At 38.5% G+C, this 71,501-nt stretch overlaps 5 protein-coding genes across 6 annotated transcripts; 2 read left to right on the top strand and 3 right to left on the bottom strand.

Moving 5' to 3' along the window:
• Nucleotides 1-5,072: 5,072 nt before the first annotated feature.
• On the bottom strand, nt 5,073-7,122 carry LOC112004460 (pentatricopeptide repeat-containing protein At5g44230). Its single transcript, XM_024036710.2, has 2 exons — nt 6,952-7,122; nt 5,073-6,847 (listed from the first exon to the last, which is right to left on the bottom strand). Exons 1-2 carry the CDS (start codon nt 7,000-7,002, stop codon nt 5,198-5,200), a joined length of 1,701 nt encoding a protein of 566 aa, XP_023892478.2. The 5' UTR covers nt 7,003-7,122; the 3' UTR covers nt 5,073-5,197.
• Nucleotides 7,123-33,515: 26,393 nt separating this feature from the next.
• On the top strand, nt 33,516-35,396 carry LOC112006325 (uncharacterized). Of its 2 annotated transcripts, XM_024038604.2 has the most exons (3): nt 33,516-33,592; nt 33,953-34,162; nt 35,027-35,396. In XM_024038604.2, the coding sequence occupies exons 2-3, from the start codon at nt 33,995-33,997 to the stop codon at nt 35,222-35,224; spliced, it is 366 nt and encodes a 121-aa protein (XP_023894372.1). In that variant the 5' UTR covers nt 33,516-33,592; nt 33,953-33,994; the 3' UTR covers nt 35,225-35,396. The 2 variants fall into 2 exon arrangements, with proteins under 2 accessions (XP_023894372.1, XP_023894373.1); XM_024038605.2 differs by lacking the exon at nt 33,516-33,592 and having other exon boundaries at nt 33,664-34,162.
• Nucleotides 35,397-36,927: 1,531 nt separating this feature from the next.
• Nucleotides 36,928-47,233, bottom strand: LOC112004462 (uncharacterized). The gene is made up of 7 exons (XM_065776485.1): nt 46,551-47,233; nt 45,912-46,054; nt 41,304-41,575; nt 38,795-38,949; nt 38,143-38,405; nt 37,600-37,662; nt 36,928-37,478 (listed from the first exon to the last, which is right to left on the bottom strand). The coding sequence occupies exons 1-7, from the start codon at nt 46,858-46,860 to the stop codon at nt 37,221-37,223; spliced, it is 1,464 nt and encodes a 487-aa protein (XP_065632557.1). The 5' UTR covers nt 46,861-47,233; the 3' UTR covers nt 36,928-37,220.
• A 10,638-nt stretch (nt 47,234-57,871) lies between these two features.
• LOC136068787 (uncharacterized) lies at nt 57,872-61,417 on the bottom strand. Its single transcript, XM_065776439.1, has one exon. The coding sequence runs from the start codon at nt 61,415-61,417 to the stop codon at nt 57,872-57,874; it is 3,546 nt and encodes a 1,181-aa protein (XP_065632511.1).
• A 5,040-nt stretch (nt 61,418-66,457) lies between these two features.
• Nucleotides 66,458-67,461, top strand: LOC112006344 (uncharacterized). The gene is made up of 5 exons (XM_065776438.1): nt 66,458-66,638; nt 66,790-66,849; nt 66,947-67,038; nt 67,248-67,286; nt 67,390-67,461. The coding sequence occupies exons 2-5, from the start codon at nt 66,813-66,815 to the stop codon at nt 67,459-67,461; spliced, it is 240 nt and encodes a 79-aa protein (XP_065632510.1). The 5' UTR covers nt 66,458-66,638; nt 66,790-66,812.
• The last annotated feature ends 4,040 nt before the right edge of the window (nt 67,462-71,501 follow it).

Below are 71,501 nucleotides of genomic sequence, written 5' to 3'. Positions count from 1 at the left end.
GAGTAGATTTAAAAAATAAAAAAGTTTGCTTCAGATGTGAGGTTGATGTGTACCTTTTTAATATTAAAAGATTTGTCGTGTCACTTGAAAAAAATTAGCAAGATAGTTAACTAAAATTTGACAAGAAACTAATAGTGCTCATTTCTAAAACTTTAAAAAATCAATAATGCTCTAGTTAGAGATCAAAATGATGAAAAAAAAAAAAAAATATTGATGCATCAGCATCTTATATGCAATTTCAAGATATTAAGAAGTCAATTAAGTAGCTGCAAATTGATTGAGAAAGTCCTTTTGAAGCTTACCACCAAGACTAGTGGAAATAGCTAGCAAAGCAGCTATGTGGTTTGGAAGGTCTTGTGGTTAGTTAGTTACACTTTCCTTGTTTCCAAACAATGGGCTTCAGGCAATTACAAGGGTGGCAACCACTCTAATCTGTTATAACAGATTCTCATTAGCTAGTTTGTTATTTGGAACAACATTAGCCCATATTAGTTTGACACTTGGCAAGCTCCTAAGTGGCTGCCAATTCCTAACATGTATAAATACTGTAGGACTCCATTTTGTACTTAGTTTTTTTTAACCTGATTCTCCTCAAACTATACTCAAAATTTTCATCAAAACTTGACACTCAAAGCAACACCTGAACATATTGTGTGCTCTACTGTAAGAATAATACCAATTCATACTCAAATTACAAGTAGCCCTTGACACAATATTCGAAATCCCTGCATCACCAATCGTCTTGGACCTGATCTGGTCGCTGTCGAGCTGGAGCCATCAACGTTGGAGCTGAGAGCTAAAACAGGTTCATGGGTTGAGTCGTTTTGAGCTGAAGGAGGTTTTTTTATTTTTTTATTTTTTTAAATAATCAACAAATTTTATTAGCAAAGGAACAGGAACTACAAACGAAAAAACAAAGAACAAAAACTACAAACTAGAAACCATAATCTTAGCCTTGCTCATCAGCTAATATATCACAAAAAACAGATGGGGTAGAGCTAAGAACAAAACAACCTGAGTACTTATTTTTAAAAGACTATAAAGTCAAAACATGAGCAGCTTGATTTGCCTCCCTATTTGAATTAAATAGACCGACAAAGAGCTATCAACTTGGTAGTGTCTGAACATAAAACCTGGATCCTCCATTGAGATGCTATGGATGGTCCATTAATAGCATCGATACAAATCTTAGCATCACTTTATGTTGGAGAGATCACAATTTGACTCCATACAACTACTCTAAAAACAGACTCGCGTGGTGTGATATCAAATGCCATAAAAGATTTGAGTGTGTATTTCTCATCACCAATTGGTCTTGAGGTGGAATTACACAGCTCATGGTCCGACAAATGGTATCAAAGGTCATGGGTTCGAGTCACAGGAGTGTCATTGTGAGAGAGGGATTGTTGGAGGGACCACAATTTGACCCCCTACAACCACTCTAAAAACAAGCTCGCGTGGTGTGATGTCGAATGCCTTAAAAGATTTGAATATGTCTTCCTCATCACTAATTGTTTTGAGGTGGAATGACACAGCTCATGGTCTGATACTTTCAACAATAGCTTGACTAATATTGTGTGACACTAATTTTTGGGTTGTCTACTTGATTGCTTCAGTTTCAGCTTGGATAGGGATATTGGTTTCTACTCGTTTTGAGAGAGCAAAAACCAACATCTCTCTCCAATCTCTAGCAACAATGGCAATATACAATCTATCACAGCCAACTGTGGCGTCACAATTAATCTTAATGACTCCTTTCTCTGGATTAGACCAAGTTGCTACCCTTTGGGGTGATGGATTGGAGGAGACAACAGGTTTGACTTCCCAATACTCTTGGAATCTTCTTTTGATTAGCTGCAAGGATCTTCATAAGTCCAAGGAAGCCCTTTCAAAAAGAACTATATTCCTTGACCTCCACAATTGATCCAAAATCAGAATCCCATAAAGCAAACAGGCCTCTGAGTTAAAAACAGTGGCTAATCCTATAGGTGGGGATAACAATAACTCAATTAAATTACTTGGAGAGCTTAGTTGCACGCAATCAAGTTTTAGACCTGAACCACTTCCAAAGTAGCATGACAATAAATAAAAACATGGAGGGTAACTTCCTAATGTAAAATCCAATCAAACAACCCTAAATTTTAAGAGTGTACTTTATATAGATAACAAGTTTTCATTCTCACACATTTGCTATTTTTTTATTCACTTTTATGGGTTAAAATGTTGATTTTATTCAAATTTAAAGAGAAATGATATGTTCACAATATTTTTACAATAAATCTTAAGTGGCAAGTTGTTACTGGTTGTTATTATTGGGGCAAAAAAGTAATCTTAGTGTTAGTTTCAAATTTGAACCAATAATAACTAACTATCTATGATTTGTTGTGAAAATATTGTAAAAATATTATAGAAATAGCATCTCTCAAATTTAAATATTTTAAATCAATTCGTGGATATATATGTGAAATAGTAGACGTGAACGAGTATGAAAAAATATTTTTCCTAAATAATATGCTGAGAAAAAGAAGTGAGGATACTTTTTGCTTCCCACGAGTCTCTGACAATTGGTGATGTCAAGGCATCCCGTTTTGGATGATCATTGATTAGTTAATTTGGATTGTATTCTTTACGATTTACATGTGCAGAGTTCTAAGAAACTCATATTGCTAACCAAACCCAAATTAGAATAGCCTACACACTTACCTAAAAACTCATAGACAAAAAAAATGTTTCAGTAGATAAACTTCAGAAATCAATCGTATATTTCAAAAAAAAAAAAAAACTCTTACAAAATAAGGTGTTTGGAAACAAGCTGAGATCCATTGGCAAGTTATGCAAAGGCGAAGTAATAGATTGATTTGCAAGTCTTATAGCTCAGTAATACTGCCGGGTTCTTCCATAGAAGAGACTCTTAAATTTAAAACCCTTTCTCCCACTTGCTATGAGAGAGAGAGACACTACACTAACTAACAACTCGTATTTTCAATCAAAGCCAATTCAAGACGTATCTGTTTTATTGAGCTCACATACTCCTTCAAAATCTTCTATTTATGCAGTTATCAGATTCTTTTGACATAACATTCAATCTGGCATATATCAGTAAACTAAAATTGGAAGGACCAAAAATAGATGCGAAAATGAAGATAGCTTGAGTTATTTTCATCCTCTTCTAAACTTTAAAGCCTCTATCTACTTCAGTGGAGTACGTTATTTGCTTCATCCCACTCTGCTGTTGCTACCTGTATTTTAAAATCGGCAGTATGGGGCCAACAAATAATTTCCTCCAAGTTGATGTCACTGATTCCTGAACTCATTAGTCTCTACCTATCCCCCTATTAAGTGCATCAATCAAATTATACTAATTGATGATGCTGAGATCGTCAGTCAAGATGTTTGTCCAGATCAAGATCGTCCTCCGCTGGTATTAACCCTGGGATACAACAAAAAAGAAAGAGTCACTGGTGGGGCGCTGCCCACAACGCCTCCGATGATTAAGTTAGAGAAGCTCAGCAAGCTGAGTAAAGTAGATAAAACTAAAATGAGGATCGAGTAGTCTGATTCTTCTTACCCCTTCTGGATATTGTCTAAGGATATATATATAGGTCATTTCAGTGCCCTTCTAGCCGTTGGCTCCGTCATTATGGGAGCATTATTGCTTGGGCTCGTAACGCTTGTGCCAGGTGTCAAGTTAACTGGCGTACCTTCAACGGAATTGGTGTTTAATGCAGCTACTCGTAACGGTCGTCCTTAGTTAGGTTGGTCAGGCGGCCTTCTTCGTACTGTGATGGTAATGAGCTCGTCCTTATACATCGTTCATAATATGGACGATCTTACTAATTTATGGGGCCCATCAGCTGCCCCCTATTCCAAGGTCGTCCGTGATCTTGGACAGTCCTGGGGGAATACAAAACGATTTTTTTTTTTTTTTTTTTCATGTGTAGAAAATCCTCAAGGGTTGAAGTAAGACAGAATAAGGTTTATGATAGGCGATCTGTGTCCTGGAAAAACAGCATGTTCATTGTCTCACAAAAGGTGCAACTGTCTAGATAATCTGAACTGTTTTCACTCTACTTTTTCAGGTGTTGAAACCAGTGTTGTTAAAAGTGCGTTTAAGCTCAAAGCTTGAAGCCCCATGACTCCATCGCTTTTTGCCTCAAAAGCTAAGCTCATTCAAAGAAGTACGCTTTAGGCGCGATTTTTTGCACTTTTTCAAAAAGCTCAAAGCGCGCTTTTTGGAGATTTTTTATATTTTTCAAAAAAAAAACCAAAACTGAATTAAAGCTATAGGATCTTGACATTATTAATATAAGCCATTGATTTTGTATATTTTTAGTGTAAATTACTTATCAAAAAAATATATATTTTGAGTATAACTTGTCCTAAAACCCAACCCACAACCTTCCAGATCTTCTCTATTTTTTTTTTTTTTCTCCTTGAAATAGTAACCCACCTAGCTCCTTGGTACCAATTACCATGTTGCAATGTCCTCATATTCTTAGCTCATTCATGAAAAAAAATAAAATAAACGTATGATATAATATATGTGGTAATTGTTTAGTTACTTTAGTGGTTGATTTTGAACATAGCAAACTAATTCTTCTAGAGTTATAGTCATTCAGTGATTAAATTATTAACTAATATTACTAATTAGTAATAGGGCATTATAGATATAGGAGATTTAAGAAAGGATATTACATGGAAGTATTGATATCTAGCTAATCCAAAAAAATAAAATGACTTGACTTGCAATTTTTGTGTTAAAATTGCAAAAGGACATATCTAAATGTTATATGAATTATATCAAAAGTTTTATTTCAATTTATATGATAATTTGATCATTTGATTGTTGCGTTTCTCATTAATAATAATTTTTAAATTTTTTAAATTATTTTTTAAAAATGTTCTTCACTTCAATCAGGCGCGCGCTTGCGCTTTGCGCCTAGGCTCCAAGAGGCCTTTGCGCTTAAGTGCGCCCCTCACTGGTCGAAAGTCCTCAAAGGTTGTAGTAGACACAAACGAAGGTGATGAATGCAAATTAAAAAAATGTACTCTTCTAGCAATGGTACTGCATATATCATATGAACTCAGAAGCATGTGTATTAATGACCAAAGCAATCACATGGCCGCCAGTTTTCCACAAAAAGGATTCTAGTAAGTTTGTGTCACACCCTCTTCATTATTTAAATTCCAGCATCAATCACCAAAAGTTACCACAAGAGCATGCCCCATCACTAAAGTGGTGAAATCTCATGTTATCCCTGACAACAATCTCCCTCCCCATGACTTGGGATGCACTACACATGAATGCATGGCAATCCTCACATATTCTCAGGTTTTTCATGATCTTAATGGTGCAACCTGCATCTGAACTGAGCAGCCCATATGCCAAAGCTAGCTTCTCACTGTGATTCATTAGTATACGCTTCTTTTCATCATCACTTAGATCATAAGTGACAGACCCTAGGTTTGGCTGGTACCCTTTAGCCTTCAATTTGTCCAGAAGATCTGCCAATGCCCGCTTTATCTCACTGGATTGTGGATGGTTCATATCACCTGCAAAAAACTCATGAACTACCCCTTCTTTTGATTCAACCCAGCTACATCCAGGATTCTTTTTAAAACCCTTTTCTCTCATCAAGACTCTCAGCCTTGAAACATCATCCCACCTTCTTGCCGATGCATATATGTTAGATAGCAAAATGTAGTTTCCAATACCATTGGGTTCTAGTTCAAATAGATGGTTAGCAGCAATCTGAGCAATGTCAGGATTCCCATAAATGCGACAAGCTCCAAGCAGTGCTCCCCACACACCTCCATGGGGCTCCATTGGCATTGTTTCAATAAGTTCAAGTGCATCTTCTAAGCGTCCAGCACGACCAAGGAGATCAACCATGCAAGCATAGTGATCTGCTGATGGAGCAACACCAAAACATTTGTCCATGGTTGCAAATAATTGCCGACCTTGATCCACCAAGCCTGCATGGCTGCATGCTGTAAGCACCCCAATAAAGGTAACCTTGTTGGGTCTTATCTCAGTCTTCAACATCTCGTGAAACAATTGCATTGCTTCATGCACACGACCATGCATGGCAAACCCCACAATCATTGAACTATAAGAAAACACATTCCTTTCCTTCATTCCTTCAAAAATATTATATGCCTCCTCCACACTCCCACACTTTGAGTACATATCTATCAACGCAGATCCCACAACAACATTCTCAGTCGGCCCAAATCCATATCTCTCAGCAACATCATGAACCCAGTTCGCATACTTAGCCACACCCAATAGTGCACAAGCCGAAATGACACCAACAATTGTAACCTCATCTGTCTTCACACCCGAATCCTGCATTCTCCAAAAGCAATCCAAAGCTTCCCTCGGCCTACCATTCTGAGCATACCCTGTGACCATTGCAGTCCACGCCACCATATCCTTCACAGGCAATCCACTAAACAATTCCCTCGCAGAATCCATATCCCCACTCTTAGCATACGCAACAATCAACTCAGTCCAAGAAACCACATCCCTCTCAGACATTTCATCAAACACCTTGCGTCCACACTCCAAAAACCCGCATTTCACGTACATATCAATCATAGTATTACCAACATACAAATCAGAAGCAAACCCACCAATCAAAATCGTCTGGGCATGAACCTGACGCCCCAAACCCACATCCAGAACAGCAACACAAGCTTTAAAAAGCGCTGAAAATGTAAAAGACACAGGCCCAGTACCTTCACTTCTCATACGATTATACAACACAACTGACTCCGAAAAGGGTCCTTGAGTAGCGTAACCGCGAATTAGTGCAGTCCATAGAAATGGGTTTGGGTACTTAACCTGATGAAATACAAGACGAGGGTAAGAGTGAACTGGGACATCGATTTTAGTAAGCATACGTATAAGCTTAGTGAGAACGTAGCAGCATTGGTCGAGACCCTTACGGAGGATATGGGCGTGGACTTGTTTGATTTGAGTGAGGTGGGTACAGCCATGGAGAACAGAGATGAGGTGTGACTCGAAAAGCTTTCGTTGCTGAAGCTGAGAGAAAGGTATGAAGATATGAGTAGTAGTAGTACTTTGTGGGTATCGTTGCAAAAGCTTGCTGGAATTGGGAATAGCTGTGATGGAGAATTTGCGGGAGAGAGTAACCATTACACAATCCAATTCCCAGTTGATGATAGTGCAGCGCCCGCAGACTCAACGATGGCGGCATAGCAATGCGCAACAGAAAATTTTGTGAATTTGTGAGCATCCAAAACGGTGCGTCCAAAGGGAATAGTTAAACTAGGAAAAAAAATGAAAATAAAAATACAAAAAGACCCTTGGTTTGGAACTTTGGATCAATTTCAAAGAGCGGGGAAATTTGCCATTTAAAATGGTTTTAGCAACTATTTTGTTGGGTTTTTTTTTGGGGGAAAAAACACTAAAAGTCAAACTATTTTGTTAGTTAGCATACTTTTGAAACTATTTTGCTATCTAACAACTCAAGAGTGAGAGTCTCGATTTGTCCGTCATAAATCGAGTATAATTTACACAATTTTTCATCGCGGCAACAGCTGAGATGGACAAATCATCCACATAGGCATGCAAATCGAGTCCTTTAGACTCGATTTCTAGTTTACTAAAATCTAGTATTTTGGACTTGAGTTTGCTTAAATGAAAACCAAGTAAACTCGATTTATATGTGGGTCCCACCAGTGCCTTTTTCATGCTTTTTGGCCACGTGCATAATGAACTCGAGCCTTTTAGACTTGATTTCTTTTTCTTTCTTTCTTTCTTTTTTAATTTTTTTTTAATTTTTTTTATTTATGAAGGACAGTTTCATTAAAAAACTAAGAAATTACAAAAGGGGCAGGACACAGCCTGTTCAAACAGACTCCATTACAGTCATCCCCAAAAGCATTAAGCACGTCCACAGGGGGACTAACAAAAGAAATACACTTTGCTTCTTGGCTAGAACTCATCCTAGCTAAAATGTCTGCAACTCAATTCCCTTTGAGATAGCAATGCTTAAATTGAATCCGGCTGAAGCAGGAACTCAGCAGCCTGCAGTCATCCAAAATAGGAGATATAATATTGTTCACATATTGTGTATTACTAAAAGCATCCACAACAGCTCTAACATCGAGTTCAACAATGAGAGATGATATGTTAAGATTGCAGCACATTATAAGACCCTCCCTTAGACCCCACAACTCAGCAATAAAATTGTTAGTAATTCCTATGTGCTTGGAGAAGCCCGAAACCCATTGCCCATAGTCATCTCTTATCACTCCCCCACAACTAGCCACTCCCAGACTGCCAATCACCGATCCATTTGTATTAAGCTTTATCCACCTAGTAGGAGGTTTTTCCCATCTAATCCTTTTCACAAACCTCCGCGTCATCAATCTAGGGGAAGCTATACAATGCATGAATTCAACTGCTTGATTCATTATTTCAACATGTAGTTGCTGGTTTAGTCTTTTCCTTCGAAAAACAAAGTTGTTCCTACTCTTCCAAATGTTCCAAACAACGAAAGGGAACAGGATTTTCCACGATCGATTTGTAGTGCCTGATGTGGTATTTTAATTTCCATTCCTGCTAAGCCAATCCAGCAACTTACTACTCCAAAATAATTGGCCTGCTTCTACCCTTCCCAAATGGGTCCACACCGATTTAGCCCAAGGACAATCACGAAGAGCATGTAGAATTGATTCCTCTACTACTTGACAAATAGGACACAAAGCTTCTTCACTCACACCTCTCCTCATCAGACAACTCCTAACCCCAATACTATTGTGCGCACACATCCAAAGAAATGTTTTAATTCTTGGAAGGGTGTTTTCTTTCCATATCCAACCAGCATTGAATTTTGAACTCTCTTCATGCCCCATCGCAATCCTATAGGCACTTCTCAAGTTAAAGATACCTTGAAGAGAGTCAGCCCATGCAAGTTTATCACTACCTCTGCTTGTCATCGCAATAGGAGTGGCTTGTATCAACATCTTGATATCCAAAGAGAGCTCAAATGATAATCCATTCCAATCCTAGCCTGTGTCTTTCATAAAATCTATAACTTCCAATTGGTTTGCTTCCCGAGTAAAAGGACCTTGAATAAGACTTCGAAGGGGACCTTTACTCAACCAGTTACTGTACCACAAGTTCAGCTTACTATCTGGAAGTCTGATGGGGTTTGTAGCATTCAATCTTCTACCTGAGCAGTACTTCTTTCTTAAAACTTGCACCCAAGGCGTCTCTCCTTCTGTGTGAAACCTCCAATTAAGCTTCACAAGGAGTGCAAAATTCCTCCCCTTGGTAGTTTTCAATCCAAGACCCCCTTCTTCCTTCAATTTAGTTACCTTTTGCCATCCAATCCAATGGATTTTCTTTAAAGACTCTGAAGACCCCCAAAGGAAGTTTCAGTTTACTCTATCTATCCTATCCAAGATTCTGCTAGGACGGTAGGAGCACTGCATTACATAAGCTGGTATTGCTGCCGATGATGCTTGTATGAGAACTTGGCAACCAGCCAAGGATAAAATGCTCACTTTCCTCCCCTAAAGCTTTTGTTTTACTCTGTCAAGTACGAAATTGAATTATTGAGAGGACGAGCCAGGTTGCTTCAATGGAATACCCAAATATTTACCAAGTGAAGGGGTGGATGTAAACCTAAGGATATCACATAATGATTCCCTCGTATCTCTAGCCACATTAGGTGAAAAAATAAACTCTCGACTTAGCTTCACTAACAGTTTGCCCTGAGATAATACAAAAATCATCAAACACATCTCTAATTGCTAAACAATTAATGTAATCCGCTTTAATGAAAAACAAGAGGTCATCTGCAAAAAGAAGATGAGAGAAAGTCAGACCACTTTGTGAAGCCTTGACTAGATGCCAAAACTTAGCATTACACTTCTCTTCTATTAGCTACCCAAGGAAGTCCATGCATAAGATGAACAAATACGGGGACAAGAGGTCCCCTTGCCTTATCCCCCTAGAAGGGTAAATAGGATCAAGAGCTTCTCCATTGAATAAGATTGAGGTTGACACAGTGGAAACACAGCTAATGATGATGTCCCTAAGATCTGGTGGAAGGTTTGCTCTAACAAGCATTTCTCTAATAAAACTCAATTTAATCTTATCGTAAGCCTTCTCCAAATCTATTTTTATGGCCATGTACCCGGTTTTCCCCTTATTTTTGCTTAAGGAATGGATTAACTCCTGAACGATGATCACATTATTAGTACCCTTTCTTCCTGGCACAAACACCATTTGGAGAGGAGAAATCAACTTACACAAATAAGGTTTTAACCTGGCCACAATGATCTTTGTCAACACTTTATACACAGTATTGCACAAACTAATGGGCCTATAATTACCCAGCGTCTCCGGTCCTTGAATCTTCGGAATTAAAGCAATGTGGGTGCTGTTAAGATAGTTAGGGACTCTTTTTTCAATAAAAATCAGTTTTATTTCCTCCATCACTGAGTTTCCCACCACAAGCCAAAATCTCTAGAAGAACCATGTATGTAACCCATCCGGTCTTGGGGCTTTAAATGGTCCTGCATGTAACCCTAATGATACTTTGCTTCTCTTCCTCCGAAAGTCTTAGCTACCACTAGTAGTTAGTATTGTTTAAAATAGGGGCACTAACTAGAGATGTCGAATAAGTACTAGTAAAGCCATTCCTAATGTAATCCTTAACAGCATTCTCCTCAAAAATCCAATCCCCACAAGCATCTTTAATACCCATGATGTGATATTTTTTCCTTCTGACCTAGGTTGAAACTTGGTAAAAGGAGGTATTTTCATCTCCCTCGATCATCCAATTCACCCAGGATTTTAAAGCCTATAGTTCCTCCTCCTGGTTGAGCACACTATCCAACTCTTTCAACAATTCATTCTCAAGGTTTAAAAGAAAGGAAAAAGGCTTGACAGAAATAGTTCTCTGAATGCCATGAAGTCTAGACATAATATTCTTTTTCCAAGAGAAGATGTTACCAAATTGAGTTTTGTTCCACACCTTGGCCTCCTTAGTAAAGGTGTCAATGGCATCTACAAGTCTAGGACAATGCCTCCAAGCTTAAGAAACAACCTTTGGAAATGAGACATCAAAAAGCCAGCATGATTGAAATTTAAACAGCCTCTCTCTTCTATTAGCTGCCCTTGGCTGCATCTCTAACAAAACGGGGCAGTGATCCGAATGGTATCTTATGAGATGAACCGCCTTAGCTTTAGTTAACATAACACACCAGCTAGGATTGACAAAGAACCTATCTATTCTTTCTTGAATCAGAGCTTGAACTTCTCTTCTATTGGACCAGGTGAACCGAGGACCAGAGAACCTAATATCGATCATATTACATATATCTAAACACTCTTTGAACAACAAAGACATGCTAACACTAACAACTCTCCCCCCAAATTTGTCCTCCTTTATAAGAGGCTCATTAAAATTTCTTGCTATCACCCAGGGCATGTTTTGGAGTTCTGCAACTCTCATTAGATTATTCCACAAAATTTGCCTTTCGGCACTCCTTGGACTAGCATATACAGCAGTAAATAACCAGCTAGAATTCAAGGTTCGTACCTTAACCACGATGTGAATCTCCTACTCAGTGTTGGCTAAGGAAGAGATCTCCACATTGTTTGCATTCCAAAGAACCCATAGTCCACCAGCATACCCGATAGTAGCAGTGTGAGTAGCTCCATCAAGGGGGAGTTTGTCAAATATCTCCCTTGCTCTTTTCCCTCTAACACTAGTTTCCATCACCACTAGAATTGTTGGATCATGGTTCTGGACCAACTCTCTAACATGCTTCTGAAAGGAGGGCTTCAGCGCACCCCTACAGTTCCACACTATAATATTAATCAGAAATATGTGATTTGGGGTGGGGCATTCGTCAACAAGAGGTATCAGCTTTGCCTTCTCCCTAAAATTCCATCTAATCCATTGGATCATCTCTTTTGTCTGTCCCTCCCCTGGCAACATTGTCAGGTTGTGTTGAAGGACCCCTATTTCCATCTCCTATAATGATACATGTAGGTTGAAGACCACAATTGGTTGGAAAACTTGGATCAACTTCATGATAGGCTTGCTTCTCGTGATGACGTGGAGATTGGGAGCCCCTTCATCATCCTTCGTCCGATAAGCATTCTACTGGGTTTACGCTACACAACACTAGAATTGGTGATATTTGCGGTATCCTTTCCCACACTAGCTTTAACTCCTCCATTGGTGTTGGCGCATTCGCAAGAAATTCCCACCATAGGTTCCTCACATTCCTCCAAGCTAGGTCTGACAAAGGTAGCCAACCTTCCTTCGCACTCACCTCCGTCAACGGAAAGATGAACTTCCATGCTTTCCTTGTGCTGGTGTTTAAAAAACCCTATGATGTGGGTTGGCTTGGCTTGGATCTCGACTAAAACTACCTTCGGAATCTCCATGACTTCACCTTCCAAATTGATAGCCCGCCTTTGCCCAGTTGGAGGTTCTGAACTAAAACTTAGGAGCAGCTCTCGGGCTTGGTTCTCCATCACACGGCTTATGAGAAGTAAAAGCTTGAATAGGGAGATATTTTGTCTGAACAGAAGAGGAGTTCTAAGCTTTTTCTTTACCAGCGGTGTTCTTAGTTTGTAATTGGGAATCCCAGAGGCAAGCCAAGGCTCTTTTACCCTTCATTGAAGAATGCCACATGGTCTTAATTGAACTTTGATCCGAATTGGACCCATTATCCACCTTAATAGGTTCGTATGGGCTTACGCTTTGGCTTGAAGGGGGTTGGGCCCATCCCATGAGCTCTTTACTAATATTTTGGATGGCATTGATTAGCTAGGCTCTCTCTACTATCCTTAAAGGTGACAGCTTTCTCTTGGTCTCTCTGGTTGGCCCAATAGAAGTATCGGCCCTTCTTGCCACCTTGCTCTCCCTTGCATCCAAATCATACTTACCATTACCTTTTAGCACTTGTGCATTTAGCTGTCCCATGGATGTCCCACCACTTCTGTACGCTTTTGTCCCATTTTTCTTACAAGCTACCACCACCCACTGACCGTATGTATTATCCTACACATCCTTTAGCATGTCCTTTTGCACATCATCGAGCCCCACCTTAATATTTGTCTTGTTCTGTTCACGCTTACTGCATGAGTGCTCATCCCTCTTCTCTTCGACCCCCATCTCTGCTGCCCTCATTGGCAAGCTTTAACGGATAAAATATGGACACACTTCACTTCGATGGCCCAACCTCCCACATCCAAAACATGTATTCCCTTATAAGAAACTGGTTGTTCAAATTTCCCAATAAGTATGGCCATAACCAAAGGTTTCTCTACATCTATTTGGATGCACAATCTGGCAAACCTACCTTTAGACTCAGAGGCCGTGAAAGTATCTACTTGTAGCACATTGCCAATAGAGTTGCCAATATGATGTAGCGCCTTAGCATTATAATACTCTATCGGAAGTTTGTTAAGCCTTACCCAAACTGCAACTGAGGATATGTTTGCCAATGAATGTCTAAAATTTGGTTCCCGAGGCCAAAGCGATAGAAAGTGCTCACCAATGAGCCATGGACATTTCTTCAGGACATTTTCAAAATCTTCCTTTAAGGACAGCCTTACAAGAAAAAATCTATTTCCTAAGTTCACACAATCCATCCTTCCTGCTGGTTTCCATAGTGAGATCAACTTACTTTGGAGAAAATGGAAGCCGACTGATTTCCCATAAACCTTAACTATGAGAGCTCTAGCCCATGGATCCCGAATATGTTGCTTAAATTCCTTGGAGAACTTGACAGCAACCAACCCCTGCCTAAGAGTCTAAACATCCTCATCCGACTTAACATCGTCCTACATTAGATCCCCAAAGTTGAAAGCTTGGGTGTAGGCACTTAGAATCTTGCCTACAAGCTTGTCTTTGAAAGACATACTCTAGTTCCATGGACTGAGGCCATGATTAGGTAACGAGGGGCTTGATACATGCCCTTCATTGAATCCTGCATGCTTAACATCCTTAACTTTCTTGTTACTCCAAGTTAACTCCTCCTGTTCTTCCCTTGAAAGTAAGAGAGCCATTCCATACTAACTTTTTTACCTAGAAGAGTCTTAGACTTGATTTCTTTTAATGGAAACCAAGTCTAAAGAACTCAATTTCTATCAATGGTGCCCAGCCCCTCCACGTACATATGTGGGTCCCAGCAGTACCTTTTTTCCCCCCTTACCCGTCCCGCTCACGCAGTCACACTCGCACACTCTCTCTCTCAGCTTCAACAACTCTCACACTCTCCCTCACAGCTCTCACACAACAATCACCTCAACAAAGTTAATCCACTCTCACAACACTCTCTCAAAGGTAATGTTTTATATAAATTTGTAGTTGAGTTATGTTATTTACTTATTGTGTTATGTTATATATTGGGAATATTTTTTTTTTTTTTTTGTTAGTTTACATATTGTGATTATTTGCTAGGTTTTAAAAAGAAATTAATATTGTGATTAATTATTGGAAATATTTAGTACTAAGGCTAATTCGATTAATGTTATTACAACATATTGGGAATTTTTTTTTTTTTTGTTAGTGTAAATATTGTGATTAATTTATTTTCTAGGTTTAACAAAAATTTAATATTGTGATTAATTATTGGGAATATTTAGTATATTGTGATTAATTATGTTATTACAACATATTGGGAATATTTGTTTATTATTTTGTTAGTGTAAATATTGTGATTAATTATTTGCTAGGTTTTAAAAAAAAAATTAATATTTGTGATTAATTTTTGGGAATATTGAGTAGTAAATATTTTGATTAATTATGTTATTGCAACATATTGGGAATATTTGTTTATTTTTTTGTTAGTGTAAATATTGTGATTAATTATTTGCTAGGTTTAATAAAAATTAATATTGTGATTAATTATTGGGAATATTTAGTACTAAATATTGTGATTAATTATTAGGAATATTTAGTATTATTAGGTTTTTATCATGGGTATGAAATGGATTATGAGTTTGATACCTAAGATAGTATTTGTAGTCTTTTTAACATAAATTATTTCAAGATATATTTGTTTAAGATTTGTAATAGAGATTAAATGGATAATGAGTGGGTTGGTATAATATTTTTGTTCATCATAACTTATTTGAATGGGTTTTGAAAGTGATGCCCCTAGAATGATTTGGAAGTTTAAAAGAATATGAAATAGGCAATAACTATTTTTGTATGTGATATGAGGTGACTATTCCAACGGTCAAGGCATGGATTCTAGAGTTTATGTTATTGAGTAACGGTAAAAAAGAATATCAAAACCTAACTTTTGTTGATGTCCCTTCAAAACAAGGGAAATATTATAAAGTATATAGACCTATCGAAGGAGGAAGCAAAGCAAAATATATCAATAAATGGGGTTGAAGTGCAAAAAGAACAATTCTAAGTTCTAAGTTCTAACATCAATATATCATTAGGTCAGCTCAACCAGTTTGGCAAATTCATTTACAGCCACATCATAGAAAAATCAAATACCATTCAAAACAATCCCTATCCTCCAAACACACTGATTAGATTACTACAAACGTCAACAAAAAAGTGTGTAAAAAAAAAACCAAAAGACTTTTCTTCCTCTTGAACTTTGACAAGCTACAAGAAAAGTTCATAGGGATATCTAAGGTTCCACACCTAAGAAATAGTTAAATACCACACAGTTGAATTTAATTGGGACATCTAAGGTTCCACACCTAAGAAACTGTAACTAAATATTAACTATAAAACAAACCAACAAAACAATTTTCACTCAGATAGTGATCACTAATTAGTACAACATCACTTTCACAGGGGACAACCACTTATATTGTACACCAATCACTACCACCCACCTTAACCATTGTGAAAAAAGTTGTGAAATTTGTTGTGTACCTAGACTTGTTGAAAACCAACCAACCCTTCTACCCTATCGAGCTTGATGCAATGAGTTGGCCCAATTGACTTGAGAGCCATTCACTGATTTCTGAAAACCAAACTAACTTTAAACTCAAAAATTTTGTTTCACATTCTATTCCCCAATTTTTTTTTTTTTTTTTTGTTTGTTCAGTGAGATTATAACTCAAAGTCTTTCCTTTAAACAACCAATGAACAAAGCAATCAAATATAGAAAAAAGATTAAGTTTTTTAGCAACCAAACAAGAAACAAACATTAAAAAACTGATTTTGAGGTTTAGATTGAGGCTAAAAATGAAAAACAACAAAATCAAATAAAATAAAAAACTGATTTTCGTGTTTACAACTCACGTGAGCACCTTTCAAATTTATAACTTGGTTTTGATCACAGGCTGTTGAATCTTTTGATTTATGAGGGGTTGGTCATTAAATGTGCTCAATGTTGTTGTTGTTGTTGTTTTTTTTTTTTTTTTTTCATGAAAAAATACCCAATGATTTATTAACTAGTTTTGGTAGCACAAATACATGCTACATTGTTTCAAATGACAATGACAATAATAATCAAATGAAGTAAGAAACCCCAAAAACCATATTAGCTCAAGTATCACAGATAAGCAAAGAAACAGAAAAAAGGCGCAAACTTTAAGGTACTATTAATAAACATTATCACAAATAATCAATATGGGACAATAGCATAATATAAATGAAATACAAAGAATTGGAAATTTGCTGGTTTTTCCATAATTTCTCAAAACCCAAACACCAAGAAAACACTATGGAGAGAGAGAGAGAGAGAGAGAGTCCTTACTTGTGATAGACGTGAAGTCCCTACCAGCGAAGCCACCCAAAATACAGAGATGACAGTGTAAAGTGTTTGAGGGAGAAAGCAACGGAGTGACAAAGAGAGGCGGAGCGAAGAGTCTTTGAAGTTTGAAGAGTGAAAGGGAAGTTTGAAGTGTGGGTGAGTGAATGAGACTGAGAGAGATCGTGAAGTTTGAAGTTTGAAGAGTGAGAGGGAAAACCCAGTTTGAAGAGTGAGTGAGAGACGGTGAGAGAGACGGTGAAGTTTGAGTGTTTGAGTGATTTGTTAGTGTTTTTGAGTGATCTGGGACACACATGGAAGGCTGAAGTGAAATCAAGTTCAGAAGACTCGCAACAACTGAGGTGGACATTTGGTCCATGTAGGCACAAAACTCAAGTTCTTTGGATTCGGTTTGGTTGAAAAGAACTTGAGTAAGTTATACTTGATTTATAACTCCAAAATTGAGTCTTTTGGTCTCGAGTTGTTAGATAGCAAAATAGTTTCAAAAGTGTGCTAACTAACAAAATAATTTGAGTTTTAGTGTTATTTAAAAAAAAAAAAAAAAAACCCTATTTTGTTAGTTGAAATATTTTTGAAACATATTAGCAAAGTAATATCTTGAGCTTTCGAAACATATTAATAAACTAACATCTTGAGTCCCGAATTTTGTGAGAGGAACTCGAGTTTCAAAGACTCTAGTTTGCAAAATAGTTTTGCAAACTTGACAACTACCTAGATTGTTACAAAAATAGCAAATTTCCTCAACTCTCAATATAGAGACCACCCAACTCCTTCACACATTTCCCTCAAAACCCAAACACACAAAACAAACACTCTTTGCTTCAGTTTTTTTTTTTATTGTTGCAGTGCAACCCTTAACTCCTCTTGAAAAGTCCCATAGGTATTATAGCATCCATGTTCCTTTCTTAAATGTTTTGCCTGAGATTGGGAAAAAAAAAATAAAAAGAGTAGCTTGTCCAATTATAGAACCCAAAAATAAAAAGAGGAAAAGCTTTATAGCCACTTAACAGTTACCATAGTAATATAACTTCTCTTTTTTAAGCTTTTAGTTATCCAAGTTGTCAATTTGATAATTACCATACACTGCATTTTAGTGTTTAACTCCATAAAAATATATATTTATATTCATAGCCATTTGAGTTATTCTACAGCCTCAACTAATACTATACATGTTTTTTACAACTATCCTATGTGGCCGACTATGACTGATTTTCTATCACTTTCACATATCTGTATACAATTTTACAGTTTATTGTTATACTCTTAACATATTTAGATTGATTTATTTTCTCAATTGAATTTAAAGAATTAAATTAGATATTTAAAATTTATGTATTTAGATTAATTTTTTTACTTTGTTTGTTAGTGACTATGCAACAATTTCAAAATATGGGAAAAAAAAAGTCAAAGTCTATTCAATAAGTTAAACTTGGAATGAAAAATAAATTATAGTTTACATTTACATTTATATTAAATTTCGTATGACAATTACAGTTGGTACTATTCATGGGTCTCGTAACCCATTGTACTATTTAGCTAATTTTTTTTTTCTACACTTTCAGCAAAAAATTTTTAATTTCAACTAAATAAGTTGTTTTCAAACAGATCCTTAATAGTCATGAAAAAAAAACTAAAACCACAAACTATTACACAACTTCTTTGTCATAACTGTGATATGGTAGAGTATGAGTGATGAAAAAAAAATTAGGGATTCATGTGTAAGTGATAAGCAACTGCTAACAGTTTGTCGCGTTAGAGTTGTGGCAAAAAATTGTGAAATAGTTTGTGGTAACTAGTTATTAGTGTTAGGCTTTGTGAAGCCTAGTTTATGTTCGATCTGATTAACGACCCAACTCGACTCAAATTATGTTGTGTGGTTTTTAATGTGGGATTTTTTCAGGTTTAGTCCATGGAGCAGAGGCTTAGGTTGACAAGCCCAAGTCGTAGCCCATGGATAAGCCTCTTGGGGGTCCAAGGGCAACGCCCCCGAGAAAAATTTTGGCCCGTTTTGTAGCTCATTGTGTAATCCTGTGCGTAGGATATAAAAGCCGGTTTTTTTGGTGATTAGGGTTTTGTCTTTGTGGTTGTTTGTTGAGAGAGAGAAACACTGTAGCCGCACTTTATATTTTTCTCTAATAATAGTGAAATTCCTGCAACTCTGTAAACGTAGGCAAATTGCCAAACCACGTAAATACTGTCTTGTGCGTGTGATTGTTTTTTCTTTAACATGTGTTTTCTCTATTTTTTTGTTTCTCAAAGGTTGGAATTTCGGTTGAATTTCCTACAACTAGTATCAGAGTCTAGGGTTAGGTTTGAGTGGGAGCAATGGCAAAGGAAGTAGGAAAGGTGTCTGGAATAGAAAAGTTTGATGGCACAGACCTCGTGTATTGGAGGATGCAGATTTAAAATTATCTTAATGGGAGGAAATTGCATCTACCTCTTTTAGGGACAAAACCTAAAGCTATGAAGGCTGAGGAATGGGCTGTTCTTGACAGACAGGTACTGGGAGTTATCAAGTTAACTTTGTTTAGGTCTGTTGCACACAATGTTGTGAAGGAGAAGACCACAACAGATCTGATGAAGGCTTTGTCTGGTATGTATGAAAAGCCATCAGAAAATAACAATGTGCATTTGATGAAGAAACTGTTCAATCTGAAGATAGTAAAGAACGCATAAGTAGCACAACATCTGAATGAATTTAACACTATCACAAATCAATTGTCATCTGTAGAAATTGATTTTGATGATGAGATTCGTGCTCTAATCGTCTTGGCTTCTTTGCCAAACAGTTGGGAGGTAATAAGGATGGCAGTAAGCGATTCTACAAGAAAGAAAAAGCTCAAGTACAATGATATACGAGATTTAATTCTGACTGAGGAGGTTCGTTGAAGAGAAGCAAATGAAACCTCAAGATCTAGTTCTGCCCTAAACCTTGAGACAAGAGGCAGAGGTAATAACAAAAATTCAAATTGGGGCAGATCAAAATCCAGAAATGCTAATCGGAATAGAAGTAAATCTAGATCAGGCCAACAAGTACAATGCTGGAATTGTGGGAAAACAAGTCACTTTAGAAACCAATGCAAAAGTCCTAAGAAGAAGAATGAAGATGATTCTGTTAATGCTGTAACAAAAGAGGTACAAGATGCATTACTTCTTACAGTAGACAGTCCACTTGATGATTGGGATTTGAACTTAGGAGCTTCGTTTCATACCACTCCACACTGAGAAATCATACAAAATTTTGTTGTAGGTGATTTTGGTAAGGTGTATTTGGCTGATGGTTCAACCTTGGATGTTGTTGGTATGGGAGACGTCTGAATATTGTTGCCCAATGGGTCTGTTTGGTCACTGGAGAATGTTCAACATATTCCTGACCTGAGGAGGAATCTAATTTCTGTTGGACAACTTGATGATGAAGGACATGCAATACTATTTGTTGGTTGTACTTGGAAGGTTACAAAGGGAGCTAGGGTATTGGCTCATGGAAAGAAGACCGGTACTCTATATATGACCTCAAGTCCAAGAGACACAATTGTAGTTGCTGATAAAAGTACTGATACAAGTCTATGGCACCGCAGACTTGGTCACATGAGTGAGAAAGGAATGAAGATGCTACTATCAAAAGGAAAACTACCAGAATTAAAGTCCATTGATTTGACATGTGTGAAAGCTGCATCTTAGGAAAGCAGAAAAATGTGACCTTCTTGAAAACTAGCAGGACACCGAAGGCTAAAAAATTGAATTTAATACACACTGATTTGTGGGGGCCTTCACCAGTTGCATCCCTTGGAGGTTCAAGGTACTACATCACCAATTGATGACCCAAGCAGAAAGGTATGGGTTTATTTTCTGAAAAATAAATATGATGTATTTAAAACTTTTAAGAAATGGAAAGCCATGGTTGAGATAGAAATAGGTTTGAAAGTAAAATCTTTAAGGTCAGATAATGGAGGAGAGTACATAGATGGAGGGTTCAGTGAGTATTGTGTTGCATAGGGAATTAGGATGGAGAAGACCATTCCTGGGACACCATAGCAGAATGGTGTGACTGAGCGCATGAATAGAACTTTCAATGAATGTGCTAGGAGTATGAGGTTGAATGCTAGACTACCAAAAACTTTCTAGGCTGATGCTGTTAGCACTGCAGCTTACCTGATAAACTGAGGGCCATCAATTCCCATGGAGTTCAGACTTCCTGAAGAGGTTTGGAGTGGTAAAGAGGTAAAGTTTTCACATTTAAAATTTTTTTGTTGTGTTTCTTATGTTCATATTGATTCTGATGCTCGTAGTAAACTTGATGCAAAGTTTAAAATATATTTTTTCATTGGCTATGGTGATGAGAAATTTGGCTATAGGTTTTGGGATGAACAAAACAGGAAAATCATCAGAAGTAGAAATGTGATATTTAATGAACAGACTATATATAAGGACAGGTCAACTGTAGTGTCAGATGTTACAAAGATAGATCAAAAGAAGTCTGAGTTTGTCAACTTAGATGAATTGACTGAAAGTACCGTCTAGAAAAGGGGTGAAGAAGATAGGGAGAATGTAGATTCACAGGTAGATCAAAATACACCTATAGCTGAAGTCCGCAGATCTTCCAGGAACATTAGACCTCCACAACGTTATTCACCCACTTTAAATTATCTCTTGTTGACTGATGGTGGTGAGCCAAAGTGTTATGATTAAGCCTTGCAAGATGAGAATCCAAGCAAGCGAGAGTTAGCCATGAAGGATGAGATGGATTCCTTGTTGGGGAATCAAACATAGGAACTAACTGAATTGCCAGTAGGAAAGAAGGCTTTGCACAACAAGTGGGTATACAGAATAAAGAATGAGCATGATGGTAGCAAACGTTACAAGGCCAGATTAGTTGTTAAAGGGTTCCAGCAGAAGGAAGGCATTGACTACACAGAGATATTTTCTCCAGTTGTAAAGATATCAACAATTAGACTATTGTTGGGAATGGTGGCTATAGAAAACTTACATCTTGAGCAATTAGATGTGAAGGGTTCATTGTTCAGCCAGAAGGGTTCATTGTTCAGGGATAAGGGAATCTAGTCTGCAAACTGAGAAAGAGCTTGTATGGCCTAATACAAGCTCCTAAACAGTGGTACAAGAAATTTGACAATTTTATGCATAGAATTGGGTTCAAGAGATGTGAAGCTAATTACTATTGCTATGTTAAGTTTTTTGACAATTCTTACATCATATTACGATTGTATGTGGATGGTATGCTTATTTAAGGGTCTTGCATTGAGGAGATTAATAATCTGAAGAAGCAATTATCAAAACAGTTTGCAATGAAGGATTTGGGAGCTGCAAAGTAAATCCTTGGTATGAGAATCATTAGAGACAGGGCTAATGGTACATTGAAACTTTCACAGTTAGAGTATATGAAGAAAGTTCTCAGTAGATTCAATATGAATGAAGCTAAACCAGTGAGCACACCCTTGGGTAATCATTTCAAACTGAGCAAAGAACAGTCACCGAAGACAAAAGAAGAAAGGGACCATATGAGTAAGGTGCCCTATGCCTCAATGATTGGCAGCTTGATGTATGCTATGGTGTGTACAAGGCCAAACATTGCACATGCAGTGGGAGTTGTGAGCAGATTCATGAGTAGGCCTGGAAAGCAACATTGGGAAGCAGTCAAGTAGATTCTGAGATATCTGAAGAGTTTATCAGATACATGTCTTTGCTTCACAAGTGCAAGTTTGAAACTGCAAGGTTATGTAGATGTTGATTTTGCTGATGATATTAATAGTAGAAAGAGTAGTACTAGGTTTGTATTTACATTGGGTGGTACAGCTATATCATGGGCTTCAAATTTGCAAAAGATTGTTACCTTGTCTATTACAGAAGTTAAGTATGTTGCAGCAACTGAAGCTAGAAAAGAGATGATTTGGCTACATGGTTTCTTAGATGAATTGAGTAAGAAGCAGGAGATAGGCATTCTACACAGTGACAGTCAGAGTGCAATTTTTCTTGCTAAAAATTCGACTTTTCATTCAAAGTCGAAACATATACGAAAAAATACCACTTTATCCGGTACTTTGTTGAAAATAAGTTGGTAATACTTGAGAAGATATGTGGATCTAAGAACTCGACAGACATATTGATTAAAGGTGTCACTATTGAGAAGCTGAAGTTGTGTGTAGCTTTAGTTGGCCTTCTGGCTTGAAGACAAGAGGATAAGTTGCAAGGATGAGGGATTGTTTTTGGAGGATAGCGATTGATGTTAGTGATTGAACTAGCCTCCAAATGGGAGATTTGTTGGGCTTTATGGAGCCTAATTTATGTTTGATCTAGTTAACGACCCAACCTAACTCGAATAATGTTGCATGATTTTTAATAGGAGATTTTTTTAGGCTTAGTCCATGGAGCAGAGGCTTGGGTCGACAGGCTCAAGTCGTAGCCCATGAACAAGCCTCTTGGGGGTCCGAGGGCAACGCCCTTGGGAAAAATTTTGGCCCGTTTTGTAGCTCATTATGTAATCCTGTGCACAGGATATAAAAGCCGGTTTTTTTGGTGATTAGGGTTTTGTCTTGGTTGTTGTTTGTTGAGAGAGAGAAACATTGTAACCGCACTTTGTATTTTTCCCTGATAATAGTGAAATCCCTGCAACTCCGTGGACGTAGGCAAATTACCGAAACACGTAAATACTATCTTGTGCGTGTGATTGTTTTTTCTTTGATGTGTGTTTTCTCTATTTTTTTTTTTCTCATAGGTTGGAATTTCAGTTGAATTCCCTACAACTAGTGCTTCAGTAAGATTAGGCAACTTGCCCTTAAACTAGGGGTGGAGCCAAGGGGGTCGAGGGGGGTCAGTTGGCCCCCTGTTATTACAACATATTGGGAATATTTTTTTTTTTTTTTTTGTTAGTGTAAATATTGTGATTAATTTTTTTTCTAGGTTTAACAAAAATTTAATATTGTGATTAATTATTGGGAATATTTAGTATTGGGAATATTTAGTATATTGTGATTAATTATGTTATTACAACATATTGGGAATATTTGTTTATTATTTTGTTAGTGTAAATATTGTGATTAATTATTTGCTAGGTTGTAAAAAAAATTAATATTTGTGATTAATTTTTGGGAATATTGAGTAGTAAATATTCTGATTAATTATGTTATTGCAACATATTGGGAATATTTGTTTATTTTTTTGTTAGTGTAAATACTGTGATTAATTATTTGCTAGGTTTAAAAAAAATTAATATTGTGATTAATTATTGGGAATATTTAGTACTAAATATTGTGATTAATTATTAGGAATATTTAGTATTATTAGGTTTTTATCATGGGTATGAAATGGATTATGAGTTTGATACCTAAGATAGTATTTGTAGTCTTTTTAGCATAAATTATTTCAATATATATTTGTTTAAGATTTGTAACAGAGATTAAATGGATAATGAGTGGGTTGGTATAATATTTTTGTTCATCATAACTTATTTGAATGGGTTTTGAAAGTCATGCCCCTAGAATGATTTGGAAGTTTAAAAGAATATGAAATAGGTAATAACTATTTTTGTATGTGATATGAGGTGACTATTCCAACGGTCAAGGCATGGATTCTAGAGTTTATGTTATTGAGTAACGGTAAAAAAGAATATCAAAACCTAACTTTTGTTGATGTCCCTTCAAAACAAGGGAAATATTATAAAGTATATAGACCTATCGAAGGAGGAAGCAAAGCAAAATATATCAATAAATGGGTTCAAGTGCAAAAAGAACAGTTCTAAGTTCTAAGTTCTAACATCAATATATCATTAGGTCAGCTCAACCAGTTTGGCAAATTCATTTACTGCCACATCATAGAAAAATCAAATACCATTCAAAACAATCCCTATCCTCCAAACACACTGATTAGATTACTACAAACGTCAACAAAAAAGTGTGTAAAAAAAAAACCAAAAAACTTTTCTTCCTCTTGAACTTTGACAAGTTACAAGAAAAGTTCATAGGGATATCTAAGGTTCCACACCTAAGAAATAGTTAAATACCACACAGTTGAATTTAATTGGGATATCTAAGGTTCCACACCTAAGAAACTGTAACTAAATATTACCTATAAAACAAACCAACAAAACTATTTTCACTCAGATAGTGATCACTGATTAGTACAACATCACTTTCACAGGGGACAACCACTTATATTGTACACCAATCACTACCACCCACCTTAACCATTGTGAAAAAAGTTATGAAATTTGTTGTGTACCTAGACTTGTTGAAAACCAACCAACCCTTCTACCCTATCGAGCTTGATGCAATGAGTTGGCCCAATTGACTTGAGAGCCATTCACTGATTTCTGAAAACCAAACTAACTTTAAACTCAAAAATTTTGTTTCACATTCTATTCCCCAATTTTAATTTTTTTTTTTGTTTGTTCAGTGAGATTATAGCTCAAAGTCTTTCCTTTAAACAACCAATGACCAAAGCAATCAAATATAGAAAAAAGATTAAGTTTTTTAGCAACCAAACAAGAAACAAACATTAAAAAACTAATTTTGAGGTTTAGATTGAGGCTAACAATGAAAAACAACAAAATCGAATAAAATAAAAAACTGATTTTCGTGTTTACAACTCACGTGAGCACCTTTCAAATTTATAACTTGGTTTTGATCACAGGTTGTTGAATCGTTTGATTTATGAGGGGTTGGTCATTAAATGTGCTCAATGTTGTTGTTGTTGTTGTTGTTTTTTTTTTTTTTTTCATGAAAAAATACCCAATGATTTATTAACTAGTTTTGGTAGCACAAATACATGCTACACTGTTTCAAATGACAATGACAATAATAATCAAATGAAGTAAGAAACCCCAAAAACCATATTAGCTCAAGTATCACAGATAAGCAAAGAAACAGAAAAAAGGCACAAACTTTAAGGTACTATTAATAAACATTATCACAAATAATCAATATGGGACAATAGCATAATATAAATGAAATACAAAGAATTGGAAATTTGTTGGTTTTTCCATATTTTCTCAAAACCCAAACACCAAGCAAACACTATGAAGAGAGAGAGAGAGAGAGAGTCCTTACTTGTGATAGACGTGAAGTCCCTACCAGCGAAGCCACCCAAAATACAGAGATGACAGTGTAAAGTGTTTGAGGGAGAAAGCGACGGAGTGACAAAGAGAGGCGGAGCAAAGAGTCTTTGAAGTTTGAAGAGTGAAAGGGAAGTTTGAAGTGTGGGTGAGTGAATGAGACTGAGAGAGATCGTGAAGTTTGAAGTTTGAAGAGTGAGAGGGAAAACCCAGTTTGAAGAGTGAGTGAGAGACGGTGAGAGAGATGGTGAAGTTTGAGTGTTTGAGTGATTTGTTAGTGTTTTTGAGTGATCTGGGACACACATGGAAGGCAAAAGTGAAATCAAGTTCAGAAGGCTCACAGCAACTGAGGTGGACATTTGGTCCATGTAGGCACAAAACTCAAGTTCTTTGGACTCGGTTTGGTTGAAAAGAACTTGAGTAAGTTATACTTGATTTATAACTCCAAAATTGAGTCTCTTGGTCTCGAGTTGTTAGATAGCAAAATAGTTTCAAAAGTGTGCTAACTAACAAAATAATTTGAGTTTTAGTGTTATTTTAAAAAAAAAAACCCTATTTTGTTAGTTGAAATATTTTTGAAACATATTAGCAAAGTAATATCTCGAGCTTTCGAAACATATTAACAAACTAACATCTTGAGTCCTAAATTTTGTGAGAGGAACTCTAGTTTCAAAGACTCTAGTTTGCAAAATAGTTTTGCAAACTTGACAACTACCTAGATTGTTACAAAAATAATGTTAAATAGCAAATTTCCTCAACTCTCAATATAGAGACCACCCAACTCCTTCACACATTTCCCTCAAAACCCAAACACACAAAACAAACACTCTTTGCTTCAATTTTTTTTTTTATTGTTGCAATGCAACCCTTAACTCCTCTTGAAAAGTCCCATAGGTATTATAGCATCCATGTTCCTTTCTTAAATGTTTTTCCTGAGATAGGGAAAAAAAAATAAAAAGAGTAGCTTGTCCAATTATAGAACCCAAAAATAAAAAGAGGAAAAGCTTTATAGCCACTTAACAGTTACCATAGTAATATAACTTCTCTTTTTTAAGCTTTTAGTTATTCAAGTTGTCAATTTGATAATTACCATACACTGCATTTTAGTGTTTAACTCCATAAAAATATATATTTATATTCATAGCCATTTGAGTTATTCTACAGCCTCAACTAATACTATACATGTTTTTTACAACTATCCTATGTGGCCGACTATGACTGATTTTCTATCACTTTCACATATCTGTATACAATTTTACAGTTTATTGTTATACTCTTAACATATTTAGATTGATTTATTTTCTCAATTGAATTTAAAGAATTAAATTAGATATTTAAAATTTATGTATTTAGATTAATTTTTTTACTTTGTTTGTTAGTGACTATGCAACAATTTCAAAATATGGGAAAAAAAAAAAAAGTCAAAGTCTATTCAATAAGTTAAACTTGGAATGAAAAATAAATTATAGTTTACATTTACATTTATATTAAATTTCGTATGACAATTACAGTTGGTACTATTCATGGGTCTCGTAACCCATTGTACTATTTAGCTAATTTTTTTTTCTACACTTTCAGCAAAAAAAATTTAATTTCAACTAAATAAGCTGTTTTCAAACAGATCCTTAATAGTTATGAAAAAAAACTAAAACCACAAACTATTACACAACTTCTTTGTCATAACTGTGATATGGTAGAGTATGAGTGATGAAAAAAAAATTATGGATTCATGTGTAAGTGATAAGCAACTGCTAACAGTTTGTCGCGTTAGAGTTGTGGCAAAAAATTGTGAAATAGTTTGTGGTAACTAGTTATTAGTGTTAGGCTTTGTGGAGCCTAGTTTATGTTTGATCTGATTAACGACCCAACTCGACTCAAATTATGTTGTGTGGTTTTTAATGTGGGATTTTTTCAGGTTTTGTCCATGGAGCAGAGGCTTAGGTTGACAAGCCCAAGTTGTAGCCCATGGATAAGCCTCTTGGGGGTCCAGGGGCAACGCCCCCGGGAAAAATTTTGGCCCGTTTTGTAGCTCATTGTGTAATCCTGTGCGTAGGATATAAAAGCCGGTTTTTTTGGTGATTAGGGTTTTGTCTTTGTGGTTGTTTGTTGAGAGAGAGAAACACTGTAGCCGCACTTTATATTTTTCTCTAATAATAGTGAAATTCCTGCAACTCTGTAGACGTAGGCAAATTGCCAAACCACGTAAATACTGTCTTGTGCGTGTGATTGTTTTTTCTTTAACATGTGTTTTCTCTATTTTTTTGTTTCTCACAGGTTGAAATTTCGGTTGAATTTCCTACAACTAGTATCAGAGCCTAGGGTTAGGTTTAAGTGGGAGCAATGGCAGAGGAAGTAGGAAAGGTGTCTGGAATAGAAAAGTTTGATGGCACAGACCTCGCGTATTGGAGGATGCAGATTTAAAATTATCTTAATGGGAGGAAATTGCATCTACCTCTTTTGGGGACAAAACCTAAGGCTATGAAGGCTGAGGAATGGGCTGTTCTTGACAGACAGGTACTGGGAGTTATCAAGTTAACTTTGTTTAGGTCTGTTGCACACAATGTTGTGAAGGAGAAGACCACAACAGATCTGATGAAGGCTTTGTCTGGTATGTATGAAAAGCCATCAGAAAATAACAAGGTGCATTTGATGAAGAAACTGTTCAATCTGAAGATAGTAGAGAACGCATCAGTAGCACAACATCTGAATGAATTTAACACTATCACAAATCAATTGTCGTCTATAGAAATTGATTTTGATGATAAGATTCGTGCTCTAATCGTCTTGGCTTCTTTGCCAAACAGTTGGAAGGTAATGAGGATGGCAGTAAGCAATTCTACAAGAAAGAAAAAGCTCAAGTACAATGATATACGAGATTTAATTCTGGCTGAGGAGATTCGTTGAAGAGATGCAAGTGAAACCTCAAGATCTAGTTCTGCCCTAAACCTTGAGACAAGAAGCAAAGGTAATAACAGAAATTCAAATCGGGGCAGATCAAAATCCAGAAATGCTAATCGGAACAGAAGTAAATCTAGATCAGGCCAACAAGTACAATGCTAGAATTGTGGGAAAACAAGTCACTTTAGAAACCAATGCAAAAGTCCTAAGAAGAAGAATGAAGATGATTCTGTTAATACTGTAACAAAAGAGGTATAGGATGCATTACTTCTTACAGTAGACAGTCCACTTGATGATTGGGATTTGAACTTAGGAGCTTCGTTTCATACCACTCCACACTGAGAAATCATACAAAATTTTGTTGTAGGTGATTTTGGTAAGGTGTATTTGGCTGATGGTTCAGCCTTGGATGTTGTTGGTATGGGAGACGTCTGGATATTGTTGCCCAATGGGTCTGTTTGGTTACTGGAGAATGTTCAACATATTCCTGACCTGAGGAGGAATCTGATTTCTATTGGACAACTTGATGATGAAGGACATGCAATACTATTTGTTGGTTGTACTTGGAAGGTTACAAAGGGAGCTAAGGTATTGGCTCATGGAAAGAAGACCGGTACTCTATATATGACCTCAAGTCCAAGAGACACAATTGTAGTTGCTGATAAAAGTACTGATACAAGTCTATGGCACCGTAGACTTGGTCACATGAGTGAGAAAGGAATGAAGATGCTGCTATCAAAAGGAAAACTACCAGAATTAAAGTCCATTGATTTTGACATGTGTGAAAGCTGCATCTTAGGAAAGCAAAAAAATGTGACCTTGAAAGCTAGCAGGACACCGAAGGCTAAAAAATTAAAGTTAGTACACATTGATTTGTGGGGGCCTTCTCCAGTTGCATCCCTTGGAGGTTCAAGGTACTATATCACTAATTGATGACTCAAGCAGAAAGGTATGAATTTATTTTCTGAAAAATAAATATGATGTATTTGAAACTTTTAAGAAGTGGAAAGCCATGGTTGAGACAGAAACAGGTTTGAAAGTAAAATGTTTAAAGTCAGATAATGGAGGAGAGTACATAGATGGAGGGTTCAGTGAGTATTGTGCTGTATAGGGAATTAGGATGGAGAAGACCATTCCTGGGACACCATAGCAGAATGGTGTGACTGAGCGCATGAATAGAACTTTCAATGAATGTTCTAGGAGTATGAGGTTGCATGCTAGACTACCAAAAACTTTCTGGGCTGATGCTGTTAGCACTGCAGATTACCTGATAAACTGAGGGCCATCAATTCCCATAGAGTTCAGACTTCCTGAGGAGGTTTGGAGTGGTAAAGAGGTAAAGTTTTCACATTTAAAATTTTTTTGTTGTGTTTCTTATGTTCATATTGATTCTGATGCTCGTAGTAAACTTGATGCAAAGTCTAAAATATATTTTTTCATTGGCTATGGTGATGAGAAATTTGGCTATAGGTTTTGGGATGAACAAAACAGGAAAATCATGAGAAGTAGAAATGTGATATTTAATGAACAGGCTATGTATAAGGACAGGTCAACTGTAGTGTCAAATGTTACAGAGATAGATCAAAAGAAGTCTGAGTTTGTCAACTTAGATGAATTGACTGAAAGTACCGTCCAGAAAATGGGTGAAGAAGATAAGGAGAATGTAGATTCACAAGTAGATCAAAATACACCTATAGCTGAAGTCCGCAGATCTTCCAGGAACATTAGACCTCCACAACATTATTCACCCACTTTAAATTATCTCTTGTTGACTGATGGTGGTGAGCCAAAGTGTTATGATGAAGCCTTGCAAGATGAGAATCCAAGCAAGTGGGAGTTAGCCATGAAGGATGAGAAGGATTCCTTGTTGGGGAATCAAACATAGAAACTGACTGAATTGCCAGTAGGAAAGAAGGCTTTGCACAACAAGTGGGTATACAGAATAAAGAATGACCATGATGGTAGCAAACGTTACAAGGCCAGATTAGTTGTTAAAGGGTTCCAGCAGAAGGAAGGCATTGACTACAAAGAGATATTTTCTCCAGTTGTAAAGATATCAACAATTAGACTATTGCTGGCAATGGTGGCTATAGAAAACTTACATCTTGAGCAATTAAATATGAAGACGACATTCCTTCATAGTGACTTGGAGGAAGACCTTTACATGATTCAGGCAGAAGGGTTCATTGTTCAGGGACAAGGGAATCTAGTCTGCAAACTGAGAAAGAGCTTGTATGGCCTAAAACAAGCTCCTAGACAGTGGTACAAGAAATTTGACAGTTTTATGCATAGAATTGGGTTCAAGAGATGTGAAACTAATTACTGTTGCTATGTTAAGTTTTTTGACAATTCTTACATCATATTACGATTGTATGTGGATGATATGCTTATTGAAGGGTCTTGCATTGAGGAGATTAATAATCTGAAGAAGCAATTATCAAAACAGTTTACAATGAAGGATTTGGGAGCTGCAAAGCAAATCCTTGGTATGAGAATCATTAGAGACAGGGCTAATGGTGCATTGAAACTTTCACAGTTAGAGTATATGAAGAAAGTTCTTAATAGATTCAATATGAATGAAACTAAACCAGTGAGCACACCCTTGGGTAATCATTTCAAACTAAGCAAAGAACAGTCACCGAAGACAAAAGAAGAAAGGGACCATATGAGTAAGGTGCCCTATGCCTCAATGATTGGCAACTTGATGTATGCTATGGTGTGTACAAGGCCAGACATTGCACATGCAGTGGGAGTTGTGAGCAGATTCATGAGTAGGCCTGGAAAGCAACATTAGGAAGCAGTCAAGTGAATTCTGAGATATCTGAAGGGTTCATCAAATACATGTCTTTGCTTCACAAGTGCAAGTTTGAAACTGCAAGGTTATGTAGATGTTGATTTTGCTGATGATATTAATAGTAGAAAGAGTACTACTGGGTTTGTATTTACTTTGGGTGGTACAGCTATATCATAGGCTTCAAATTTGCAAAAGATTGTTACCTTGTCTATTACAGAAGCTGAGTATGTTGCAGTAACTGAAGCTAGAAAGGAGATGATTTGGCTACATGGTTTCTTAGATGAATTGAGTAAGAAGCAAGAGATAGGCATTCTACACAGTGACAGTCAGAGTGCAATTTTTCTTGCTAAAAATTTAGCTTTTCATTCAAAGTCGAAACATATATGAAAAAATACCACTTTATCCGGTACCTTGTTGAAAATAAGTTGGTAATACTTGAGAAGATATATGGATCTAAGAACTCGACAGACATGTTGACTAAGGGTGTCACTATTGAGAAGCTAAAGTTGTGTGTAGCTTTAGTTGGCCTTCTGGCTTGAGGACAAGAGGATAAGTTGCAAGGATGAGGGATTGTTTTTGGAGGATAGCAGTTGATGTTAGTGATTGAACTAGCCTCCAAATGGGAGATTTGTTAGGCTTTATGGAGCTTACTTTACGTTTGATCCAGTTAACGACCCAACCTAACTCGAATAATGTTGCATGATTTTTAATGGGAGATTTTTTTAGGCTTAGTCCATGAAGCAGAGGCTTGGGTCGACAGGCTCAAGTCGTAGCCCATGAACAAGCCTCTTGGGGGTCCGAGGGCAACGCCCTTGGGAAAAATTTTGGCCCGTTTTGTAGCTCATTATGTAATCCTGTGCACATGATATAAAAGCTGGTTTTTTTGGTGATTAGGGTTTTGTCTTGGTTGTTGTTTGTTGAGAGAGAGAAACACTGTAACCGCACTTTGTATTTTTCCCTGATAATAGTGAAATCCCTGCAATTCCGTGGACGTAGGCAAATTACCAAAACACGTAAATACTATCTTGTGCGTGTGATTGTTTTTTCTTTGATGTGTGTTTTCTCTATTTTTTGTTTCTCATAGGTTGGAATTTCAATTGAATTCCCTACAACTAGTGCTTCAGTAAGATTAGGCAACTTGCCCTTAAACTAGAGGTGGAGCCAAGGGGGTCGACGGGGGGCAGTTGCCCCCCCCCCCCCCCCCCCCCCCCCCCCCCCCCCCTATACATCAGCTTGGACTATCTTCCTTAAATTAGGAGGAATTTTATCTAACTAAAAGTTCTACTCACTCAAACTTAATGATAATTTAGCCAACTATAACTCCGTCCTATTTCTTTGGTCTTGAAACAGAGTATAACTCTACCTTCTAAATGAACCAATAAGCAACTACAAGTCCTCCACTAGTATGCCTTAAACATATGTTTTAGTGAGTCCCTACCCTACCTTATCAAAAAGGCCCTGATCAATCCCTTCAAAAATGCACTCTTGCATGCCAATGTGGAAAGCAAAATGCAAGGCTTGGAAAGCCACAATCCATCATGAACCTTGATGGAGCTCCTCTCTACTTAGCTATTATAATATTTGAATTTTTTTTTAATCTTTTACTTTTGTGAAAGATTCTTGTTCATATAGTTAATTATATATTAAAAATTTTAAAAAAAATATTTAATTTCTATTACGATTTAGAAACTAAATATATATACACAACATATTAGGGAAACAAAACATTATTTTTTGCTTTAAGATAATCTAAAAATGATAATATGATCTCAATTTTTTTGTAATAATTTACTCAACTTTATAAAAATTTGTGTATAAATAATAAAAAATAACATAAATTTACAAGATAAATAGAATATAATAAATAATTGAATATGTTTTTTTTTTTGTGAAGATGTTTACATATTTACATTCAAAATATCACTTTTTTTTTAGGAACATTAAAATATCACTTAGTATCCAAATGAATAATTTTAAAATTTTAAAATTAGTTTCCAATATTATATATTTACATGATATGCATATATCATATACATATTTTACCTTTCTCACTCAAATCCTGGCTCTGTCACAGCCTCAAACTGGTATTTGTTCTTGCTCTGCCGGATTGTCCATAGATTCACATCTTAATTTGTCATTTTTTATTCCTAAGGTCAATAAACCCTGTACTATGCGTTTCAAGAGGGTTTTAATTTTTATAATGCAATTTATTTTTCTGTTTTTTCTCATCTGCATTATAAGTTTATAGTTTAGAACTAATTCTCTTTTTTTGTGTTCAGCCATTTCCCTTCATTTCCCCAATCTGATAGCCAGTGTCCTATTAGCCAATCTAAGCACCCTTCAATTGCTACAAAAAAAATTTTCTTTATTATTATTTTTTTTTTTTTTCTTTTGTATAATTGTGCCTGACTAAAATTTTCATATACTGGGATCGGTGCTTTTAGTTTGACTGAAAAATAGTGAGCTTCGAGGTTGGGGAGAGCACTATGTTTGGGACGGCGATTAGATATATGGCGACGAAACCGAAGCCGAAGATGAAACCTATCGAGCTGAAAACTCCACCGGAGCAAACTCAGACCATAACAAGGGTCATATTCGACATCGTCAAGGAGCATGGTCCTCTCACCATTGGCGACACCTGGGATCGGGTTAAGGTTGAAAGTAGAAGGAGGAAAAACCAGAGATTTATATGAATCTTTTGTTCTTATTGTGAAAAGTATTATTATTATGTGTCTGTACAAGTTTGAAGGCTACTAGCTTATAGAAACGGCATTTTGATTGCATAAAAGGCTGTAGAGAAGGAAATTGGGCAGTTCAGTAATTTTAATCCCAAGGGTTGTGAAATTCCCTATTCTCAATTTTGCTTCAAATATAGTTTCTGAGGTTTTTGGTCAAGTTGATTTGTACAAATTTAAAGGATAAAAGATGTTGGTTCATTCCCATTTGAAATTGCTTGATGTGAAAAATGTTGAATGTGTAAACGGTTATTGGTATTCAGTTCAATATCACAAGTATGCAACAGGTTGAGAATTAGATAAGTAAATGATTAGGCCATGTCAAGCAAATGAATGCTTCTTTGCATGCGTTAGGTTCTATTAGGCCATGGCAATGGTTATGCTATGCACAAGTCGTATTATGTTTCTCTAATGTGGGATGAGCTATTAGTTTAACTGTATGAATGTGTGGCAGCATCAGGCATAGTGCAAACTTGGAAAGTATGTGATTTGAATGTTATTAATCTCATTTGTATAACCTATGACAATAGGATAGTCTTTTTGGTTTGTTGCGGTGGATGCATATGGATTATTGGCTGGAAAAGCTGAGCTCAAGTTGGGAAGTGCTATTCCTATTGCTCTTCCTTTTTGCAATGAATTTCTCTTTTATTCTTTTCGTTCAAGATCTTTTTATGTCTTAACTATCCTTCTGCATTCCCTGTCTTAGTTTCTTGATGCCAAAAGTGTATCTTCTGCAAATTTTCAAAATGCTTTTGACTGATTCATGTGTTAAATCATTTTCAGGAAGTTGGTTTGAGAGGGTTGACAAGCAAGAGGCACATGAAAATAGTGTTGAGATGGATGAGAGAGAGGCAGAAGCTTAGGCTAATATGCAACCATAAAGGGCCTCACAAACAATTTCTATATACGACTTGGTTCACAAAATCCAACATCAACCAGGCAAAGCCAGATAATAATCCCTCACAACCAAAATTCCCCTAAAATTGATGTGTTATTAACTAAGCAGCTTGCTCAAGAATTATTACTTTTTTCCAGTCCACAATTACTTTGCACAATCATAAATGTAGAACTACAGGCTAAATACCACAACAGAGAAGTGCTTGATTGTAATTTCACTCTTTTCAGTTTATGTATATAGTGGCTGTTTGAGTTATACTTGTTGATTGGTCCGTTCTTATCCAGTTTATGTTTCTGCTGTTCAGGCTGCTATGATTCTGAATTTATAGTTTCATGGGCAGAAGGCAAGTGTTTGAGGGGAGAGGATATGTTTCCTCTGAACGCCAAAAATACCTTGTTGCATGGTGAAATGCTTGTGGCCTTATGCAACTAACTATTATGGGAGGATTTGCTTTACACGAATGCCCAAGATGTCTTCTATTAAGGCCATTTTCAGGTACTTCAAATCCACGAACAATATGTGGGTGTGTACTTTTGATTTTGAATAAGGGAACCAACATGTTTGTACGGTTGATTGTGGAGTAGCTTAACATGGTGACTTTTAGTATATTTCCATCGCACTCAAGGACTCCGGCCAAGCAGAATCAGTGAGGGAGATAATAATTAGCCAGGAACAATATGACTTGTTCAAGGGCCATCTCTGAAGGATTTGGCGTATTCTATCTCAAAGGAGTTGCTTAGAAGCATATAGGTTGGAGTTGGAGGGCGAAAATGGCCAATAACCATCTTTGGCCGAAATAATTAGTGTTCTGCCACTATTTATGAAATATTTAGCAATCTATCATTGTTTTGAAACTCAAGTTCATGAAACTCGAGTTCTACATAGAACTCAAGTTTATGAAAATTGAGTTCCAAAAAATTGTGACACCATGGTTGTAATATAAAACTCGAGCTTCAAGAGCTCAAGTCCTTTAAAAAGATTGTTATTAAAAATAAAATAAAAAAACATTTAATAGGTCCTTTTGTAAATCTTCATAAAACTTGAAAGTTACACCTAATCACTTTTTCCCCAATTCCCATATATATCCATGTGAAAGTACTCGCATCCTCAGCTACTTTTAACTAATTCCCTTTAGTCTTTCTTTTACTTCCAGTCTTTCTTCCTCAATTTCTCTGCAATAGCTGCAGTATCGTGGGTCTCTCTGGTTTGTTCTCCTCTTCTTTCTCCTTTTCTTCTTCTTTTTCCCTTCCTTTTTCCTTTCACATGTAAAACCGCCACTGCTTCATCTTGCCCTTCCTTTTTTTTTTGTTTTCACCTTCTCTGTTCATAACTTCATACATGTATATACATTAGTGAGATTTGAAAGGGTCTGAGAGTGAGGGAGACCGGAGCTTTGTTCTGACCTAGATTGAAAAATGGACAAAAAAAGCTTAAAATGGTTTCCCAAAATCAGAAAATTTCATTATCAGTGAACTTGAGATTCCAGTTTTGTAAACTCGAGTTTCGCAATTTTAATTGTAGCAGTTTTTTATGGAACTCGATTATTGAAACTCAAGTTACATGTCAAACTCGAGTTTCTTCATAATTAAACTGCCAACATTTTGCATTACAATGCTTGTAAAGCAGATCCCAGAGAAGAAACACGTCCATAATGCCAGAACTGATGCATTGATCAAGCACACCATAGCAATTAGAAAATAATAAGGAGAAGCATTTTGTAATTTTGAAATGAAACATGTCGTCCATAATGCCAGAACTGATGCATTGATCAAGGACACCATAGCAATTAGAAAATAATAAGGAGAAGCATTTTGTAATTTTGAAATCAGTTTCAAATCATTGGCCTATTGCCATGAGATGACAAACTATAAGAATAAAAATTTCCCATGCTATACAAAAACTATATGAACAGGCCACTAGCTCAATTTCTTATCTATACATAAGCTACAGCCCTTTCAAAATTCGGAGTATAGAAGACAACCTGGGGTAGGTTTTGGCCATTACCACATGAATATTGATCTCTCAATTTAGCTTAAACACATAGGGTTCTTCTTGACAGTTAAGGGGCCTTCCAAAGCATCAAGAATGTGCGCTGGTCTTTGACTTATGCAACACTTCCTTCAGAACTGCAGCAATTCGATGAGCCATGTGGTGCTCTAAAAACATTTCTTTGACCCTCTTGTAGCCCCTCTTCCCCATTGTGAGCCTCCTCTCAACATGAGTAGCGAGTTTGACAATATTTTTGGCAAGCGGAGTAATCCCTTCTTTCCCAATAGGATGCAATAAACCTGTTGTCCCATTCACTACAATCTCTGTGGTGCCACCTGCCGCTGTTCCCTGACAAATATTTTGAAAATAAAGCAACAATATATTCCATTAGTGCTTAAGATTCAGATAAGAATTCTAGCCAGAGCCTTAGGAGATACATATCGAAAAGTAACAAAATGAAATTAATTACCAGTACAGGCAGCTGAAATGCCATAGCTTCGATGGTTATCCTACCAAAGCACTCTCCACGTGCCTACATGGAATAAGAACAATTTTTTTGAAAAAGAAAAGGTAAAATGGAAAAGAAAGGACTATAAGAACAATGTACTCCAGTCTGCTGCTAATTCCTAGTAGGGAACAAGGATGCATCAACACATAGTAATAATAAATGTAACCTCACTTATTTGTTCTAAGGAAAATCTATTTTAAATTTATATAAAAAAAAAATTAAAAAAAAAGGGATAGACTAATATTGTAATGTTAATTGAGGGCAACTTTATACACCATTAGCCTCATAACGATGCTGTTGCTGTTGTTTAGAACCAACCATCAAAACAGAAATAAACAACGTCCGCATGATAATTGCAAAAAGAACAACAAACATAGAAGCAATATAAGATACATAACAAATCCACTAATGTAGAGCAAGGGGTCAGGCCTTGATGTGATGGCAAGTGTCTTCCACAAAAAGCAGCAGGTGAGAGAGGGAATGCTATGAGCATAGGAAGATTACCTGGGAATTCTGCACAAGAACATCAATTGCAGCTAGATAAGGGGCTACTGTTAGAGTTTTATTTACAAAGTGAACTCGATCTTGAATTTTCTTCAGCACTACAAAATTACGTAATTCTGATTCAAACTTAGTCTGAGCAGTCATGTCACTTCCAACAATTACTGCATGCATTGTTGGCACCTGCAACTTCTTTTCTTGGATCAATTGCAAGCTTTCATAGAATGAACGCAGAAACAGATCCTGGCCTTTTCCACGAGATACACCTGTAGTTATATTGAGTAATTTAGTTTCAATGAGCTATGCAAATACCAATAACTAGCATAAACCTAAGAAGCATTCTTTTGGTATTAATTTTCCCTCTCCTTTTTTTTAATTGTGAAAGAGGGTAAAGGAGGTGGGGTAAAGGATGTTATGGTAATTAAAAGAAATTGCTCATGCACAATAGAAGCAACCACATATGAAAAAGAAATTAGCACCAGCAAACATGCAATTATGGTCAAGCATTTACCAAATAAGCCATGGCAGAGTAAACAAATATAGCCTAACATGAGACCACATCATTCATTAATTACAGACAAGTGCCTTGATCTGTACAGAAACAGTTGAAATAGCAAAAATCTTGCATGTGATCTCATCAGTGATGAATGCTTACTATTTATGATGGCAAATAGTAAATCTTCATTTCGCACTCCAAGAGACTCCCTGACATGTTCACGCAAAACCCTTTTAGCTACACTATCTTCAGCAACTTCCATAAGTTCCTTGCTATTTCCAAGGTGAACAACATAGGTCTCAGGCATTTTAATCCTGCAGGGAGAAAATAGTTAGACTTTCATCACCTATTAACCAGAGCCTTCAAGTTATGATTTCTTTTTTTCAAACATCAGCCAGTTTCTAATAAAAAAATTCTATTTCCATACAGACCAAGTTTCCTTTGAAAGGTCATGAGCATCAGGATATGCATTGAATACTACCATACTGGCAAAAGTGATGATTGTCTAACCTCAATAACCATATTAAGGTTATCCTTAATATTTTATAGAAAAACTATAAAAAAAAATTGAGGGAAGAAGAACATGAATGCTGCTTTTGAAAATTTATGACCCATTCAACCCACCGAACCTGCCAGACCTGTATTGAATCAGAGATTGTGTGTGTGGGTTCTAGTAATGAATTTGGGTTGGACCTTCATCACTTATTAACCAAAGCCTACAAGTTATGATTTTTTCTTTTCCAAACATCAGCCAGTTTCTAATAAAAAATTCTATTTCCATATGGACCAAGTTTCCTTTGAAAGGTCATGACTCATGAGCAACAGGATATGCATTGAATACTACCATACTGGCAAAAGTGATGATTGTCTAACCTCAATAACCATATTAAGGCAAAGCTAGATGGAAACAGAGAGGTAGCACCCAATTAAAAGAGAGCGAGTCATCATTTGAAAGGAGAAACAGCCACCCCTAAACAAAGAGCAGGTGATGATATTCACTATTGTGGGTCATATGGAATTTTTATTAGTTGGTAATTTTCTGCTTGGGACATGTTCTTCAATTGAAAATTACCCACTCTTGTGGATCACCTGCTCTTATCAGCAGGAAAGCACTGATGTGGCTACAGGGGTGCCACACCCGCGTCCGACGCGGCCCGACATGGAGTGCGGTGGGCGATGACGCTGCTCGCGCGTCGGTGCCATGTCAGAATTTTTTTTTTCGTTTCCAGATACGTGCCAATTCGGGTCGAATCAGATTGTATTGGCCGAAGCCGACCGATTCAGGCCATACCAGCAGCCAAAACCGGCTTTGAATCAGGCCAAAATTCAAGTTAAAAAAAAAAAAAAAAGAAGGGTGTACGAGTGTCTTATTTTCCTGCCCAATTCAATGTACCCGGCTGATAGCTTGTGCTTCTGCTGCTGGATTCAGTAGCAGTTCTACTAAGACAACGTGCTGTGCTTCTAAAAGATTAAGGCCATTGGCTCCATGCTAGATTAGGATCAATAACACCTGAAAATTTTTTGATGGTGGTTGCTGGGCATTCACTTTTATATTTTCCATTGAACTGTTCTGTCCTCTAAATTTATGAACATCATGTTTTAGTTATTATCTACTATTGCTCTTAAATTTCGTATATGTTTATATAATGTGAAAAAGTATGCTTAGCAATATATAGAAAATATAAATAAAAATATTTTTAATAATTTTTTAATCGCCGCACCCCACTGCCCCCGCACCCTACTTTTTCAAAAATTACCGAGTCCCGCTCCCGCACCCGCACCCATGCTTCATAGCTTATCAGATGAGGAACTTTTTCTCCCTTCGAACATGTCACCATTATAAAAGCAGGTGATCCATAATAGTGGGTAATTTTCACTTAAAGAACATGTCCTAAGCAGAAAGTTATATTTAGGTAGTGACCTAGTGGCTTCAATTGTCCCAGGAAGTACTATTTTCCAACACAAATTACTTTTCTCTTTCACCTTCTTTTTTTTGCATTGGTACTCAATAGAATCACTATCATCAGAAACATGTTTGATGGGAATATATCTGCTTCCTTTCTATAATAACAAATGCCCTTAAAGGGTTACATCAATAAATTGGGTATCCTTACTCCATTTTCCAGTTTTTCTGATTTTCATGTTCTTTTTCCATGTAGTAGTCTTTTTTTAATGAAATTTTATCTTACCTATCAAAAAAGAAAAATTTCCCTGTTTTTCAAATTTGACGACAACCTCCCTGAAATATTTATGTTTATACGGTAATTAATTATCTACGTCACTTGCCGAAATGCAAAACCCCACCAAAAATACTAAAAACTTTCGTACACAAGGAAAATTTAGAGGTAGTGACTTTAAGAATTAGCAATACACTTCATAAAATGACAAAGATAATTCAAATGTCATTTCTTTAAACTTGATATCTGAAAGTAAAGGCTTTATAAGAGCCAAAAATACAAGTATACTGACTTGCCTAGGCATCATCTAGGATAAGAACCTATGCATTCATGATGCCATAGCTTTATCATACTTGTGCCTAAGCCATCAGATTTGAAAAGTATGCCTAGAACAATATATTCCAACAGAGAATATGTACCAGAAAGCAACTAAGTACAGCATTTATAAGAACTAAACTAAGAAAGTTTACATCAACAATTTAAAAGCCTACCTCAAGCGCTCTTGGGTCCTATTCTTCCAGTATTCTGCTGTTACATGTGAATCAATCATAGCACCAGCAACCAAAGGAAGGTGCTTGACATAGTCCAACTTGAAATAATGACCTCGCATTTCATGGATCCACCACAACACCTTCGGGAGAACACGAGGAACATTTTCCTTGAGAACAGTATCTAGCCATTTTCCAGCAACTGCTGTGTTCAAAACAACCAAATCAGCTTTAAGAGCGGTGTCTATAGCTTCCTGACCCTTGGCAGAGAAGACCTAAAACAATGTTTATGTGAAGGCATAATTAGAAACTAACTCAAAAAATATTAGACAAGTCGAATTTGGCTCAAATAGTAAGGGGAGTCATGAATTGGAGCATACCTAGGTTTAATTCTTCAGTCACAAGCAAAGAAAAACATAAAGTATATAAGCCACTATAGGAATTACCTGCACTCCTCGGTTCAACATCTTATGCTCCAAACTATATATCACCCCATCTGTGCAGCTAGATAAGGGGCTACTGTTAGAGTTTTATTTACAAAGTGAACTCGATCTTGAATTTTCTTCAGCACTACAAAATTACGTAATTCTGATTCAAACTTAGTCTGAGCAGTCATGTCACTTCCAACAATTACTGCATGCATTGTTGGCACCTGCAACTTCTTTTCTTGGATCAATTGCAAGCTTTCATAGAATGAACGCAGAAACAGATCCTGGCCTTTTCCACGTGATACACCTGTAGTTATATTGAGTAATTTAGTTTCAATGAGCTATGCAAATACCAATAACTAGCATAAACCTAAGAAGCATTCTTTTGGTATTTAATTTTCCCTCTCTTTTTTTATTGTGAAAGAGGGTAAAGGAGGTGGGGTAAAGGATGTTATGGTAATTAACAGAAATTGCTCATGCACAATAGAAGCAACCACGTATGAAAAAGAAATTAGCACTAGCAAACATGCAATTATGGTCAAGCATTTACCAAATAAGCCATGGCAGAGTAAACAAATATAGCCTAGCATGAGACCACATCATTCATTAATTACAGACAAGTGCCTTGATCCGTACAGAAACAGTTGAAATAGCAAAAATCTTGCATGTGATCTCATCAGTGATGAATGCTTACTATTTATGATGGCAAATAGTAAATCTTCATTTCGCACTCCAAGAGACTCCCTGACATGTTCACGCAAAACCCTTTTAGCTACACTATCTTCAGCAACTTCCATAAGTTCCTTGCTATTTCCAAGGTGAACAACATAGGTCTCAGGCATTTTAATCCTGCAGAGAGAAAATAATTAGATTAGGTTATGCTTAATATTTTATAGAAAAACTATTAAAAAAAAAATTTGAGGGAAGAAGAACATGAATGCTGCATTTGAAAATTTATGACCCATTCAACCCACCGAACCTGCCAGACCTGTATTGAATCAGAGATTGTGTGTGTGGGGGTTCTAGTAATGAATTTGGGTTGGACTTTCATCACCTATTAACCAAAGCCTTCAAGTTATGATTTTTGTTTTTCCAAACATCAGCCAGTTTCTAATAAAAAAATTCTATTTCCATACGGACCAAGTTTCCTTTGAAAGGTCATGAGCATCAGGATATGCATTGAATACTACTATACTGGCAAAAGTGATGATTGTCTAACCTCAATAACCATATTAAGGTTATCCTTAATATTTTATAGAAAAACTATAAAAAAATTTGAGGGAAGAAGAACATGAATGCTGCATTTGAAAATTTATGACCCATTCAACCCACCGAACCTGCCAGACCTGTATTGAATCAGAGATTGTGTGTGTGGGGGTTCTAGTAATGAATTTGGGTTGGACTTTCATCACCTATTAACCAAAGCCTTCAAGTTATGATTTTTGTTTTTCCAAACATCAGCCAGTTTCTAATAAAAAAATTCTATTTCCATACGGACCAAGTTTCCTTTGAAAGGTCATGAGCATCAGGATATGCATTGAATACTACTATACTGGCAAAAGTGATGATTGTCTAACCTCAATAACCATATTAAGGTTATCCTTAATATTTTATAGAAAAACTATAAAAAAATAAGTTTCCTTTGAAAGGTCATGAGCATCAGGATATGCATTGAATACTACTATACTGGCAAAAGTGATGATTGTCTAACCTCAATAACCATATTAAGGTTATCCTTAATATTTTATAGAAAAACTATAAAAAAATTTGAGGGAAGAAGAACATGAATGCTGCTTTTGAAAATTTATGACCCATTCAACCCACCGAACCTGCCAGACCTGTATTGAATCAGAGATTGTGTGTGTGGGTTCTAGTAATGAATTTAGGTTGGACCTTCATCACCTATTAACCAAAGCCTACAAGTTATGATTTTTTCTTTTCCAAACATCAGCCAGTTTCTAATAAAAAATGCTATTTCCATATGGACCAAGTTTCCTTTGAAAGGTCATGACTCATGAGCATCAGGATATGCATTGAATACTACCATACTGGCAAAAGTGATGATTGTTAACCTCAATAACCATATTAAGGCAAAGCTAGATGGAAACAGACAGGTAGCACCCAATTAAAAGAGAGCGAGTATCATCATTTGAAAGGAGAAACAGCCACCCCTAAACAAAGAGCAGGTGATGATATTCACTATTGTGGGTCATATGGAATTTTTTATTAGTTGGTAATTTTCTGCTTGGGACATGTTCTTCAATTGAAAATTACCCACTATTGTGGATCACCTGCTCTTATCAGCAGGAAAGCACCGACATGGCTACAGGGGTGCCGCACCCGCGACCAACGCGGCCTGACACGGGGTGCGGAGGGCCACACCGCTGCCCCCACGTCAGTGCCGCATCGGAATTTTTTTTTCGTTTCCGGATACAAGCCAATTCGGGTCGAATCAGATTGTATCGGCCAAAGCCGACAGATTCAGGCCATACCGGCAGCCGAAACCGGCTTTGAATCATGCCAAAATTCAAGTTAAAAAAATAATAAAAAATAAAATAATAAAAAGGTGTATGAGTGTCTTATTTTCCTGCCCAATTCAATGTACCCGGCTGATAGCTTGTGCTTCTGCTGCTGGATTCAGTAGCGGTTCTACTAAGACAACGTGCTGTGCTTCTAAAAGATTGAGACCATTGGCTCCATGCTAGATTAGGATCAATAACACCTGAAAATTTTTTGATGGTGGTTGCTAGGCATTCACTTTTAAATTTTCCATTGAACTGTTCTATCCTCTAAATTTATGAACGACATGTTTTAGTTAATATCTACTATTGCTCTTAAATTTTGTATATGTTTATATAATGTGAAAAAGTATGCTTAGCAATATATAGAAAATATAAATAAAAATATTTTTAATAATTTTTTAATCGCCACACCCCGCCGCCCCCATACCCTACTTTTTCAAAAATTGCCAAATCCCGCACCCACACCCATGCTTCAGAGCTTGTCAGATGAGGAACTTTTTCTCCCTTTGAACATGTCACCATTATAAAAGCAGGTGATCCACAATAGTGGGTAATTTTCACTTTAAGAACATGTCCTAAGCAGAAAGTTATATTTAGGTAGTGACCTAGTGGCTTCAATTGTCCCAGGAAGTACTATTTTCCAACACAAATTACTTCTCTTTCACCTCTCTTTTTTTGCATTGGCACTCAATAGAATCACTATCATCAGAAACATGTTTGATGGGAATATATCTGCTTCCTTTCCATAATAACAAATGCCCTTAAAGGGTTACATCAATAAATTAGGTATCCTTACTCCATTTTCCAGTTTTTCCAATTTTCATGTTCTTTTTCCATGCAGTGGTCTTTTTTTAATGAAATTTTATCTTACCTATCAAAAAAAGAAAAATTTCCCCTGTTTTTCAAATTTGACGACAACCTGCCTGAAATGTTTATGTTTATAAGGTAATTAATTATCTACGTCACTTGCCGAAATGCAAAACCCAGCCAAAAATACTAAAAACTTTCGTACACAAGGAAAATTTAGAGGTAGTGACTTTAAGAATTAGCAATACACTTCATAAAATGACAAAGATAATTCAAATGTCATTTCTTTAATCTTGATATCTGAAAGAAAAGGCTTTATAAGAGCCAAAAATACAAGTATACTGACTTGCCTAGGCATCATCTAGGATAAGAACCTATGCATTCATGATGCCATAGCTTTATCATACTTGTGCCTAAGCCATCAGATTTGAAAAGTATGCCTAGAACAATATATTCCAACAGAGAATATGTACCAGAAAGCAACTAAGTACAGCATTTATAAGAACTAAACTAAGAAAGTTTCCTCGCATTTCATGGATCCACCACAACACCTTCGGGAGAACACGAGGAACATTTTCCTTGAGAACAGCATCTAGCCATTTTCCAGCAACCGCTGTGTTCAAAACAACCAAATCAGCTTTAAGAGCGGTGTCTATAGCTTCCTGACCCTTGGCAGAGAAGACCTAAAACAATGTTTATGTGAAGGCATAATTAGAAACTAACTCAAAAAATATTAGACAAGTCGAATTTGGCTCAAATAGTAAGGGGAGTCATGAATTGGAGTATACCTAGGTTTAATTCTTCAGTCACAAGCAAAGAAAAACATAAAGTATATAAGCCACTATAGGAATTACCTGCACTCCTCGGTTCAACATCTTATGCTCCAAACTATATATCACCCCATCTGCTTCTGATGTCTTTTGGATTGTAATCCAACAAACTTCGGTACCAACACTTCTTAACAAAAATGCCAGCTCCATCAACAACAATGGTCCGCCTTAAAGAGAATTAACAAAAAGGAAACAAATAATTAAAATCACGAGATGAGGTGAAAGAAGACACCCATGTGGCAAACAAGATGAGCTCAAACGTAATAATGTGTTTGTGAACAAACATATACAACAATGAAAAAAATGCAACTACCCTCGAAATATATACCAAAAAAATGAATAAAAATCCTTTGTCCTATTTTCCGTGTTCCACTTTATAATATACCAATCACGACTTGCCACACATAAATTTTTCTTTCCTCATAAAATAACATAGTCTAAAATGAAAAAAAAAAAAATATATATATATATATATCTCTCTCTCTCTCTCTCTCTCTCTCAAACACATATACATGGTTTTGCAGTCATTCCAAACCGTTCTGAACACTAAGACACTGTCTCTAAACAAAGTCAATGATAGTACAAGTTAAGCAATTGAGTTATGCAGACGATAAATTAATGACTTTGGCTGAAACAAAGACAAGAACGAGAATGAGAGAGTACCAGAAAGAGAGAGCTCGTGCGAGACAAGGAGGACGAGTTTGGACTTCATGAAAGCGAGTGGACTCGGCGTGTTCCCGATCGGCGAGGCCGATTTAACGTTACCCGGCTTCTCCAATACAGAGAGGTGGCTCCGATCGCAGGAGGAGTCGAAGGCGGATCTGATGAAGAAGACGATCAAGGTGGAGATGGAGAGCATTAGAAGGAGAGGCAAGAGCCATCGCTTGTGAAAGTGCAACGACGCCCAACCAGAACCGTTCGAGTGCGAGTGCGAGTGCGAGTGCGAGTGCGAGTGCAGCAGCTGCTTCGCCATTTCTAGGGTTTCGCGCGAGCTTCGTTAGGAGGAGCTTCGGCATTTTAGGGTTTCGAATTGGGAGACTTTGCACATTTGGCTATGTGGATTGGACACTTGTAAATTGTAAAGAGGGGTTTGGGTTTTTGAAATTGGAATGTGTTTTTTGACTGTGGTTGTTTTTATTCGATGTTTTGTTTTGGAACTTGGAATAGAATACGAGGCAATGGAATTGGAATGAATGAAAATACTGTGCGTGAACTGTATGAAATGAATTAACGCCGTTTGACTCTTTGAGAAAAGGGGAGAGCATTCTTTCAAGTTTCCGGTTTTGGAAATCAGAATATTGTAGGGTTGTTCATTTTCTCGAAAAAAAAGGCTGACTTTTTCCATTTGTTACGTCGAAAACATTTATGGACTCAGAGATTGTTTTGGGCAATGATATTATCCAACACTTCAACCCTGAGAAATTGTACACGGTCATCTATGACTATCCCAATAAAAGACTAAGTCAATTTAAAAAAGAAATCAGCTTCTGTTTTGGTTTCAGTTTAAACTTTTTTTCCTTCTCAAAAAAAAAATTTAATTAAATTTTTTTTAATCATAAACTAGCTCACCAATTTTAAATAAGTTAATATTTTTTAGTAGTATTGATGAATCAAGGAAATTCACCAATGAATCGCACGATGCTCCTTTCGCTCGTATACTAACCTGCACGAAACAAAAGAGAAAACCTCCCGAAGGACACCGGTGTGGTGCCGGCCAAACACCCTCCGAAAGTTAAGTCAGAAAATATTCTCACAACTCTAGAGTGCTAGAGAGGGGTTAATTATGCGTACCTTGGCTTGTGAGGGTATTGGGGCTTTTATAGTGGCGTAAGGTTGACATCCTTTTCTTGGCGCGGAAGTCTTTTCCTTATAGGACTCTCCTTGTAGAACCCTAAATGTGATGAATCAATCTCCTCCTTATGCGGAAGATCTTTACCAAATATATAAGATTTCCGGAGTCCTACTAGCGCAAGGACTCTATTTGGGCCCTTGTGGGAGTGGGTTAAAATATCCCCCATGAAGGGCCCAACAGGCCCATGGTCAACTAGCCCACCTTCCTTCACCACGTCCATATCCGGCCCGTTCACATCAGGCCCGTCCATTGGAGGCCCGTGCAAATGACGGATCCGTTTATTTGGGAGTCCGCGGACCATTTTCGGTTCGTCCAGTCACATAAGACATTCCAAGGTATTTTGGCCCTTTCAGTTGCCCCCTCACCCGATGGGTCCGTCAAGAATAATGAACGGACCCATAGGGTGACGGATTCTAAAACTCGGTCAGGCATACAGGACACCTGTGTCCTTAGATTTTCATCCGTACACTGCTGGACCAGGAGATGATGCATTAATGTGTTGTGCCAAGTGTCATCTTGTCAATGGCTGTTGTTTTGGAACGAGGCGTCGCTTCATCTTCCGTGCACTTCCATTATAAATATCAGTCCTCCGCCCGTCATTTCCCCACTTGTTGTTAGAAGAAATTATCAGAGCAAGTCCGTCACGTCTGTCAGAGAGCAATCCGTTCACTTACGCATCCGTCGCCCGTCCCATCTTGCTCTAAGCTTCTGGTGAGTTATTTTATTCCCGTCCTTTCTTTTTCCTTTTGCTCTTATTTGTATTCCATGTGTCCGTCGTTATTTCCAACCCTGTCAGAGTCTTAGGTTTTGTCATTACATGTAGGCCATGTCTAGTGCGTCAAGTAACCAGTCGGTCGTTCCCGACGGGGCGGATTACGAAGGGGTATACCCGTCAGGTCCCAAAGACCACGACGTCCCGAGCGAGAGTAGTTCGTCATCATCTTCCTCGTCCTCAACACATGAGGGCCTGGAGATGATCGAAGTCCAAGAGGTGTCGGACGACAAAGAACAACAAGTGAGGTCCGTCATGGGGGTTGATGGACTTAGGGAGTTCGTCTTGCCCCCAGAGTGGACGGTCCACGCCTTTACGTCAACCATCAAGGAGGGTCACTTCAATACCCTTAGGGGTCGCTACCAAATTCCAGACCACATCCCACTCCGTCTACCGTATAAGTCAGAAAAATGTTATTACGAAGGAGTTGACGGAGTGGGTGTGTATGAGCAAGTGCTTAAGGCTGGTCTTAGGTTCCCGTTGAGTTCGCTACATCGCGAACTCTTAAACTATTTAGGCATCTCCGTCAGCCAGGTGTCCCCTAACGCCTGGAGAGTCTTCATCGCTATGGAGGTCCTATACGGAGCCATGTCGGACGGAGCGAGGAGGCTTTCAATAAAAGAGTTCCTCCATTGCTACCGTCCGGACGAAATTGACAAGTCTAGGGGCATGTACAGCTCTGTCCCTAGGAGTCCCGTCCTGAAAGTCATCTATGAGACCCCGGACTCAAATAGGGACTGGAAGAGTCGTTATTTCTTTATGGAAGGAGAGGATTGGATGTGTCATCCAGAGGAGACGGACTTCATGCCCGTCGACACAGTTTGGGGCATTTTAAACTCGTCTGGTACGGTCCGTCATATATTACTCCGTACATCTTAGTAATTTGTACTGTTTCTAACCTCCGTCTTCTATGGTGCAGTTCGACGGCGTCCCCAAATTACACTTGAGGAGTTCAGTTTCCTTGAGAGAATTTTTTCCAAGACAACACCAGAGGAGAGGATGTGGGCCAAGCTCGTCAACCTCAATACTATTCATTGGTATTACGACGGTCCCGAGCCCACCCCAGCGGCTTTAAAGTACGAGAAACAGACCCGTCTGCGTAAGTCCGTCTACCTCATGCCCTTTCACTTCTTTTTTGTATCGTTATTATTGTTCCTTAGTCCGTCATCCTTTTTCAGAGATGGAGGATGCGAAAAGAAGAGCGGCCATAAGACTTCAAGCTGCGAAGAACAAACAAGCTGGGACAGACCCCATGGGGACGGGCTCTAGTAAACCATCTTTAAAGCGGAAGCTGCCCGTGAAAAGCGACCGTCCACCTAAGCAGCCCAAGGTCCCCTTGGACCCGGTCCTCGGCTTGATGGCTGAGGGGAGTAAGTCAGTTACTCTGGCCAAGCACGGCAAAGGCAAAGGGCTGATGACGGGTCAGCCAGGCGAGCAGAAAAGTCCACCCGTCTTACTTCGCGAGGACTCCAAGTATGCCTTGGAGAAACTGTCGTCGATCATTACCACCGACGACTACGAGGATCTTGGTAATCACTCGACGGAGGCGATGGAGGAGACGGGCCTCTTCAGCATTGCCCAAGTAATCACTCCGTCGACCTTATTCCATCCGTTCATCATTTTTTAACTTATATTTTGCTTACTCATTTTCGTTGTTCCTCAGGCTATGATCATGATGAAAGGCCTGATGGGACGGTGTCTCAACCACGAGACAACCATTGGCCGGATTCGTGATAAGGCGAAGGTGACGGAGGGGGAGCTGCTCGACCTGAAGGCCTGGAGGGTCACTCAGGAAAAGAAGCTGAGGATGGCCGAGACGGCCCGGGATGAGGCCGTTCAGCTGGTGGAAAGTCTGAAGAAAGACTTGGTGGACAAGGACAGTGAAGTCCGTCATGCCAAGGAGGACGCCGTACGCGAGTACCGTGACTCCAACGAGGTTATCGCGGAGCTGAGTCTGGTCTACAACGACGGGTTCGACGATGCCCTCCGTCAAGTGAGGAGGTTGTACCCAAAGTTAGACCTGTCCACCGTCACCATCTCTGCCCCCGAGCCGTCCACTGCCCAGCCCGCTCAGTCGGAGGATACTGACGCTCTCTTTGATGAGGACGGCCTTGTTCGTGAAGCTCCAATGGATCACACTGCTGTAGACAGTAAGGCCAAAGACGCTGGGGACCGTCCAGATGAAGAAGGAGACGGAGCTTGATTATGTTAATTCACTTTGTAATAACTTAGTTTTTTTTTTTTTTTTCATAAAATAACATAGTCTAAAATGAAAAAAAAAAAAATATATATATATATATATCTCTCTCTCTCTCTCTCTCTCTCTCAAACACATATACATGGTTTTGCAGTCATTCCAAACCGTTCTGAACACTAAGACACTGTCTCTAAACAAAGTCAATGATAGTACAAGTTAAGCAATTGAGTTATGCAGACGATAAATTAATGACTTTGGCTGAAACAAAGACAAGAACGAGAATGAGAGAGTACCAGAAAGAGAGAGCTCGTGCGAGACAAGGAGGACGAGTTTGGACTTCATGAAAGCGAGTGGACTCGGCGTGTTCCCGATCGGCGAGGCCGATTTAACGTTACCCGGCTTCTCCAATACAGAGAGGTGGCTCCGATCGCAGGAGGAGTCGAAGGCGGATCTGATGAAGAAGACGATCAAGGTGGAGATGGAGAGCATTAGAAGGAGAGGCAAGAGCCATCGCTTGTGAAAGTGCAACGACGCCCAACCAGAACCGTTCGAGTGCGAGTGCGAGTGCGAGTGCGAGTGCGAGTGCAGCAGCTGCTTCGCCATTTCTAGGGTTTCGCGCGAGCTTCGTTAGGAGGAGCTTCGGCATTTTAGGGTTTCGAATTGGGAGACTTTGCACATTTGGCTATGTGGATTGGACACTTGTAAATTGTAAAGAGGGGTTTGGGTTTTTGAAATTGGAATGTGTTTTTTGACTGTGGTTGTTTTTATTCGATGTTTTGTTTTGGAACTTGGAATAGAATACGAGGCAATGGAATTGGAATGAATGAAAATACTGTGCGTGAACTGTATGAAATGAATTAACGCCGTTTGACTCTTTGAGAAAAGGGGAGAGCATTCTTTCAAGTTTCCGGTTTTGGAAATCAGAATATTGTAGGGTTGTTCATTTTCTCGAAAAAAAAGGCTGACTTTTTCCATTTGTTACGTCGAAAACATTTATGGACTCAGAGATTGTTTTGGGCAATGATATTATCCAACACTTCAACCCTGAGAAATTGTACACGGTCATCTATGACTATCCCAATAAAAGACTAAGTCAATTTAAAAAAGAAATCAGCTTCTGTTTTGGTTTCAGTTTAAACTTTTTTTCCTTCTCAAAAAAAAAATTTAATTAAATTTTTTTTAATCATAAACTAGCTCACCAATTTTAAATAAGTTAATATTTTTTAGTAGTATTGATGAATCAAGGAAATTCACCAATGAATCGCACGATGCTCCTTTCGCTCGTATACTAACCTGCACGAAACAAAAGAGAAAACCTCCCGAAGGACACCGGTGTGGTGCCGGCCAAACACCCTCCGAAAGTTAAGTCAGAAAATATTCTCACAACTCTAGAGTGCTAGAGAGGGGTTAATTATGCGTACCTTGGCTTGTGAGGGTATTGGGGCTTTTATAGTGGCGTAAGGTTGACATCCTTTTCTTGGCGCGGAAGTCTTTTCCTTATAGGACTCTCCTTGTAGAACCCTAAATGTGATGAATCAATCTCCTCCTTATGCGGAAGATCTTTACCAAATATATAAGATTTCCGGAGTCCTACTAGCGCAAGGACTCTATTTGGGCCCTTGTGGGAGTGGGTTAAAATATCCCCCATGAAGGGCCCAACAGGCCCATGGTCAACTAGCCCACCTTCCTTCACCACGTCCATATCCGGCCCGTTCACATCAGGCCCGTCCATTGGAGGCCCGTGCAAATGACGGATCCGTTTATTTGGGAGTCCGCGGACCATTTTCGGTTCGTCCAGTCACATAAGACATTCCAAGGTATTTTGGCCCTTTCAGTTGCCCCCTCACCCGATGGGTCCGTCAAGAATAATGAACGGACCCATAGGGTGACGGATTCTAAAACTCGGTCAGGCATACAGGACACCTGTGTCCTTAGATTTTCATCCGTACACTGCTGGACCAGGAGATGATGCATTAATGTGTTGTGCCAAGTGTCATCTTGTCAATGGCTGTTGTTTTGGAACGAGGCGTCGCTTCATCTTCCGTGCACTTCCATTATAAATATCAGTCCTCCGCCCGTCATTTCCCCACTTGTTGTTAGAAGAAATTATCAGAGCAAGTCCGTCACGTCTGTCAGAGAGCAATCCGTTCACTTACGCATCCGTCGCCCGTCCCATCTTGCTCTAAGCTTCTGGTGAGTTATTTTATTCCCGTCCTTTCTTTTTCCTTTTGCTCTTATTTGTATTCCATGTGTCCGTCGTTATTTCCAACCCTGTCAGAGTCTTAGGTTTTGTCATTACATGTAGGCCATGTCTAGTGCGTCAAGTAACCAGTCGGTCGTTCCCGACGGGGCGGATTACGAAGGGGTATACCCGTCAGGTCCCAAAGACCACGACGTCCCGAGCGAGAGTAGTTCGTCATCATCTTCCTCGTCCTCAACACATGAGGGCCTGGAGATGATCGAAGTCCAAGAGGTGTCGGACGACAAAGAACAACAAGTGAGGTCCGTCATGGGGGTTGATGGACTTAGGGAGTTCGTCTTGCCCCCAGAGTGGACGGTCCACGCCTTTACGTCAACCATCAAGGAGGGTCACTTCAATACCCTTAGGGGTCGCTACCAAATTCCAGACCACATCCCACTCCGTCTACCGTATAAGTCAGAAAAATGTTATTACGAAGGAGTTGACGGAGTGGGTGTGTATGAGCAAGTGCTTAAGGCTGGTCTTAGGTTCCCGTTGAGTTCGCTACATCGCGAACTCTTAAACTATTTAGGCATCTCCGTCAGCCAGGTGTCCCCTAACGCCTGGAGAGTCTTCATCGCTATGGAGGTCCTATACGGAGCCATGTCGGACGGAGCGAGGAGGCTTTCAATAAAAGAGTTCCTCCATTGCTACCGTCCGGACGAAATTGACAAGTCTAGGGGCATGTACAGCTCTGTCCCTAGGAGTCCCGTCCTGAAAGTCATCTATGAGACCCCGGACTCAAATAGGGACTGGAAGAGTCGTTATTTCTTTATGGAAGGAGAGGATTGGATGTGTCATCCAGAGGAGACGGACTTCATGCCCGTCGACACAGTTTGGGGCATTTTAAACTCGTCTGGTACGGTCCGTCATATATTACTCCGTACATCTTAGTAATTTGTACTGTTTCTAACCTCCGTCTTCTATGGTGCAGTTCGACGGCGTCCCCAAATTACACTTGAGGAGTTCAGTTTCCTTGAGAGAATTTTTTCCAAGACAACACCAGAGGAGAGGATGTGGGCCAAGCTCGTCAACCTCAATACTATTCATTGGTATTACGACGGTCCCGAGCCCACCCCAGCGGCTTTAAAGTACGAGAAACAGACCCGTCTGCGTAAGTCCGTCTACCTCATGCCCTTTCACTTCTTTTTTGTATCGTTATTATTGTTCCTTAGTCCGTCATCCTTTTTCAGAGATGGAGGATGCGAAAAGAAGAGCGGCCATAAGACTTCAAGCTGCGAAGAACAAACAAGCTGGGACAGACCCCATGGGGACGGGCTCTAGTAAACCATCTTTAAAGCGGAAGCTGCCCGTGAAAAGCGACCGTCCACCTAAGCAGCCCAAGGTCCCCTTGGACCCGGTCCTCGGCTTGATGGCTGAGGGGAGTAAGTCAGTTACTCTGGCCAAGCACGGCAAAGGCAAAGGGCTGATGACGGGTCAGCCAGGCGAGCAGAAAAGTCCACCCGTCTTACTTCGCGAGGACTCCAAGTATGCCTTGGAGAAACTGTCGTCGATCATTACCACCGACGACTACGAGGATCTTGGTAATCACTCGACGGAGGCGATGGAGGAGACGGGCCTCTTCAGCATTGCCCAAGTAATCACTCCGTCGACCTTATTCCATCCGTTCATCATTTTTTAACTTATATTTTGCTTACTCATTTTCGTTGTTCCTCAGGCTATGATCATGATGAAAGGCCTGATGGGACGGTGTCTCAACCACGAGACAACCATTGGCCGGATTCGTGATAAGGCGAAGGTGACGGAGGGGGAGCTGCTCGACCTGAAGGCCTGGAGGGTCACTCAGGAAAAGAAGCTGAGGATGGCCGAGACGGCCCGGGATGAGGCCGTTCAGCTGGTGGAAAGTCTGAAGAAAGACTTGGTGGACAAGGACAGTGAAGTCCGTCATGCCAAGGAGGACGCCGTACGCGAGTACCGTGACTCCAACGAGGTTATCGCGGAGCTGAGTCTGGTCTACAACGACGGGTTCGACGATGCCCTCCGTCAAGTGAGGAGGTTGTACCCAAAGTTAGACCTGTCCACCGTCACCATCTCTGCCCCCGAGCCGTCCACTGCCCAGCCCGCTCAGTCGGAGGATACTGACGCTCTCTTTGATGAGGACGGCCTTGTTCGTGAAGCTCCAATGGATCACACTGCTGTAGACAGTAAGGCCAAAGACGCTGGGGACCGTCCAGATGAAGAAGGAGACGGAGCTTGATTATGTTAATTCACTTTGTAATAACTTAGTTTTTTTTTTTTTTTTTTTTTGTAAGTGTGGAACAATTTTTAACACCCGTCATGTTTACGGGGTTTATATATACATTGACCGTTTAGCAGGTTTATTTTAGGCTGGGTCCGTTGACCTTCTGTTTTATCTTTGTGGAATGCATGTCTTTATTTTCAACGTAGATTTTCATTCTTAAGTGAGCTCCGTCCTGCTTATTATGTGCCTCCTTCCATTACTTGCCGTCATCTCTTTGGATGATTTGTGTGACTTGGAAATATTATTTGCCTTTGAACGGTCTGTTTAATTATTGAACATGTCCGTCCTGTATAAATTGAACCCACCCGTTAGGTCGACTGATTGCCGTACTAATCCGTCGGGTATCTTATTTATTTCCCTTTGTGGGGTCCGTCCAACTAGTGGGCGTTATCCTGGGTTTGCCCATTATGCGGACTTAGTAGTCACCGTCTATTTAGGTTGGCCCGTCTGCTTATGGAGGATGCTACTTGTCCGTCCTCTATTTGGCCTAAAGGTTTTCACCCTCATGGGATGGCCCGTCAATCTCTGCGATAATCTAATTAGCTCGCCCATTATTTGGGCTTAGGCTCTCACCCTTTTTTGGTGTGATCCGTCCACTTGGTGGATGGCCTCACTGGTCCGTCCATTATCTGGACTCAGGTTTTCATCCCTCTGGGATGATCCGTCTACCTTGTGGACAGCAATGTTGGGTCGTCCATTATATGGACTGGTTTTTCATCCTTTTATGGATGGTCCGTCCATTTTGTAGACAGCCTTACTGGCCCGTCCATCATATGGACTTAAGTTTATATCCTCTGGGGATGATCCGTCCATTTTGTGGACAGCCTTATTGGTCCGTCCATCATATGGACTTAAGTTTATATCCTCTGGGGATGATCCGTCCATTTTGTGGACAGCCTTATTGGTCCGTCCATCATATGGACTTAAGTTTATATCCTCTGGGGATGATCCGTCCATTTTGTGGACAGCCTTATTGGTCCGTCCACCGTATGGACTGGTTTTTCATCCCCTTGGGATGATCCGTCCATCTCGTGGACTGGTTTTTCATCCTTTTATGGATGGTCCATCCATTTTGTAGACAGCCTCACTGGCCCGTCCATCATATGGACTTTATTTTTCATCCTCTGGGGATGATCCGTCCGTTTTGTGGACAGCATTATTGGTCCGTCCACCGTATGGACTCTGGTTTTTCATCCTCTTGGGATGATCCGTCCATCTTGTGGACAATTTTTGAATCTTATAATATTGAATTAAAATAGACTAGGCAGGAGAATTTTAGTTGCCTGAAAGAAGTCTTTATAGGAAAATGGTGTCTGCCCCCTTGGGCTTAAAAAGGCACTAGTAGAGAGGTTCGTTCAAAATAAAAGCATTGAAAAGTAAAAATAGTTGTTCAAAACAAAAACTACTGAAAACTTTAGAAATGAGCTGGAATGCTTGCGAGGGGTGGATGTCTCTTCACGTCGCATCTATTGGTAGTACCTCCGTAGGTGCTCAGTGTTCCACGGGTGTTGTAGTTTCCGTCCGTTCATGGTTTCGAGGTGGTAAGTTCCCTTCCTCTGCCAAGATGAGATCTTGTAAGGCCCTTCCCAGTTTGGGCCAAGTTTTCCTTGCGAGGGATCCTTGGCTGCTCCTATTACCTTTCGAAGCACAAGGTCTCTGATCTGGAAGTCTCTGTGTCTGACTTTAGAGTTGTAGTACTTTGCCATGAGGTTTTGGTATCGGGCCATCCTTTGTTCAGCTGTAGCCCGGACTTCGTCGACTAGGTCTAGTTGTAGCCGCAAAGCCTCTTCATTCTTGCCTTCATCGTAGCTCTCCACTCGATAGGTTGTAAGACCTATTTCCGCTGGAATGACGGCCTCACTCCCGTATGTTAGCCCGACTGGCCCATAAGACACTTGGTAACTCATCGGGCCATATACCTTTTGCCCCCTCGAGCCGGGTCTTGATGATTTTGAGCAGGGACCGGTTCGTGACTTCAACTTGGCCATTTGCCTGTGGATGTGCGGGCGATGAGTAGTGATTCCTGATACCTAACTCCGAGCAAGAATCTCGGAATGTCTTGTTGCCAAATTGTTTCCCATTGTCGGATATGAGGACCCTTGGAATCCCAAATCTGTATATGATGTTCCTCCATACGAAACCTCTGATGTTTTTCTCCGTGATAGTTGCTAGAGCTTCCGCTTCGACCCACTTAGTGAAGTAGTCGATCCCTACCACCAAGAATCTCAGCTGTCGCGCGGCCGTCGGGAGAGGGCCCATGATGTCTAGTCCCCATTGGGCGAACGGCCAAGGGGCCGTCATGGGTGTCAGCTCTTCGGTTGGTTGCCTAATTAGGTTACCAAACCTTTGACATTTGTCGTAGATTTTGACGTAGGTTTGCGCATCCTTCTGCATTGTAGGCCAATAGTATCCGGCCCGGATCAGTTTATGTACCAGAGACCGCGCCCCCGAATGGTTTCCGCAGATGCCTTCATGGACCTCTCTCATTATATAGTCCGCTTCCTCGTGACCCAAACACCTCAGGTATGGTCGTGAGAATCCCCTTTTGTATAAGACGTCATTGATTATTATGAACCGCGAAGCCCAGACTTTCAACTTTCTGGCTGCGTCCTTGTTGTCCGGGAGCGTGCCTTCCTTTAGGTAGGCCATTAGGGGCGTGGTCTAATCGTACTCTGGATTTACTTCCTGCACTTCCGTTTCACCGTTAATGACTGAGGAGTTTTGGACGAACGATAGCACCCGGTCGGGGGTCGTCATGGTCACTGCGGAGGCGGCTTTTGCGAGCCGGTCAGCACACTCATTCTCCTCCCTTGGGATCTGGACGAATGTAACCTGGAGGGAGTCGATCCGTCTTCTGACTTCTTCCAAGTATTTCTTCATTTTTTCCCCCTTGCATTCATAGGCGCCACTTATCTGACTGACTATTACCTGCGAATCGCAATGTATAACCATAGCCTCGGCGCCTGCTGCTTTTGCCAGGTCCAATCCTGCTAACAATGCCTCATACTCGGCCTCATTATTGGTCGTCGAGAAGTCTAATCGGATCATGCATTCGATCGTATCTCCGTCAGGGGTTCGAATCACCACCCCGGTGCCTCCAGCTAGCCTGTTTGATGATCCATCCGTGTGAATGTTCCATAGTCTGAGGGCTTGTGGCTCCTGCTGCCCTGTTTGCGTGTATTCGGCGATGAAGTCAGCCATAGCTTGGCCCTTTATTGCGGTTCGCGGACGGTAGTGTATGTCAAACTCGCTTAGTTCTATTGCCCATAGGGCCATTCGTCCGGCTGCTTCAGGGTTGCTCATTGCCCTTTTTAGGGGCTGATTTGTTAGGACGATGATGCTGTGGGCTTGGAAGTATGGTTTCAGTTTTCGAGCCGCGGTTATCAGCGCGAAGGCTAGCTTCTCCATGTGGGGGTATCTTTCTTCAGCCCTCCGGAACCCCCTGCTTACGAAATAGACGGGCCGCTGCGTCCCTTCTTCTTCCCTTACTAGGGCCGCGCTTACTGCCACCTGCGAAGCGGCTAGGTATAAGTAGAGAACTTCCCCTGGTTTGGATGGGCTGAGCAAAGGTGGCGAGGAAAGGTATTTCTTTAGATCCTCAAATGCCTTCTGGCACTCCTCCGTCCACTCGAATGATTTCTTCAGGACGCGGAAGAACGGTAGGCACCTGTCTGTTGCTTTTGAGACGAACCTGTTCAAGGCGGCAATTCTGCCGTTCAAGCTCTGTACCTCCTTTGTTGTCCTTGGTGGTTCAAGCTCCATGATGGCCCGTATTTTCTCTGGATTGATTTCTATTCCTCTTTGGGACACCATAAAACCCAAGAATTTTCCTGCCGTCACCCCAAATACACAATTGTCCGGATTTAGCTTCATGTTATATGACCGTAGGGTATCGAATGTCTCCTGGAGGTCGCTCAGATGATCTTTTTCGAACCGGCTCTTGACCAGCATGTCATCAACGTAGACCTGTACGTTTCTCCCAATCTGGTGTGCGAACATCTTGTCCATTAATCTTTGGTATGTTGCCTCGGCGTTCTTGAGTCCGAACGGCATCACCTTATAGCAAAAGAGGCCCTGGCTGGTGACGAAGGACGTTTTCTCCTGATCGTACTCCTCCATTTTGATCTGGTTATAGCCTGAGAAGGCATCCATAAAACTTAAAAGCTGGTGTCTGGCCGTGGAGTCGACCAGTGCATCTATCCGCGGGAGGGGGTAACTATCCTTTGGACATGCTTTGTTAAGGTCCGTGAAGTCGACGCACATCCGCCACTTTCCACTGGCTTTCTTGACCATGACCACGTCTGCCAACCACTCTGGGTAATATACTTCCCTTATAAAACCCGCCTCGAGTAGCTTTCTGACCTCTTGTGCTATTGCTCTGTCCCGTTCAGGAGTGAACACTCGCTTTTTCTGCCGGACCGGAGGGGTTGAAGTGTTCACATTCAGCTTGTGGACTATGACAGAGGGATCGATCCCGGGCATGTCTTCGTGGTTCCATGCGAAGATGTCTTGGTTCCCCCTGAGGAATGTTATGAGGGCCTGGCGCACAGGTTGGCAGGCCAATGTTCCCACTCTGGTTGTTTGCTCTGGTTTGGACTCGTTGAGTATTACTACCTCCAACTTTTCAGCGGGTTCTGCGACCGTCCGCTGTTCTTCTATGCACTTTGCCTGATGGTGATCTTTCATTTCTAGCATGGCAATGTAGCATTCTCGGGCGGTTGCCTGATTCCCCCGCAATTCTCCAATCCCATAGTCCGTTGGGAATTTGATCATTAGGTGGTATATGGATGTTGCTGCTTTCCATGAGTTAAGTGTGGGTCGTCCGAGAATACCGTTGTAAGCGGAGGAGCAGTCTACTACGAGGAACATTACATTCCTAGTGAGTTCTTGTGGGTAATCACCCACTGTTACCAGGAGCATGATGGAGCCTATTGGGAATACCCTGGTCCCTCCGAAGCTGACAAAGGGAGCGCTCGCCGACATCAATTGTGCTCTGTCTATCCCCATTTGCTGGAATGCCGGATAGTATAGAATGTCTGCTGAGCTGCCGTTGTCGATTAGCACTCGGTGGTCGTTGTAGTCTCCCACACGTATACTGACGACTAGTGCATCGTCATGCAGATGATGGAGTCTCCTTGTGTCTTCTTCGGTGAATCCTATAATAGGGCTCTCCATCCGTGTGGTATTGGGCCTCGAACCCGTCATGTGGACGTTCAGGACCGATCTGAGGTACGTTTTTTGAACCTTCTTGGAAGAACCGGTAGATGCGGTTCCCCCCACTATCATCCTTATGTCTCCGATGGGGGGTCTTGGACGCTCGTTATCCCGTCGGGGGGCCGGCTCTTGGCGATTATGATCCGTTTTCTCTTTGTTGACGAACTTCTGCAACTTCCCTTGTCTAATGAGGGCTTCAATTTGCTGCTTTAGGTCGTAGCATTCGGCCGTGTCGTGGCCATGATCTCGGTGGAAACGACAATATTTATCTCGCGACCGTTTGCTTGGGTCGCTCTTGAGTTTTCCCGGGAATGTCAGTGTCTCCTCATCTTTGATTTGCATCAAGACTTGGTCAATCGGGGCGTTCAGGGGGATGAAACTTGTGAACCTCCCGTTCGGGGGCTTAGGGCGTCTTTCGTCCTTTCTGTCTCCTGTCCTTGGTCTTTTCTGCCCTTGGCCCTGGCGCATGTCCACCTGGCGTTCCCTCTTCTTGGGCCTTTCTTCCCGTGCAAGCAGCGCGTCTTTCGCATTCATGTACTTGGTGGCCCTGTAGAGTACCTCTGACATGGTTTTCAGGTCGTTTTTGTATAGTGAGAACAAAAACTTGCCCTTTCGCAATCCGTTCGTGATAGCTGCCACCAATATCTTGTCGTCGGCTTCATCAATTGAGAGTGCTTCCTTATTGAAGCGGGTTATATAAGATCTTAGCGTCTCGTCTTCTCTCTGCCTGATGCTCATCAAACACGCTGTGGATTTCTTGTACCTGTGTCCCCCTATGAAGTGTGAGGTGAATTGAGCGCTTAGTTCTTTGAAAGTGCTGATGGAGTTCGGTGTCAGCCGACTGAACCAAATCCTCGCGGAACCCTTCAGTGTAGTTGGGAAGGCCCTGCACATGATTTCGTCCAGTACCCCCTGTAGATGCATCAGGGTTTTGAAAGTTTCCAGGTGATCCAGAGGATCCTTCACCCCGTCATAGCTATCTATATTCGGCATGCGAAACTTGTGGGGTAGGGGGAAAGAGTTCACGGCCGGTTATTTAGTGCTGCCCTCAGGTCTCTCCTGATTCCTGTTTGGAGCGCTAGTCCCTTCCTGATCTTCTGGCCGGTTATTTAGTGTTGCATTCTTCTGGCGCAGCTGTTCCTCTAAGTCGAGGTTCTGTTTGGTGAGACGCTCCACGGCGGTACTAAGGGTTCGAACTTGTCTCTCGAGGGCAGTCGTGGGTAGTTCTTCTCCTTGCACGTCATTAGTAGTTACCATTGAGCGAGTGAGTACCATGCAACCTTTTGGTCCGGGAAACGATAGTATGGCTTAATTACTCGATTTCCCACAGACGGCGCCAACTGATGAATCAAGGAAATTGACCAATGAATCGCACGATGCTCCTTTCGCTCGTATACTAACCTACACGAAACAAAAGAGAAAACCTCCCGAAGGACACCGGTGTAGTGCCGGCCAAACACCCTCCGAAGGTTAAGTCAGAAAATATTCTCACAACTCTAGAGTGCTAGAGAGGGGTTAATTATGCGTACCTTGGCTTGTGAGGGTATTGGGGCTTTTATAGTGGTGTAAGGTTGACATCCTTTTCTTGGCGCGGAAGTCTTTTCCTTATAGGACTCTCCTTGTAGAACCCTAAACGTGATGAATCAATCTCCTCCTTATGCGGAAGATCTTTACCAAATATATAAGATTTCCGGAGTCCTACTAGCGCAAGGACTCTATTTGGGCCATTGTGGGAGTGGGTTAAAATATCCCCCATGAAGGGCCCAACAGGCCCATGGTCAACTAGCCCACCTTCCTTCACCACGTCCATATCCGGCCCGTTCACATCAGGCCCGTCCATTGGAGGCCCGTGCAAATGACGGATCCGTTTATTTGGGAGTCCGCGGACCATATTCGGTCCGTCCAGTCACATAAGACATTCCAAGGTATTTTGGCCCTTTCAAGTATAATAGATAAATTAGAGCGTTAGTATAATTTCTCATACATAATTGACTTTTTTTATTTTTATTTTTTTTTTAGCTTGGGGTCACTCTCTCTCACATTTAGTTAGAGAATGCTTGTTAAAATATTTAAAAAAATTTTAAAAGAAAGGACATTTCACTTTTTAAATTTTATTATTTCTCTTAAACTTAGATTTAAGCGTAATTATGTGTTTGGAACTTGTAGTTTTTGATAACTTATTTACATATTATATATTAACAAATATAGTTGTTTTTATTAACTTTTGTGTTAATTATGTAAAAAATAAATAAAAAATAAAAGTTGGCTTATTTTTATAAAAAATTGTAAGGACCAGATTTGAGATCCTAGCCCACTACGTGGGTGGACTTAGGCCCAAAAAAATCCAAAACAATGAATTTATAGAGAAATAGGTTAAAAAACTAGGTTTTAATTGATCAAATAAACGTTGGAATAGATTCAGATGATAAAAGATTGAAAAAAAAAATAGGGTTGTATTGAAGAAAAATCGTCCTCGGCAAGGTTCGAGGTGATCTACTCTTGTATTTTATTCTTAAATCAAGTTACAAATTTAGTTCCTAAACGCTACAATGTTTTTTCCTACTCTCCTTTTTTTTCTTTTCTCTTTTTTTTTTTTCTTTTTTTTTCTTTCTTTCTTTTTCTTTTCTTGTTGCCACCATCTTCTTTTATACTCTCCTTTCTTTTCCTTCCCACATTACACGTGCATGCCAAAAGGTTGGTATTGATACTTGTCCTATCAGCCCATTCTCTAAGTCACGATGCAGTAGCTATAAAGCTGAAACACACTGTTCAGGTATTATTTCCACATTAATGCGGTCAGAGAGTTAGCTGCAGTACATTTAATATGGAGGTAGTAGCTTTCCCTGGAGATACTACATGATCACGTTTTGTCCTATTCACCTGTAGTACTTATCTTCTCATATGGAATGGTATGGAAGGTTGCCTTTGTCGGTAAAACACTTCTTCATACCTTGGCCTTGGTTAATCAAGGAAGGGTTCGTCCTCGGCGTAGTTTCCTGGACTGTTACGATCAACATTGTCTTCTTCGCCTACAATTGTGGGCCTTTATGACACCACATGTTCATCCTCGGACATGTTCTCGTCCTCGGTTTGGGTCTCAGGCCCGATACATATGTGGATGAGTATCTTTGGACCCTCCGGGCCCATAAAAATAAATAGTTTTGTTATTTTTTTATTTAAAAAAAAAAAAAAAAAAGCTAAAAATCTATTCTCTTACTTAACTTAACCGACATAGTACACTTTTTAATTCGAGTAAGAAAACAAAAAACATAACAAAACAAAACTAGATTTCCATTACTACTTCCTTGTTATTAATTTTAGAGTATGGCAAAAATCCATTCTAAAATTTGTAATTTTTGGGTACTTGCACTTTACACCAATAATTATAAAAACTTGTGATCATCAACCTAACCATTGCAAACCTTGAAATAACCTCACCTACATCGAAGAACATGGCAAATAAGCTTAAAAGAATAAAATAGCTAAAAATCTATTCTCTTACTTAACTTAACCGACATAGTACACTTTTTAATTCGAGTAAGAAAACAAAAAACATAACAAAACAAAACTAGATTTCCATTACTACTTCCTTGTTATTAATTTTAGAGTATGGCAAAAATCCATTCTAAAATTTGTAATTTTTGGGTACTTGCACTTTACACCAATAATTATAAAAACTTGTGATCATCAACCTAACCATTGCAAACCTTGAAATAACCTCACCTACATCGAAGAACATGGCAAATAAGCTTAAAAGAATAAAATATAAAAACTTCAAAGAATGAGGGGCCTTTGTACCAAATAGAGTATTAAGACAATACCATAATAGCACATAAGTTAACTTGAGCAATGAGGAAAATGAAAGAAAGCAGTATTTTATAACTCTCATAATAATATATATGCAAATAACATACCATAAGTGATAAGACAACCCAGGCAATCTATATATATATATATATATATATTAATAGGCAAAGTACATAAAAAGTCCAATTAAAATTTCAAATTAGAGTCCAATTTTGTGCCATATGTCCTAAATTATTTATTCTTAGAGAGTTTTATTTCCTAATTTTAAAATCAAATGTGGGACCACATCATAAATATTCATCTAAGTGAGTTAGTAAGTACAAAAACCAAAGCATCTAGAATAAATGAATCATTAAAAAAAATGTTTCACATTAACAAAAATTAAGAACTAATAAAAAAAAATTAAAAATTAACATGGACAATTTACATTTTATACCTAATAATATTCTTACGAGACTTTCTAAAGAGTTAACAAAATATAAGAATGACTATTAATAGTATTTAAATTATATATATAAGAATTATACTATGCATCTTATTGTATATCTTTAGGTGTATTTATGCACATACATGGAGTTACAAGCTAGTGAGAATAATGGAAAAAAATAGAAGGTTTTATAACTCTCAAAATAAATATGTGAATGGCATATGACAAGCTAGAATAAGACTTAATTCCGAAGGGTGGATTAATATAGTAAAACCTTCCCCTGCTCCCAACCACCCACACAAACCCCCCCAAAAAAAAGGTAGCCTCCGTTCATCCTTTCTCTCTAGTCATGGGGCTGAGGCTTTCTCTAGACTTCTCCAAAATGTTGAAGATAAAAGAAATATTAGGGAGTTAAACTTCACTCGAGAGTGAGCACCTAGAATTTGCATAAGATTTAATCATTTTTGTTACATCCAATTGAGAAAATGCAATGTAAAAATAGGAGTGCTTATCCAAGTATAACGATTGGCCTTACCAAACTATCAACTTATTTAAAAATTCGCCTCTCATCTCTAGATTTGATTTTATGAGAGGTGAAATAGTGAGAGATTATTGTGGTTCCCCCAAAAAAAAGGTAGCCTCCTTTCATCCTTTCTCTCTAGTCATGGGGCTGAGGCTTTCTCTAGACTTCTCCAAAATGTTGAAGATAAAAGAAATATTAGGGAGTTGAACTTCACTTGAGAGTGAGCACCTATAATTTGCATAAGATTTAATCATTTTTGTTACATCCAATTGAGAAAATGCAATGTAAAAATAGGAGTGCTTATCCAAGTATAACGATTGGCCTTACCAAACTATCAACTTATTTAAAAATTCGCCTCTCATATCTAGATTTGATTTTATGAGAGGTGAAATAGTGAGAGATTATTGTGGTCAATTTAGAGAGTGTGAGCTAGAAAGAGAGGGAATTAAACTTGGGGATCATTGTTGTTGATAAGGGTGGCCAGCAGCATCTATCATGGCAAGCCATGAAGGTTTTAATGTGAGAGAGAGAGAGAGAGAGAGGTAAGTATGGGAGCCATTGCTAGGGACAACAACAACAATTGGTGATGGGCAAAGTTTGAGTAATAGTGGCTAGTCTAATCCAAGAGATAGGTATTAATGAGAATCAATTTTTTGTGATACATTTTATTCATTAACTAGTTGTAGTCGGTAAATCCTGCAATGCAACATAATATGGTTTTTCTCTCCTTTTTTATTATTTTAATTTTTTTGTAAATATCAAAATTTATAATTATGATAGTTACTAATAGGCATTTATTATAATTGTGTTTGTATATAGTAATAGAACTATATGTCTATATATATATTATAGCATTGCATAATTATTATGATTATATATTTACTTATGAAACTATATATTATACATTAAATGGAGAATTTAAATATAAACATGATATGCCAAGATTTTAATCAAAAGTTTACTCAAAAAAGAAGAAGAAGATTTTAATCAAAAGTTTAAATATAAAATTTAAATGTTAATTTAGTTAAAAATATTTATCAAAATAGTGCCTTAAAACTTATGTGGCAGTGGCACCATATTATATTATAGATTCATGAAATACTGATGTTTAAGGTTGAGATAAGAGTGTGTAAAACATGATTTTTTCACAAGATCTTAATTAAACTCATATAAATATTTGATAGAAAGAAATTTAATTCATAAATTGGCCTAATTCTGTTCTTCAGCTAAAAAAAAGAAAAAAGAAAATAGACAATGCGTAAATGTTTACTTGGCGGTGCTGGCGGGAGCCAACAGAACAATGCATTGAGTAATCGCAAGGGTATTTTTGGCATTAAAGATCTCAGTCAAGCCAAGAGAAAGCTGGGCTGTCGCAACACATTTTTCAATACCGGAGCTGGTTTCTTGATTGATCTCAGACAAAAGCAAAAGGGCAAAAGCCACTCGCTACTTTCCAGGTATTTGGGGTTTCAATTCATAATCCAAATGATAATAATGCGCAATTCTTATTGTTACGATTCATAGAACTGCAATCTGTTGAAGTTTCAGTAGCGATAATCTCTCTAAAAGCCAATTTAGGTTTTCTTATTCTATACTTCTTTTTCTCAGCTCACCAAGTGGATTTTCTAGACATGCATTATCTATCTTGGTTACTCATAATCAGCACAAGTACGTGAAATCTTTGCTATTTTTATTATTAATATTATTATTATTGAGATATGCTTCTCTTTGTTGTGTCTGATGTGCAATCTTCATTTGGTTTCAGCTGTTCTTTTACAGGCACTCGAGGCTGCCTCGGTTGCGGTACCGAGTTCCAATTGCTACGTTCTTGATAACTCTAGTCACATTCTCGATTTCGTATCCTGCATACATTATAAGTATCAATAAAATTATATGTGAATTGTTTTAAGACGAGCTTTGTTTAGGTCCACTATTATTGAACAAGCCTCTATTAGTTTAGGTCAGATGTTGAGTAATCAATGAACTGGTTTTTAACTAATGCTATGTGTCCACTAGAGATGAAAGTGTGTGATAAAGTTGTTTTCTCTTGAGCTGTTAATTCTCAGAGTGGCTGGGTTGGGCAGCTTTTTCAATATGAAGGGAAGGTAAATGATCTGTGAAGTCCAAACGTGTTAATGATATCTGAATGAACGATCTATAGATTTTCAAATATGGAGGGTGTTACGTTTTGCATTTGTCCCGCTGCAGGACTCTGACTTGGTGGTTCGATTTTGCAAAGATGTGGAGAGTAGATCACAAAAGGTAATCCTTACAACATAAAAAAAAAAAAAAAAAAAAAAAAAAAAAAAAAAAAAAAAAATCATGGGTTCTGAATATCTATGTCACTAAATTAAGAAAAAAAAAATCATTGGTGCTAAATATCTAACATCTGAATGGCACCTATCAAAAAACAAAAAAAACATCTGAATAATGGAAGTATGTAGATGCTTGCTTAATCATGTTGAGATTTGCACAATGAATTTCATTGCCTTAAAACATTGTCCAATTTTAGAGCCTCAGAAAAGATGGCGCTTCATTCGTTATCTCAAGTTCATATTTGATTTCTACTTGCACTTTTTTTTTTTGGGGTATTTGATCAGTAATTAAGAAGCTTTATTGAAAAAGGAGAAATAAGAAACACAGCAAAGGAAACAGTTTCCTTGGTACACAGGGAGTTTACAAGGAAAATTTGATCCCCACAAAGTCCTAATTTTTATTTATTTCTTTGATGATTATGCAGATGCCAAGGGGTGTTCCAGTTGCAACAGTTGCAATAAACAATGCTACCAATGCAGGTTTGCTTGCAGTAAGGATGATGGGGATTCGTGATGCTGACCTATTGGCAAGGTGGGTTCTTTTTTCTCTCTTCTCTCTCTGGAAGCAATGCAAAACTTTGTGTTGGGTATGAAACCAAGAAAAAAGAAACTTTAGTTCACAAGTCTTGCATGAGCTGATTCTGGAATAATATCCTCTGCAGAATGAGCCAGTATCAAGAAGACACAAGAAATGATTGTCTTGAGAAAATCAGAGAAGCTGGAAAAGGATGGTTGGGAGTCCTATTTGAATCCATAAGTACATGACTGCTTTGCCAGCCATATGTGTGATTTTTGTGAGTTTGAGACACTATGGAAGTTCAAGTTTGGAGAACACATTACCACAGCAAAATTTGGAATTAACTAGAGAATATATCCAAAGCGGATCAATATATATAGGATGAATGCAAAAAATGTGTTAACAGAAAAAAGTTCAAGTGCGGATGGAACTGGCAATTTTGCTTCAGTTTTGAGAGATCCCAAAGTACAGAAAACAGAGAGCGTTTGTGGGACTGGGAAGAAGACTTGTATCCATTTAGTTGCTATTAGGGGTCCACTGTAGCAGTCGAGTTGAATCAGTCAAAATAACTTTTTATCCCTTTAGTTGCATAAGGGTGTTCTTTTGACCTTAATATTTAGATGGTAATCAATGATTGATTACAACATTGAGTTCTTGTATGTTTACGATGAACGACTTTTCTAACTGGTCTCAAGCAATTGTTCTGCCATTGAAGGTCAGCGAGCTGCTCAATTCAAATCTATGATATCTATTGGTAGGCTTAAGCTTGTCTTTGGATGGTGGCACAGCCACTTGTTAATTGGATTGAAATATAGATTTGAATATATCATAGTCTGTTCTTGTTATTCTTCTGGATAAAAGCCCGGAGAATCTTACACTGCAAATTTCTTGGAGAGTTACCTCTAATCCTGCAAGTTCATATTGTTTTCTTGTACCCTGCAATGTTAGTACTAATACCCTTCTAACACGTACTAATAAAATACCAGTCTACACCAACCTATATCGATTATAACGATGGATTTCAGGTCTTTCAGCTACTACTAGAAAAATAATTTAGAAAATTAAAAAGGTTATAAAATTGGGTTAATATACTTAGACATATTTGGGCATATAAAATATTTGGATTTTAAGTATTAACTAGTATTGAGATATTTCATTCTCCTTGCTTGATCAAAATGACATTCAATATGGTATTGACTACTTTGACATCTTCATCTGTAACTTGGATTGCCAACCTCGAAGCGTGAAAAACCTGAAGGAATGGGAAAAAAAAGTGCTAATAACGAGATAATATTACTGGTAGACTAGGCTCAAAATTAAGCAATTTTGCTATCCGCACATAATTTAATGAAATCCTTCCCTCTAGACCTTCTCTTTTTTTATAAAAAAAATCACATTCATTTTTTATAAAAAAAAATCACTTTTTTTTTAACAAAAAATGCATAAATTGTGGTTTTCATATATATAGCTAATTAAAAAAAAAAAAAAAAGTGTTTGGCCAATCAAATGATTAAGTAATTGTTTGTATTTATCTCAAAAGCCACTCCCTTATATAAATACATTAACATATAATTAATGGGATGGACTATCTGATGGATAATTTTTGTTTTTGTTTTTTGTTTTGTTTTTTTTGTTTTGTTTTTTTTGTTTTTGGTTTTAAACTTTTAATAAACGTACTGGTATTCAACAAAATTAGTTTTCCAAGACCCGTTTCAAAATTTCTTAAGGTCATACATTGCACACTATCAGAAAAGCCATTATAGTGGTGCATAAAGACTGCTCTTCTAGCCATGAAACTAATATGCGCTATAGTGATCCTAAATAGTGAATAGAACATGATTATTCAAGAAAATATTAGATTTTCAAGCTAGGCAAAGGTCCTTTGTCTTGTGGCGCCACATTCTTTAAGATTGTCAACACTTGCTTGGTAACATAATTTTCAGAGAATATGATAATCGAAATTATTGACATCTCAATCGTTTTGAGAAGTCCTATTGAATAATAAAGTCATAGGCCATACATTGACGACCATATCTCCTCTATTTAAGATCTTCTCAATCTTACCTACTCCTTACATATTGCAATGGCTTTGCTAACCAACAAAGGAGCTTCCTCTTTTTCTTCTACTCATCGATGGAACTATGATGTCTTCTTAAGTTTTAGAGGTGAAGATACCAGTTATGGATTTAAGCGTTGAAGCCGAATCTAGCCTAGATTTTGTATTTTGTTACTAGTAATTGGAATGGAATATCTGGTTTAAAAGATTCTCAGAAGCAGAGTATGTAATTTTGTGTTGATCCTCCCATTCATGACTAGTAGTCACTTACTTATGTGAGAAAATTTGAAATATTTATAAATGATTCATATTTGAGTGTGTGTGTGTATATATAAGATGAAAGCTATAAGATTAAATCTTTAACATTCTTGTACTTAAACAGCAAGTTTGAATGGTTAAATGTTCTAAGTTTGATGAATTCACAATCATAGCCTTAATTACTCCATTCTAGACTCGCAAAAGAAACTTATAAATTCATGCTCCTCCTCTAGCAGTCACAATTATTATTCCATTTAAGCTACCCTTCAAAATAGGGCCTCTCATTATTGGTACATTTTGTATTTGAAAAACAGATATGCAAGTCAAATGTTTATTTTAAATTTGCAAAGTTGAAAGATTCGTTTGGTTGAAAACACAATTGGTGCTATCTAACACATTTCTGCTTTGAAGTTATTTAATTATATTAGAGTGAGAAGCCCATTTGACACCAACAGGTATTTACTAAACTATCTCTAGCCATGCAACTATAAGTAGATCATGTATATAATGTTTGCCCGAATGTTGAGTTGCATACACACAACACAAAAGTTTAATATACAACCAACATGAAAGGCAAATAACAATTATTTTTGAAAACATAATGTAAAAGAGGTTTCATATTTACCGATATCCCAAAGTTTTATGGAACATCTTAAGAAGTTTTGTAGTTGAATACGACTTTCTGTAACTATAAGCATTTAGCAAGAACTTTCAATATCCGATCAAATTTACATGCATGACAACTTAGTAACTGAAAGAAGACTTTCACTTATGTGGCACATGTGGATGCAAGGGGTCGTTTTTAGGAAAATGCGGTGTCTACAGTACCATCAAACCCTAAATTAGTTAACATGTGTGCCTTTAGCCTTTGACACATTCAAGAAGTTTTCTCTTTCCTTTAGATCCAATTTTTCCACCATGTTCGACACTAGGATACTTAGTCCTGATACCAAGCTTCTTAATCATTACAGAATTCTTGATTATAAATTGAGGTAAATTTTCAAGAACTTGATAGAACTCGACTATTTGGTTTTCTTGCACTTTATCCATGTGCATGAGTGCACAATCAGCAACAAAATTCAATGTAAACATCGTCTTTGGCCAAAAATATTTGAGAATCATCTTTAATTGAATTATTTAAATTTAGAATAGAATTTGGATGCATGTTTGATTC

Source organism: Quercus suber, unplaced genomic scaffold, assembly GCF_002906115.3.
Source record: "Quercus suber isolate HL8 unplaced genomic scaffold, Cork oak 2.0 scaffold_133, whole genome shotgun sequence".
Classification (NCBI taxonomy): domain Eukaryota; kingdom Viridiplantae; phylum Streptophyta; class Magnoliopsida; order Fagales; family Fagaceae; genus Quercus; species Quercus suber.
This window is presented reverse-complemented; position numbering and strand designations above follow the sequence as displayed.

Excerpts from the sequence above, each read along its gene's own strand:
- LOC112004460 (XM_024036710.2), bottom strand. The coding sequence starts at position 7,002 with ATGGCTGTACCCACCTCACTCAAATCAAACAAGTCCACGCCCATATCC. Across the intron at positions 6,848-6,951 it reads AGTCCACGCCCATATCCTCC|GTTAAGTACCCAAACCCATT; the intron begins GTAAGGGTCTCG and ends GTATTTCATCAG.
- LOC112006325 (XM_024038604.2), top strand. The coding sequence starts at position 33,995 with ATGTTTGGGACGGCGATTAGATATATGGCGACGAAACCGAAGCCGAAG. Across the intron at positions 34,163-35,026 it reads ACACCTGGGATCGGGTTAAG|GAAGTTGGTTTGAGAGGGTT; the intron begins GTTGAAAGTAGA and ends AATCATTTTCAG.
- LOC112004462 (XM_065776485.1), bottom strand. The coding sequence starts at position 46,860 with ATGGCGAAGCAGCTGCTGCACTCGCACTCGCACTCGCACTCGCACTCG. Across the intron at positions 46,055-46,550 it reads GCACGAGCTCTCTCTTTCTG|GCGGACCATTGTTGTTGATG; the intron begins GTACTCTCTCAT and ends ATTCTCTTTAAG. Across the intron at positions 41,576-45,911 it reads TGTTGAACCGAGGAGTGCAG|GTCTTCTCTGCCAAGGGTCA; the intron begins GTAATTCCTATA and ends ACATTGTTTTAG.
- LOC136068787 (XM_065776439.1), bottom strand. The coding sequence starts at position 61,417 with ATGCCGAATATAGATAGCTATGACGGGGTGAAGGATCCTCTGGATCAC.
- LOC112006344 (XM_065776438.1), top strand. The coding sequence starts at position 66,813 with ATGCATTATCTATCTTGGTTACTCATAATCAGCACAA. Across the intron at positions 67,039-67,247 it reads CTAGTCACATTCTCGATTTC|AGTGGCTGGGTTGGGCAGCT; the intron begins GTATCCTGCATA and ends GTTAATTCTCAG. Across the intron at positions 67,287-67,389 it reads TTTTTCAATATGAAGGGAAG|GACTCTGACTTGGTGGTTCG; the intron begins GTAAATGATCTG and ends GTCCCGCTGCAG.